General features: G+C 42.9%; 1 protein-coding gene and 1 long non-coding RNA gene across 2 annotated transcripts; both read left to right on the plus strand.

The window, feature by feature from the left end:
* The first annotated feature begins 5,556 nt into the window (after positions 1-5,556).
* On the plus strand, positions 5,557-29,173 carry LOC144672825 (scavenger receptor cysteine-rich domain-containing protein DMBT1-like). Its single transcript, XM_078534805.1, has 7 exons — positions 5,557-5,755; positions 7,241-7,555; positions 8,970-9,227; positions 22,526-22,840; positions 27,304-27,618; positions 28,729-29,046; positions 29,130-29,173. The coding sequence occupies exons 1-7, from the start codon at positions 5,557-5,559 to the stop codon at positions 29,171-29,173; spliced, it is 1,764 nt and encodes a 587-aa protein (XP_078390931.1).
* A 711-nt stretch (positions 29,174-29,884) lies between these two features.
* LOC144672821 (uncharacterized) lies at positions 29,885-32,378 on the plus strand. The gene is made up of 3 exons (XR_013574184.1): positions 29,885-30,077; positions 31,078-31,185; positions 32,346-32,378. It is a non-coding gene; the product is annotated as an uncharacterized LOC144672821 (long non-coding RNA).
* The last annotated feature ends 39,711 nt before the right edge of the window (positions 32,379-72,089 follow it).

The following is a 72,089-nucleotide window of genomic DNA, read 5'->3' on the forward strand; positions in this document are numbered from 1 at the left end:
TTTTCAATTCAAAGAAACATAGAAAATAGGAGCAGTAGCAGGTCATTCTGACCTTCGATCCCGCTCCACCATCTAATGGAATCATGACTGATACTCTATCTCAGCTGCTTGCTCCACTTCACTCTCCAAACCTTTTGACACATTTAGAGTCCACACACCTAAGTATTCAGTGAACTGGCCTCCACAGCCTTTTGTGTCAGCGTATTCAACAGGTTCACCATCGTCTGGTTGAAGAATTTTCTCCTCATCTGTCATTTCTGCCATCGACAAATGAGCTTCTGCATATGATGAGGCTTTGTCCCCTTGTCCTCGATCCCTCAGACACAGGAAACATCATCCCTGAGCCCACTCTGTACAGCCCTGTAAGAATTCGTGTGTTTCCAAAAGGTCCCCTCTCCTTCATCGATACTACAATGAATGTAGTTCTATTCGGCCCAATCTCTCCTCATATGACATCCCTACCTTTCCAGGAAGCAGCCGGGTGCACGTTTGCTGCACTGCCCCTGTGGCAATTGTATTTGCCCTAAATTAAGAAGAACAAAACTGCACAAATGCTCCAGATGTGGCCTCAACAAGGCTCAGTATTGCTGCGGTATGACATCCTTGCTCCTGCACTCAAGTCGTCCCGCAAATCAGGTCGTCATAACATTTGCCGTTCTAACTGCTGGCTGCACCGGCCTGCTTGCTTTCAGTGATAGGCCCAAAAGTTCAACCAGGTCCCTTTGTGCGCCAACATTTCCCAACCTATCATCATTTGAATAATGCTCTGCCTTTCTGTTGTTTTTTAAACCGAAGTTTATAAGCTCACCATTATTTAAGTTATGCCGCATCCGTCGTGTATTTGACCACTCACTCAGACTTTTTAAATCGCCTTGAAACCCCTGAGCCACCACCTCACCTATGATATAGGCATAAGTTTCATGTTGGCAGCAAACTTTGAAATAAGGCATTTGTTTCTCTCATTCATTTATTTACATGCTGTGAAAAACTGGGGTCCAAGTATTGATACCTGCGGCACTCGACATGTCACAGGTTGCCACCCTGAAAAAAGCCTCATTTAATCCTACCATCTATTTAATGCCTGATAAACAATTCTCACACAATGCCAATATATTGTTCCCAATCCCAGGCACTTTTAATTCACACAACAGCCTCTTTTTATGGGAATTCTTCAAAAACCTTCTGAACATCCAAGGGCGCCAGAGCGATACTTTCTCTAGAGCGATACTTTCGCTATTTAGCGAATTATATTTCTATTAGTATCAACCAATTAAGTTGATATTTGAAGGATAATTGAAAAAACGTTCTCCTCGCTTTACATTCAATATATCAAACGGTTTGAGGCAACATTTCTGATGTTAGATATCTGCCATAAAAATGCCCATTTGTGTTCAGTCGGCTGCAGGTGTAGCTTTGGCTGGTGTAGACGCGCTGATTCAACAATCACGCCCGTCTCCAATACTCTCAGACCAACCCCGAGTAGCAGGCTGGATCTAAATAAAATGCTCCTAATTTCGTTTTCTTTCTCCTATGCCTGTACAAAAGCCGCAGAGGATGAAACTAAGCAAGCAGCCGAGGCATGTGCGTTGAATTGCAGTTTAAATCTATGTTTCGTGCCTGTAAGATTAGAATCGTACTTTTAAAATCAAATTTCAGGTATTCCAGTTTAAGGAAACGCTACTGAGAGCGAAATCAATCTTTAAATGTTTCTTGATTGATGTTGATTGATTTTGAAATCAAGGAACTCGAGGCATTTATAAAATGTGAATTATTTAAATTGCATATACCATTCACTTGTTACAGAAAAAATATTAAACATGTAATAAAATAAGTATTTTTTAAAATACATTCCTATTGATCTGTTAGCATTGGGGGAGTATTCTGAGAGAGTAATGTAAATGCCGTGATGTATCCCTTAGAAATGCGTATTTCGCACTGACTTGACTTTTATTTCCTATCAATGGGTTTGGAGATAAATCGAAATTTACAGGCGAAATGCATAATTTACTCAAATGTAGGATCGTACACAGGGGATAGTTGAAAAACATCGGTATGCAAATTTAACAATCAAACCATAGGTTGTGTTATTTTATTTTAGGATCTCCAAATTCACGAAGGTAAATATTTTTCATTTATGTTATAGTATGCAAAAAAATATAGGTTATATTTTATTTTGCCATTAAAATTTAATGAATCATCATAGGTTATTTTCCTCAAATTATAATTTATTATTTAAATTGAACTGGACATATCACAGCGGCTTGTTTTCCCTTGTTTGATAAGCCTCTGGTAGGGACGAAGCAGGCTGATGTCGAATTTTGAACGAGCAGCATTAACCGAGTCTGTTGAAAATACAGGGTGCTCAATGTGCGAATCCGGACTGTCACAGTCAGAACTGTAGAAGGCAATACCTGCACCTTCTGCGGACTCAATGCACATTGAGATTTCTTTACGTGCAATTGCTTTGGCAGATATGTCTTGGGAGCAGGAATAGGCCATTCGACCTTTCGAACCTGCTCCGCCATTCAATAGGATCATGGCTGATCCGGCTGTGGCCTCAAATCCATTTACCTCTGCATCACATAACCCTGGGCTCTCTTGTCATAAACAAAACATCTATGACTAACTGGGTTTGCTGTTTAGTTAAATCCCATTCAGGAAGGTAAATTGCAGCCCAACGATATCCCTAACTTCCTTGCATTTCCTTCGTCTTGGCTGAGATTTTTTAACATTACCCTCGAAGACACTCACATAAGTGGATGACTAAGCTGAATCCTGCGGATGCTGGAAATCTGACATTAAAGAGATAATACTGCAAATACTCAACAGGCGTCTGGGCACCTGCGGAGTGAGTCCGTAGAACAAGATTCATATGGACTCGAGACGTTAGCTCCTTTTCCTTCAGCAAAGATGCTGTTAGACCGACATATGTAGGTGAATAAGACAAACGTATGCAATGAAATACATTGAAAAGTTGACCAAAATAACCACGGGAGCGGTTTAGAAAACTTGAGGGAAGAAACGGTAGAGAGCAAATTATTTTACATACAAGCGAAAAAAGTAGCCAGAAACATGAAATGAATGACCACTTAACAAAATTAATACGATACAATTCCGAAGAATAGGCGAATATAAGAGTATCGTTTGTCGATTGTTGATGTTCTTTCAAAAACTTGTGCGTTGTTGCCTTGGCTTGAATTTATTGGCCAACCCTGATTATTAAAATAAGGTAGAGGTGGCTATTATTATTGAAACACTGAATTCAGTGAAAACGACCAGAGTGCGTGTTCTGAAAATAATGAACTGTTCTCCCCTCTCATCTTGCATTGCGTTGCAATAAAATGGTGAAAATGATTTTGCTGAGTTTTAGCAGAGAGAATGTTGAGGCTCCAGAACGTTAGCCAGTCACGTAATTTTTAACAATACAGAACCCAGGGCTGAAAGACTTCAATGCTTGGGGAACTGGATATCATTCAGAAGTCTCGGAAAGCACAGCTGATGACTAGTATCAGTATCCCATTGCATATTAAAAATCACTCGGTGATAGAAGAGGACAACGATAATGTTAAGAGACATTGTCACTAGGGGCAGCACTGAAAGGTCAGCGTTGTCTATTCACTATAACGTAATGATTAGAAAAGTACATGGAGATTTCTGAAGGACTGTCTGATTGGGATCCAGTCAGCCTTAAAGCTGCATTTTTGGAAACAAATGTAGCAAAACGTATCCATTAAACGCAGGAATTGTTGATTTAAAAATATCAATATGTAAAAGGATGGAGCACGTCGGTGATGACTGGCTACAATAGGATTCGTACAACAGAACACTAACGACCTACAGCCAGTTCTGCGGATAGTCGTGAACCAATCTTACAGGTTGCTTTGCTTAGGGACTTATGAAATAAAGCCACCACAAGCAAATCACTGTTATGCGTTCATCGAATCTTTGAATGTCCACCACTGAATAATTTGTAGAAAAGGCAAACGCTCCAACATTGATCAAACAAATGCTGAATCTTTCATGTAATGTAAAGCATATTTTAGCATTCCATGATGAAAGTGGCTTCGGTATGCAAGAAATCCCCAAGGATTATCACTGAGACTGTTATTGCCCTAAAAACCGCAGCAGTTTGAACACGGATTCATAAATATCCTCTTCTCAGTGCAGCTACACACGGCTAAAAGACATTCAGATAATCGCCAGCGCAATTTTGATGGGTATGTGGTAAAGGAAGTTGGATTAATTGCATTTATCTTTCAAAGAGGGAGAATAGCCACCATGGACCGAATGGCGTAATTGTGTGTTGTTTCTTCCAAAGCTTCTCCAAAGAACAGGACGATGGTCAGGGCATCTTTGCGATGGTGAAGCCTGGGTTCCGACGACCTATACCAAAATGAGAAAGTGTCCCCACGCGCCATTGAGTTTTGAGACAACAATTTGAATAAGTTACTGAATTAGGCATCCTGCAGAAAAAAAATGGCTTATTTTCGCTATTATAAGGGGTGTCGAACTTAGGGTTCAAAATGATTCGGAGGAAATGTTGAATATACTGTCTCTGCTTAAATATGACAAGGCACCGGGACCGGACGGGATGCATTAAGGTATATTGTATGAAGTGAGAGCGGAATTTCGGGCACTGGCCATCATTTTTCTGTCTTCGCTAGACGCAGGGAAGGTGCCAAAGGGCTGCCGAATTGCAAACATCATGTCCTTGTTCAAAAAACGGTTAGAGGATAAGCCCAGCATTTACAGACCTGTCAGTTTGATTTCACTGGTGGGCAAGATTCTAGTAGCAATTGTTCGGAACAAAATTAGTTGTCACATGAAAAAGGATATGGATTGATATGTAGGAGCCAACATGGGTGTTTGAAGGGGAAATGGTGTTTACCAAGCTTGCTGGAGTTTCTTGAGGTAACAATAAAGGACACATAATAGAATTGCGAGATAAGCTGTTGCTCATAGAATAAAAGGGGGAGGGGAAACACGGAAGTAAAATTGCTTCAAAAGTAGGAAGCGGATAACAATGGTCAACGGATTTTTATTTTTCGTGTATAGGAAGGCTTGTAGTGTAGCTCCCGGAGTCTGGCATTTGAGCCCTTGCTATTCCTGATCTAGATTAATGAGCTGAATCTAGGTGTGCAGGTGACAATGTCAAAGTTTGTGAATAATACGAAGGTTGGGAACATTGTAAACTGCGAGGAGGACAATTTATAACTTTAATAGGTTATGGACAAAATTGTTGGCATGGGCAGGTAAGTGGCAGATGAAGTTTAATGGGCAGAAGCCCGGGAGGGGTGCATTATGGTTGAAGAACAAGGACAGTAAAATAAAATAAAAAATATGGAGTGACATTTTAAGGGGGTGCAGGAGCAGAAGGACCTTGTTGTACCTGTACAAACGTCATTAATGGTGACAGGACAGGTGCAGAGAGAAGTTAATAAAGAGTGCAGTGTATTGTGTTATATTAATAAGGGCATTGAGTACACGTAGAAGGGGGTAATACTGGATTTCTATACGACATTGGTTGGAACTGAGCTGAAGTATTCTGTACAGTTCATGGCGACAAATTATAGGAAGGAGGTGAACGTATTGGAGAAACTGCATAAGATATTTGCACGAATGGTTTCAGGAGTGAGGAACTTCAGTTACGAAGATAGTTTGAAGAGTTTGGGACTGAGCACCTTGGAAAGCAAAAGCCTCGGAGGAGAATTGATAGATATGTTGGAAATCATAAGGGGGCTGGACAGAGTGGCAGGTAACAGCTGCTCCCACATCTAAAAGGATCAAGAACGAGGGGTTACAGATTGAAAATGATTTGCAGAAGAAGCACGTGTTATGCAAAATCAAAAAAAAAAAACAACTATTTCACACAACGAGTGGTTCTGGGCTGGAATGCACTGTCTGGCAGTGTGTTGGGGGGAGGTTCAATCCAGGCAGTCAAGAGCGCATTAGATGCTTATTTGAATTGAGACAATGTGCAGGGCTATGGGGAAAAGATATGGCAATGGCACTATTTCATAATGCTCATCTGGAGAGCTGGTGCAGACACAATGGTCTTATTGGCCCCCTGTTGTGCTATTAAAATTAAATGGCTCGGTGAAATTGCATGCCATGATATAAACCAAAAAGCGCTCGAAGTACTCAGCAAATCTGGTAGCATTTGTGGAGATACGCATGCATTTAATATGTGGAGACCAATTTGAATTATCAGTGGAATTGAAGAGAGGAAGAACGGAGAGGTTTTATGTTGCTGCACACGGTGGTCGGATCATGCGAAGGCAAAAGGCGAGCTGAGGGATAGACTATAGAGCGAGGGAGTTTAAATTTAAAACATTTAAGGAAACGACAGGCAAAGAGAGAGTGCGAATTGCAGGATTAAGTGAAGAAAGCATTGGTCCAGAGTAGATGGTCATTATAAAAAAAGGTCAGCGCTACCTGAACGTAAAATATCCGAAAGTGTAAATAGTAGCATAAAGGTCTGTTCTGTTTGAAAACATAAGATGTAAACAAGACAGAGGCTGGGACCAGGGCAAAATAAATAGAGAAATAAATTTATGGTTAACAGTAAAATAAATATAAAATACGGAGGGTTCAGGGCTTAACAGTTAAATACTTCGGTGAACTCAAATTTTCAACGTCTCATTTCAGGCGGACCTGGAAACAGTCAGGCACCTGCATCAGGTAATCATCATTTTATTTCATAGGTTCGGCTTTCTCTACTAGTCCATCCTGTTAAATATCAATGCCGGTAAGATTATCAGTGCCTTTTGGGCGCCGGTTAATACCAGTTAAAATATTGCTGCTGTTTTCATAAAAGATATATGGCTTGCTCTGAACCGAGATCATTTTCCGAGGCGATATATCGGTTCGTTTGGCCAATCAATCCTGAGCCCAATAGGCAGCCGATCATTCCTCCGGCGCCCATGTACGGCCTCTGCATTTAAAATATATTGTCGCAACCTGCATTGCGTTGGACCAGTAGCTGTGATGCAATCTTCCCTCGGACTGGGACTTCTGACCCATTCTCTTTTACAGCATTTGAAAAATATTCGTCCCATTCTTCTAGCCATTTAAAATAACAGCACCAGGTTTTATTGGAAGTCTGTTTGACAGCAGTTTTCCCTCACATCCCTCCATTTCACTTTGCAATGAGGCATTTGTGAGGCGGGAAACTGTGCGTATGTAATTTTTTGCGCATCTGTCCTGTAAATGTTTGATAAATTTTCTGATGTTTTCGCAGAGAAAGTGACGCTGCGACTGGTGAATGGGGGCAGTCGTTGCGCTGGAAGAGTGGAGATTCACTACAAGAAAAAGTGGGGGACAGTGAATGCCTACAGCTGGGACTTGCAGGATGCCACTGTCGTGTGTCGAGAGCTGGGCTGCGGGCCAGCGGTCTCTGCACCGGGTGGGGCTCACTTTGGTGAAGGCACTGGTCCCGTTGTGTTCCAGGCTGCTCAGTGCACGGGGACCGAAAGCGCTCTGCGGGAGTGTGCTTCATATGCATGGGGTCACCATTCCTGGTGGCATTCTTATGATGCCGGTGTCATCTGCTCAGGTGAAAAAAACCTATCTGGTTCCTCCCTGCTGACGCCGGATAATCTTCGGGGTGTTCGGGGGAGGGGGAGGTGGGGGGGTGGGGGGGGGGGGGGGGGGGGGGTGGCTGCGGTGGGGTACAATGTGGAAGTACAATAATCAGGGAAACTCTGAAGCTGAAAAGTGAAATGATAAATATTCCAGATTTCCTCAGTGATTATTAATATTCCATTAGCAATCGGATCAGGTTATGCCTTAATTGGTATCACTAGAATTTATTTTGATAAACACTATCCACCTGAAGGGGTAAAACACCAGTAAATCCGTTAAGCGCCTGGCACTCATTGTATTTAAAATCTGAACATAAGACTGGCTGGGAGATCTGAGATTTTACACGGATTTTGATGCTGAGACTCTATTGGGGGCGTGGCGGCTGTGCTGCTGTGGGCGGGGTGGGTGACGGTGCCGGAGGGGATGAGGGGAGAGGGAGTGCGTGTTGGCTATACTTGCTCCTCGTGTTCCAGACTAAAAGTATGGATTGCTGGTGCTTGCACGGGCGTAAGTTGCAATCAAAGTTGCCACGGCTGACAGAGTGCCCCATTCGTTTGCAATTTTGACACATTTTAAAACAGCAAATGTGAGGATCTGATGGGAAAATGGTAATGAACTATTTAACAGATGCATGCATTCGGATGGAGCTCATCCAATCCAGCAGCATACATATTTCCTGTACCCCATCATAACAGATTCTTTAGCATATTGCAAAACCTTCTGTTTGTACTTTTTTGCTGATTGCAACATTGATTTTTCGTCGGAAATGTCCGCAATGAGTGGTTTTCACTGTTCCCACGGACTATTTTAGATTAATAATTCATATAAGGGAAGAGACATGTATCACACACTTGAATAATCCCAAGTATCTGATCATTCTGGACATCCCATAGTCTCCATCGTGAGTTGCCTCAGGTCTTTTTCCATCCTCCCATTGAATTTGCAGAACCTGATGGCTTGGCCATTCCCGCGCCAGTTTACCTGCTCTCACATTTTCGCATTCAGGAGATAAGTCTTTTGCTTCAGCTATAAGTCCAACCTATCCACAATAAATAGACTTGTCTCTTTGTCGTGGCCATTTTCATTTGAGTTAATTTTTTTTCCTTATCTATGCACATTATGTTATGTTCCCTCGAATAAGTTTCCAACCGAAAGCCAGAAAATAGATAGGAGCACTTACAATAATAAACATCTCAAGACACATGACGAGACGATAGAAATTTTTAACAGAATCGAATTTCATACATGTAGCCTTAACATGTTCCCAGTTCTTAATGGGTGTGATCTGACTGGGGCATTTTCTTATAATGAGCTTGATGAAACCCTCACAATTTCATAAGATAAAGCCGTCACATGCTCACTGCCTATTGAAATATATTTCCCAGAAAGTGCCAAACCCAGATTGATGAATGGAAGCAGTCCCTGTGCGGGGAGGCTGGAGATTTACTCGAGTGGATCTTGGGCAACAGTTTGCGGTGATGGGAAATCCTGGTCGTTACTTGAGGCGGAAGCTGTTTGTAAGTCGCTGGGCTGTGGCGCTGGAGTAGCAGCGCCACTTAACGCTCACTTTGGAGAAGGTTCCGATCGTGTTATCGGTCCGCCAAGCTGCGGACACCAACGGGATGTTGGAGTAATCTGTTCAGGTACGAACTGCGATCGTTATAGCGACACATAGTTCAGCGTAGATTTTTATGTGTGGCAGCCTCTAGACTGACAGCGCGGATTAGACACGTTCCCATCTTGATACATTTCAGGCATTATGAATGTGGCATTGCCAGATAGAGTAGATGGCGTCCTTATCCATACACGTCCGTTGCGGGCAGTAGCGCATATATTTTTATAGGAATTCAGGACACCAAGCTACATTGAGGAAGACAGTGCGAGTAATTTTGAAATTTTATGCAGTGGTCTACATTGGGCGAAAGAGAATATTTACTGTGTTTCATTAAATGTTTTCAAAACTTACATTTCGCTTTGTGGCTGTTTCCAGCTGCTCCAAAAGTTAAATTTCTGGGCGGAGTATCTTTGTTGGATTTCCTTGCTGTGGGAACCGAATTCTGAGTCGGGGACGTCTAGTAGATTGCTGGGAAGACCTGAGCTAATTGTGATTTTATGGCATTGGTTCGAACCGTGCCCTCAAAAGCCTTTCTGGTAGTGGCAGAACATTTCATTTTTTTCCACAGTTTATGTATTACAAATCGATAGACAGCTAAGGCCGTCGGCTTTCAGTCAACGTTTTTTGTGGCTTCCTTTTGTCATTTGGATAGAGGTGAGGCAGAGACAAAAAGACAAGTGGTAGTTTTAAGGGATTCTATAATTAGGGGAGTTGATAGCTTCCTTTGTAAGCAGGATCGAGAGTCCCGCAACGTATGTTGCCTGCCCGGTGCCAGGGTGCGAGACATCTCTGCCCGGATTGAAAGGCTAGTAAAGAGGAAGGGGGAGGGTCTACTTGTTGTGGTCCACGTCGGGACAAACAACATAGTAAACAGGACTAGGAAAGAGGACGTGTTTGGGGATTATCAAGAACTAAGTAGTAAATTAAAGAACAGGTCCTCAAGGATTATAATCTCCGGATTACTATCCGAGACACGTGCAAATTGGAAAACGGATGTGAGAATAAGGGAAGTATACACGTGGCCAAAGGAGTGGGGCGGGAAAGAGGGGTTCCATTTCGTGGGGCACTAGCATCATTATTCGAGCAGAAGGGATCTGTACTGTTGGGACGTTCTCCACCTGAACCGATCTGGGAACAATGTTCTAGCGAAAACGGTAAATAGGGTGGTCAACAGGACTTTAATCTAGAAAGTAGGGGTGGAGGGAAGGGTTAAACTCCAAGAAATATGACTAATGGGAAACAAAGCAGCAGGTTAGCGTGTGTGTGTGTGGGTGGGGGCGGGGGGGGGGGCGGGGGGTTTGGGCTGTCGGGGGGGGGGCGGGGGGAGGTGGGTGGGTGGGGGGCGGGGGGAGGGGGTGGACTCAACTTTTTGGAAAGTTATGGAAAAAACTGAAAAGAAAGGAGAGCCCAGGGGAGGCTGTTAAAGTCTCCAGAACACAAAATAGGACAGAGTGTTTGGAAAGGGCTAGGAATCTAATGTTAAGCACATCAGATAATGGGACGACAATGAGAAAGGCGACGGGAAATACAGGACTGAATGTGTTGTAACTAAATGCGCACAGTATATGAAAGAAGGTAAATGAGCGTGTGGCGCAGATTGAAATTGGCAGGTATGATGTGGTGGGCATCGCGGAGACAAGGCTGCAAGGGGATCAGGATGGGGAGGTAAATAGCCAAGGATATACATCCTATCGAAAAGATAGGCAGGTTGGCAGAGGGGGTGGGGTTGCTTTGTTAGGAAGAATTGAAATTAAATCGATAGCAAAAAATGATGCAGGGTCTGATGATGTAGAATCTGTGTGGGTAGAGTTGAGGACCCGCAAAGGGAAAAGAAAAACATAATAGGAGTTATGTACAGTCCTCCGAACAGCAGTCGGGATGTGGGGCACAAGATACACCAGGAGATAGAAAAGGTGTGTAAGAAAGGCAAGGTTACAGTGATCATGGGGGATTTCAATATGCAGGTAGACTGGGAAAATCAGGTTGGTAGTGGATCCCAAGAAATGGAATTTGTGGAATGTCTATGAGATGGCTTTTTGGAGCAGCTTGTGGTGGAGCTCACAAGGGAACAGGCAATTCTAGATTGAGTGATGTTTAATGAGGCAGATTTGCTAAGGGAGCTTTAGGTGAAGGAACCCTTTGGAGGAAGTGACCATAATATGGTAGAATCTACCCTGCAATTTGAGAGTAAAAAGCTGACATCAGATGAAACGGTATTACAGTTGAATAAAGGCAACTACAGAGGCATGAGGAAGGAGCTGACCAGAATTGAACGGGAGATGAGCCTAGCAGGAAATACAGTGGAACAGCAATGGAAAGAGTTTCTGGGAGTTATTTGGGAGACACAGCAAAAATGCATCGCTAGGAAGAAGTAAAATACTAAAAGGAGGACGAGGCAACCATGGCTGACAAGGGAAGTCAGGGACAGCATAAAAGCTGAAGAGAATACATAAAATGCGGCGAAGAGCAGTGGGAAACCAGGGGATTGGGAAGCCTACAAATACCAACAGAGGACAACTAAAAAAGAATTAAGGTGGGAGAAGATTAAATATGAGGGAAAACTAGCCAGTAATATAAAAGACGATTGCAAGAGGTTTTTTTTAGATACATAAAGTATAAGAGAGAGGAAAAAGTGGACATTGGGCCGCTGGAAAATGACGCTGGAGAAGTCGTAGTGGGGAATAAAGAAATGGCGGAGGAACTGAATAGGAACTTTGTGTCAGTCTTCACAGTGGAAGACTCGACTGACATCCCCAAAGTTCAAGAGAGTCGGGGGAGAGAGGTGAGTATGGTGGTCATTAACAAGGAGAAGGTGCTAGGAAAACTGAAAGGTCTAAAGGTGGATAAATCACCTGGACCAGATGGATTACACCCCAGAGTTCTGAACGAGATAGCTGAAGAGATATTGGAGGCGTTAGTGGTGATTTTTCAGGAATCACTGGAGTCAGGGAGGGTCCCAGAGGACTGGAAACCCACTAATATAACCCCCCCGTTTAAGAAGGGAGTGAGTCAAAAGACAGAAAATTACAGGTCGATTAGCCTGACCTTAGTCGTTGGTAAGATTTTATACTGCTTTATTAAGGATGAGATTTCAGAATACTTGGAAGTGCATGGTAAAATCGGGCGAAGTCAGCATGGTTTCATCAAGGGGAGGTCATGCCTGACAAATCTGTGAGAATTGTTTGAGGAGGTAACGTGTAGGTTAGAGAAAGAAGAGCCAATGGACGTTATCTACTTGGACTTCCAGAAGGCCTTTGACAACTTGCCGCACAGAAGGCTGCTCAGTAAGTTAAGAGCCCATGGTGTTAGAAGCAAGGTAGAAGCATGGACAGAAGATTGACTGTCTGGCAGGAGTCAGACAGTTGGGATAAGTGTGTCCTTCTCAGAATGGCGGCCCGTGACCAGTGGAATACCGCAGGGTCAGTGTTGGGACCAGAACTTTTCTCTTTATAAAGTAATGATCAAGATGTAAGAAATGAGGGCTTCCTGGCTATGTTTGCAGATGATATAAAGATAGGTGGGGGGACAGGTAGTAATAAGTAGGCGGGGAGGCTGCAGAAGGATTTGGACAGGTTAGGACAATGGGCAAAGAAGTGGCAGGTGAAATACAACGTGGGGAAGTGTGAGGTTATGCACTTTGGTCGGAAGAATAGAGGCATAGACTATTTTCTAAATGGGGAGAGAATTCTGAAGTCTGGAGTGCAAAGGGACTTGGGAGTCCGAGTCCACGATTCTCTTAACGTTAACTTGCAGTTTGAGTCGGTAGTTAGAAGGCAAATGCAATGTTGGCATTTATTTCGAGAGGACGAGAATATAAAAGCAGGGATGTGCTGCTGAGGCTTTATAAGGGTCTGGTCAGACCGTATTTAGCATATTGTGAGCAATTTTTGGCCCCGTATCTCAGGAAGGATGTGCTGGCCCTGGAGCGGGTCCAGAGGAGGTTCACGAGAATGACCCCAGGAATGAAAGGCTTAACATATGAGTAACGTTTGAGGACTCTGGGTCTATACTCGATGGAGTTTAGAAGGATCAGGTGGGATCAGATTGAAACTTACAGAATACTGAAAGGCCTGGATAGAGTGGAAGTGGAGAAGATGTTTCCATTAGTAAGAGAGACTAGGACCCGAGGACACAGCCTCAGTGTAAAGGGAAGGTCTTTTAGAACAGAGATGAGGATAAACGTCCTTAGACTGGGAGTGGTGAATCTCTGGATTTCATTGCCACAAAAGGCTGTGGAGGCCAGGTCATTGAGTGATTTTAAGACCGAGATAGATAGGTTCTTGAGTGGTAAGGGGATCAATGGTTTAGGGGAGAAGGAGGGAGAATGGGGTTGAGAAACTTGTTAGCAATGATTGAATGGCGGAGCAGACTCGATGAGCCGAATGGCCTAGTTTCTGCCACTATGTGTTGTGATCAGAAGGAAACTCAGTTACAAATGTGGCGAAGACCGATGGAAATGTCAAATGTGTTTCATGTGGACGGGGTGAAGATGTTCCATGACCATGACCATGCTAGTCCAATAGATGTAGTCTAGTTTATAGAGAAGGTAGATGGTGGCAATGATAGATATGATGGACTGATTGATAAGGCTGATTTTGAAATTCCCGAATTTAACACCCTGTGCAGAAGCTGGCTAACACAGAGGTATTAGCGGACCTGAATGAGGAGCCACCCCATCTCTATCTTCAAGAGAGGAAATAACTAACTTCCCTATTTAAGGATCATTTATTTACATGTGCAGGCAAGCCCGGGCGAACCACTTGGGGTAGCACCGGGTGGATCAAGCGGAAGATACTCCAATTATAAATAAAATAATTAACCCCAGCTGATTCAATCCCAGTGAACTGGCAAAGCTTGAGGAGGAGTTGAAGTTCACGTTAGCTAATGAATGCTTTGACGATATTTAAAGTCATTTGAACTCTGCTCTTGTACTGGAACGGAAATAAAATAGCTCCGGAAGATTTTGCATTGCTTTTCAGAAAGTTAGTGTTGTAACTAACTTGGACTCCTATCCTGTACCACAACTTGAGGATTGTGTTATTTGGTTGGGCAACTCTGCTTTCGTTAACAATGCTAATTTGTTCAATGAATATTGGCAAGATCTCTTGGCCAACGACGGCAAAAAACAGCCCTAAGTTTGTAAAAGCAGGTGGTCTACTCCAATGTAAATTCACAAACATTGGTATGAAAAAAAAATGCACCATTCTTTATTAATCTATCAGCTGATTGTCGAAATCAGTTCTATGCATTGATCAGAGATCCAGGTGCAGGGAGTCTTGTAGTCATCGTGCCAGACATTTAAGAGCTTTGTTTGAAACCCTGGACACAACTAACCGTGTGATAAAACAGCATAAGCGATATTGCCCAGGCTACCCTTAGTCGACAGGTTTACATTTTTTTGTCGAGGTAAATTGTGGCTTCAATAGCCCAAAGGTTGGGCAATAAGGAACGTTTCTCTCACCAAGACAGTGAAAGAAGTGCGATGAGTCCTCGGGATATGCGTGTTCTAAAGGAGATTTGTCCTGAATTCAGCTCAGTCGTCAGCACATAAACATATTTGCTGGGGCGAGAAAACGTGGTGTTCAAATGTCGCGTGCTCTGCCAAAAGACCTTCGAGACATTTAAGGCCATTAATTAAAATAATCATTTTTCACAACAAGTGGTTTCTGGTTGACATATCGAATGCTTCCAATTGACCTTTGTTCACGTGCAGACGAAAATTTCGAACTGAATTAACGCCTAATTTTCGATGGTCAAGCATTTTCTAAATCTCGATTTGTATAAGCCATTCACGGCGGCCAACTATGACAATACCTCAAGGGGGTAAGGGACAGGAATGCTCCAAGAAGGATATGTCTAAAATTGGAAGACCAGTTAGTGAGTTCGCTGGGAAGGTTAACAAGCGTCAAGAAAGGTGCTGGACCATTGAAAATTAGGTTTTTAGCTTTGCACTGACTCTTCCACTTTTTGAAGTACACGTGGCAAATAATAAAGGAAGGTCTGAGATATGCAAACACAATGCACTTGTTTTCTTCGAAACATTCAGAAGCACAAACCTCGGGATATTCCATAGGTTAACAAAATCTACTCCATAAAATGTGTCACAATAACCTCAAATGCAATGTTTCCTGGGATCTGAAATATCTAAGTTCAGTGACACGAGATTGGCTTAAATATATTCATTACAATTAATGCAAGGATAAGTGTATTCAAATTAGTTGGAGAGAGCGGAGCTGCTCAATACAATTTCACAATTTTCAGATAATACAAATAATCATACAGAGCAAAGATTTGATCAAAGAAAATATGACTCTGAATATTCAAGATATTAAATACAACAGGGGATGTTCAGAAGGGAAGTTGAAGAAATGAGTGATAATGCATGTTAGCCCATTTTATAGTTCGCTTATTTTTCATTTCTTCTGAAGTCACAAACGCCAAAGAACAATTTGACCTTTCAACATTTCCGCAAAGTTAAATTTAATATCATTGTTTAAAGATATCAAAAGTGTGGGACTGGAGATAAACGGGAGCATGGCATTTAATGGAATATAATTGCAGAACATAATCTGAATTGAGTAGCCGACACTAACATGATGACGGCAGATAATAAGGAATTACAGTCAAAAGTATTGGTAATAATAACATAGTTGACCCAAGATAGATTGACTTAAATGCATAGCAATTTTTCAGGTATGATAATTTCAATTAAATGTATTTAGCAAAAGACTCAGGAGCTCCTAGAAATGCATTACGGGTCATAATTATGTGCGCAAGGACGAGACAGCATTCACAGAATGGTAGAAAGATGGTCTAGACAACGTTGGCGGTCACTTTGATAGCTTAACAGGGTTTCCTTAGGCCAAGGCACCTGTTCCAGGATAATTAACCTGAGAAATTGTCAGTAAAAGAATTACATTAAGAAGAGGCAAGTGTAAATTTGAAATAGATTTGCTAATGAAAATAGTTGAACTACAGGCTAGGTTTCCAACAAGAAGCCCGGCGAGGAGGGTGTGTGTGTGTGTGTGTGGCGGGGGGGAGGGGGGGTTACCTCTTGCAAATTCCGAACTTCGCAGGCGATAGCAGATATATTGAAATGAAATCGATGCCGGAAATGGAAGCTTATAGAATTTGACGTCCGTAAATCTTTCGAAATCCAAGCCAAACGCGATTGGAACAGGAACAAAACGAATAAGGTAATACAAGGGTCAACGTCAAATTGGAAGAATATTGCAGATGCAGCATAAATGTAACCTCAAATATAATTTAAACACTGGTAAAAAGTGAAACGATAGTCGAAAACAATAAGGGGAGAGGGGCAACAACGGAATACACCAGCCAATCAGTCTATTATCGCGGATAGGGTAAAGGTTATGCTGGATAATCCGCCTCAAAATTTAACAAATAAGTAGACGTAAAAAAAAATAATAGTTGTAAAATTAAAGTAAAGGCCCGCACAGAGCAGCTGGAGGTTAATTGCATTTGATTAACTGACTGCCTTCATAAAGTACTTGTGAGATCTGATGTGTTTGACTGTTTTTTTGTTTATAGCCTTTCAAATATAATCTTAAGAAAGCATGTTTGAGTGAATAGACTTGCTAGTGAGATTGAAACACGTACGATGAAAAGTGCAGGGCCTGTGTGGGGACAAATTGGCCAAGGGAACAGGACAAGAATTTAACTGCGAAGCTTCTTTGTTTCAAGTGTGGCGCGATGCCTCCCTATGACTGAAATTGCGACAAAAATCATTATTTTGTATATGTTAATGATCTGTAGATGGCACCTTCTCAGGATTTAGCTATGGCACCAATGTCAGAAATGCAGTAAATAATGACATGGTTAATAATATGCTTTAGGAGGTGATATATGGACAGTTGGAATTGGCGCAGCATATTTCCCAGGGGCTGGTGATTATTGTTGCGGGAAGAATGAGGGGTGGCAATTGAAATGAAAAGCATTTTATTAAACGGATAAAAAGACCATCGAGACGGCCGTGCATGCATGCAATTGCTTTTGGATGCGCCAGTTGAGAATTTTGATCTAAAGGCACTTGATAAATAGACTCAAATGGTGTAAAGAGGAATTATGCTAAACAGTGATAAAGCAATGTTTATGCATCAGCTTGCATATTGCAGTCAATCTTGAGCAGGAAATTGTTTGCGAATATATCACAGATCGTTCGGCTCTGGGGGGACGCTTTCTAAACTATTATTGTGATCCTTTGTAGGGGTGCGGGGGAGGGAGGGGGGTGGTCGGCGGTGGTGTGTGGGGGGGTGGGGGGAGAGGAGTGGGTGAGTGGGGGTTTAAAGTGTGGAATATCAGTTATGTCGAGAGACAAGAGGAAATGTGATTAACCTACTTGCATCAGAAAATGTTTTTGACATATTTCAAATAGAGAATAGTCACCTGGAATGGATTTAAAAAGATAAACAACATTGCACTGTAACAGTGATCAAAGGATTGGTATTGAGAGAACCACAATTAAAGTATTTAGTATAGGGGTTGGGATGTTATGGTGAGGTTGTAAAACACATTGGTGAGGCCAACTTTGGTGTATTGTGTGCAGTTCTGGTCTTCTAACTGCAGGAAGGATATCAGTAAGATTGAGAGAGTGCAGAGAAGATTTACATGGATGTTGCCAGGTCTTAAGGAGTTGAGTTACAGGGAAAGATTAAACAGGTTAGGAATTTATTCCTTGGAGCGTAGAAGAATGAAGGGAGATTTGATAGAAGTTTACAAAATTGTGAGTGGTATAGACAGAGTAAATGCGAGTAGGTTCTTTCCACTTAGATTTGGAGAAATAAACACGAGTGGACATGGCTTTAGGCTGAAAGGGGAAAGGATTAGGGGGAACATTAGGAGGAACTTTTTCACTCAGAGAGAGGTGAGAGTGTGGAGCGAGCTACCATCTAACGTGGTAAATGCGGGCTCAATCTCTAGTTTTAAGAATAAATTAGATAAATACATGGATGGGAGAGGTCTGGAGGGTTATGGACTCGGTGCAGGTCAATGGGACTCGCGGAATAATATTTTGGCACAGACTAGAAGGGCCGAATGGCCTGTTTCCTGTGCTGTAGTGTTCTATGGTTCTAAAGCTATTTGACCAGCAAACTGAAGCAACATGGATAAAAAAAATCCAGTGAGTTCATATGATCTGGAATATATGAGCGGAAATTGTACAAGCAGTTTAAGTAACAATTGGCAATTCTAAAGGATATTGGAGAAATACGTGAAGTTGGTAATTTAGGTGTTAGTCACAAAGAAAAACAGCGCGGACTAATTTGGCTAATTCTTTCAGACAGCCGCCATATGATTGTGGTGCCGAATGATATCTTCCTCCAAACTTTCAGTCATTGGTTCTTTTAAACCGTATCGTGCAGGGTTGAATTGTTGAGGGTGTGACAACAACGAGGAAGGAGTTGTTCTTCGGCTAGTGCCCGCAGGGGCTTCCAAGTATAAATAGATCAGATTCCACACCAGAAATCAGCAACTTAAGATAATAGTGCAGTAGTTTGAATGTTACCTTGAAAGAACGTAGAGCATAGGATTTATGGACAATATGAACAATATCAAGGCAGGGCTTGGGGAACTAATGTTCATCACAGGCCTGCATGCCGATTCAACTTTTCAAAAATTTAGGTAGTGGCTGAACTGAAGGAATAGAGATTTGATAAGATCTAATTTCCACTTGTCACTAATATATGAGGCGCTGATAATTGTTCCGTAAAGGAGACAGTAACTGCAGTAAGCAGAGATAACACCTTGCACGGGGCATCGAATGAATATTTGTGGGTAGCGTTCAGGAATAAAAAAGGGGCAGGCACATTGTTAGTTGTTTTTTTTAAGACCCCCTGATAGTCAGTGGGAAATTGAGGAGCAATTGTGTGCACAATTGGCGGAGCTTTACAAAAACAATAGCAATAGGCTATATTATATGAGGTGATTGCAACTGTCCTAAACTTAATTTGGATAGGCATAGTGTTAAGGGCTTGGATGGAGTGGATTTCTTGAAATGTGTACAGGAGAACTTCTTAGGCCAATATGTAGAAGGTCCAACAAGGGAAGGCGCAGTACTGCACCTAATGCTGGGGAATGAATCCAAACATTTGGCTGAGGTGGTGGTGGGGGAGCGTTTTAGTGATAGCGACCGCAACGTGGTACAATTTTAGCTTGTTATGGACAAACAAATCGACAAGTTGCAGAAAAGTTTTGGATTGGGGGAGAGTGGATTTTAGTAAAATAAGGCAGGATCTGGCAAAGGTAGAGGAGGAAAAAGCTAATTGTCTGGGGGGCTCAAAAGGACAATGGGGTGGGTACCGGCTCGGCAGATTCCCTCTAGTGTGATAGGAAGCAGTAACAAGCCCAGAGAACACGGATGGCCAGGGATATTCAGGATACGGTTAGAAGGAAATGAGAGGCATTTTACAGGAATCAAGGGAATTAAATCAGCTGAGGCATTATTGGAGCACTGAATGTGCAGGGGGGAGTTTAAGAAAGCAATTAGGACAGCAAAGAGGGGATATGAAAAAGCTCTAGCTGGTAAAAGTAGCGAAAATCACAAGATGTTCTATAAGTTTATCAATGGAAGAGGATAACCAAGGAAAGAGTAGGGGCCATTTTGGATCAAGGGAGCAATTAATTGGTGGAGTCAGAGGGCATCGATACAGTCTTAAACGAATGATTCACATCTGTCTTCACTCAAGAGAATGAGGGTGAGTGTATCGAACTCGTGGAGAGAGAGAGCGAGGTTCTTGAGCAAATTGACCGAGGGAGTGAAAAGGTATTGGAGGTGTTAGCAGGCTTAAGAATGGACAAATCTCCAGGTCTGAATGTTGTGTGTCACAAAATGCTAAGGGAGGCAAGGTGCGAGATCATATGGGCTCACATCCAAATTTATAATTCCATTGTGGCCACGGGGGAGGTGCCAGAGGACTGAAGAAAAGGTAATGTGTTTCTGCTATTTACGAAGGGTAGTATATTTAAGCCAATGAAATGCAAGCTATTGAGTCTCACTTCAGTGGCAGGGAAAGTATTGGAGAAAATTCCGAAGGACAGAATCTATCTCCACTTGGAGAATTAATGTTTGATCAGCGATACTCAGCATGGCTTTGTCAGAGGCACTTCATGCCTAACAAACTTGATTGTATCTTTTGACAAGGCCACAAGATGTGTCGACGAGGGTAGTGCAGTTGATCTAGTTTATGTAGTTTTCAGCAAATCCTTTGACAAGTTCCCACATGGGAGACTTATAAAGAAGGCAAATGCACATGGGAAATAGGGTCATTTTATAAGGTGGATTAAAAATTTTTTGAGTTGTAGGACAGAGTGGGTGATGACAAACGGTTGCTTTAGTGACTGGAAGCAGGAGTCCAGTGGCGTACCACAGGGATCTGTACTGGGTCCTCTATTTTCGTAATTTATCTAAACAACTTAGATGACTCTGTGGGGAATGATTAAAAAGATTGCGGATTACACAGTGTTCAGCCGGGTGGTTAATAGTGAGGTTGCTGTCTTTGGCAACAGGAAGTTATAGATGCGATGGTAAAAGGGGCAGATAAGTGGTAGATGGAATTTAACCCTGAAAAGTGTGAAATGATACCATTTGGAAGGATTAATTTGACAAGGAGTTATCAATGGACGGATGACACTAGGAAGTAATGAGGAACAAGGGACCTTGGCCTATGTGCTGATAGATCTCTGCAGGCAGAGGGGCATTTTAGTGGGTTGTTGAAAAAGCCAAATGCATTTATCAAACGAAGCATAGGTTACAAAAGTAGCGAGGACATGTTGGAGTTGTATAGAAACTTGCTGAGGCCACAGCTTCAGTATTGCTTGCAGTTCTGGTCGCCACATTATAGGAAGGATCTGGTGCACTGGGAGGCGTGCAGACGACATTCACCAGGATGTTGCCTGGGATCAAGCATTTAAGTTATGAATGAAGGTTGGATAGACTTTGGTTGTTTTCACTGGAGCAGAGAAGACTGAGGGACGACCTGATCGAGGTGTACAAGATGATTAGGCCCTGGACAATTTGAATAGGGAGCAACTATTCCTCTTAATTGAAGGGTCAGTCACGAGATGGCATACATTCAAGGTGAGGGTTAGGAGGTTAAGCGGTAATGTGAGGTAAAATGTTTTTACCCAGAGGGTGGTGACGGTCTAGAGTGCACTGCATGCGAGCGTGGTGCTGACGGGTTGCCTCACGTTCTTTAAAATGTACCTGGACGAGCACTTGGCACGTTATAACATTCAAGGTTTTGGGCCTAGTGCTGGTAAATGGGATTAGTTAGGTAGGTCAGGAGTTTAACACTTGTCGGTGCAGACTCGATGGGCCGATGGGTCCCTTCTGCACTCTTTGATTCTGTGATACTGTTTAAATGCAAGCATTCCATTCCTATCGGGCAAGTACAAAAGCTTATATTTGAGCAAGCCTGGCGTATCTGCAGTTCAACCGTAGTAAGCATGATGAACATCACTCAGAATCTGGGGAGGGGCAAATGGGTTTGCGAACAACAGTGAGAAGAGCTCAATTTCTGCGAAATTTCAACAATGTGAGTTTTTTACTCAGTGTTTGAAAATATGTCACTTATGCAATCGAGCAGTTTACAAGCATAAAAAGCTTCCGGGAATGGTCACTGATCACTTAGTCCTTCTTGTGCGCAGATCAAGAACATGGAGCCCAAACTTCAATTGGAGATGGGCCAATCAGCAGTGATAACATGAGGCACATGGATGTAGAGAGAGAGTGCAGTGAACCACAGACATTTGCTGCCCCAATCTACAGATGTAATTTTGTGAACTGAGCTCCTTGTTTTCCCTGCACATTAGATAATGAAGAGATGTAAAGCAAAGGTAGAAATTCGCAATCGAGGTAGCGATTAACCATGAGATTATTAAATAGTGAGGCCGGTTCCTTGGGCTCCACAGTTTGTTTCAGCATCAATTTGCTGGGCAGTAGCAGCATTAGCAGATGAAGGAGGAATAGTATCACGGCCAAGTGTAGCACAGAAGGTAATAGGCGCAGCAGCAATAATTGTATTAGCTGCAGTAATGTAATTCGCAGCAATAGAATAACGGTAGCAATAGTAAAATATCAGTAATAATAACACTACCAGTAATAATATTAGAATCAGCATTTGTGATGGCGTTAGCAATAGTCATGCAAGTAGTAATAGTCATTATCGTAACACTAATTGCTAATGCTTCTGTTGAAATGGATGGAAATTAAATGAGAATCCGAATTATATTATTTTCGGTTTAACGATGCAAATTGTGATATTATTCGTCGGTGATGATGGACTAATTGTTATTATCATCACTGTTTAGATCACACAGATCTCAGGCTGTCATCGGGGGCCACCCGATGCTCTGGCCGGCTGGAAACACAACACGGAACTCAGTGGGGTACGATTTGTGATGTTTACTTTGTTTTGGAAGACGCCGGTGTGGTCTGTGATCACCTTCGCTGTGGGGCAGTGGCTGAAATATTGGGAGGAGCTCACTTTGGGAAGGGAACCGGCCCAGTGTGGAGAGAGAACTACAGATGCCGGGGCAACGAATCCAGCTTTTGGGATTGTCCAGTTTCATCCTGGGATCAAATTCAATGTTCGCATGAAAATGACGTCAGTGTTATCTGCTCAGGTGAGACCTGTCAGTGTATTGATCTGAATTACACCAGCTGTTACAGTTTCTTCGGAATGAATTTAGCCTGTGTTGTTTTTGTCAGGGCAAATTATCTACAATAGAAAGGGTTTGGTATTGTTCAATTCAAGGTCTCATATAATGCTGATTATCCTCATTCGAATGTATCCAGAACATTTTTTTTCAGAAATCACCAACAAGAGCTGTTGACACAATGTTTAAGCCTCAAAAACCGGACCTCGATTTGCTTTACAAATGCTGTACCTGCCTTTATTTGTACTTGTCCTGTCAAGGAGTGATGATAGATCTTGAAAGGAACGGATTTACCTCCCACCCCAAATGCCCATTGAAATTGTGATGGTCAGCCGACTTCTTGAATGTTCACGGTGCAACCACAGTGCACTTCGCAAACGAATTCACGTCTTTTAATCCAGCTACGATAAAAAATAGCTTCAAATCAGGTTTATTTGGAATTTATTGGATCTTGAAAGTAGTGATGGTCTTCCTATGCACTTGCCCTTCTATAAGCTGATATTTCAGACGACTCAGAGAGTTCCTTCAACAGTTCTGGTAGATTGTGTAACCGGCAACCACAGTGTGAAAGTGCAGGATAAAATCAATAATTCTTCAAAGGGTGGTTTCAAAAGTGCTGGTGGATCCTGGATGCTCGAGAACCTTTTTTCCTGGTCATTGGAGCTGCATCCATCAAGAAATGGGATATTCCACCAAAGCTTTAATATGTCCAAGTGGGGACATTGGTTCCAGATTAACAGTTCTCACTGTTAGATGAAGAGCAATTTAATCGTCAAAAAGGTTTTTGGATTTTTATTTTACGGACACCACAGAGGAGGAAGCGTCATTAAGTGTTGAAGCCTCAGTTAGGCAATGTATTGAACTGCTGAGGCGCCGAGGGTTATGGAGTTCAGTCAGGAAAATTGAGTTAAGACCACAGTCAGATTAGCCGTAAAATTATAGAACGATGAAACAGTCTAGATTTGTCAAATGGCCTTCTCCTGTTCCTATCACTTACTGATTGACATTTTCTAATGTTGTAGACGTTGGAAAGGTTTATGGGGTGATTCAGTCATCACAGAATATCCAACCTCCCTACTGCTCCTGTAGTTAGAGTCTTTATTTGCCTGCTCCAGTTAGTTTACTGGACAGTGTCAATGATTCATATTGGCTGGGCTTAGACATTCTCTTCTTGGTGATGCTCATTGCCTGGCAGTTGTGTGGCGCGATTTTCACTTGCCACTCATTAGCCCAAGCTTTGTTTTCATCCAGTTGTTGATACTTGAAGACACGGACTACTTGCCTACCTGATGAATGCAGAATTGCACTGAAGACAATTAAATCATTAACGAACATCCACACATTGAAATGATAGTATCGAATAGGTAATTGAAAAGGCCTATATAAATGGTTTGTCTTAGGAAACCACCCTGAGGAACTAATGGAGTGCTATGCTTGAATTGAGATGATTTGCCTTCAGTCATCACTGCCATTTTTCGTTTTGATAACGGCTTCTTAATATCGCACTCAGTGAAATGATGCCAGGATGTCAAGGGCAGTTGCTGTCACCTTACCTTTGCAATTAAGCCCTTTTTTTTCCATGTTTGGGCCAAGGTTGTTATGTGGTCTGAAGCTGAATGTTCCTGACAGAACCCAAAATAAACATCAGCGAGTAGATTATTGTTGATCATGTGCCACTTAAAAATAATATCTAAGACACCTTCAATTCCTTAGCTGATGTTGGAAATTACAATAGAATGCACTAGAGTTGTGCAAAAGGTTACTCAAAAGCACATGCACATGAGTAATTAGGGTTGGACAATAAATTCAGATTTTGCTGGGGATACAAATGCCGAATTAATGCATGACAAAGGAACATCCGGTCCCATAGTGTTGCGCCGTTTAATTACAAACTTATTCCCACGATTCACAAAGTCACATTTGGGCGTAATATGGTCACGGATACGCCCAACAATTACACGGTTTGGTGCGCTGCATTCGCAGTGAGTACACATCAAAAGCTCTCTAAAGCTTCGAAGAGCGTTTGGACGTCAAAGAAAGCTCCCTATCAAATGTAAATTGTTTGTTGCCCCCTATATGAGTTAAGGAGAACTGTGAATATTCAGAAGCCTTATAAGCCCCTGGACTTCGATCAGGGCACATAATAATCTCTCGGCTTCACGGAAAGTTCACGTTGTGTTCCATAGAAAACCAGAGCCAGCTGCTTGCAAATCATTTAAAGTATAATAACTGAGAAAAGGAAATCCTGGGTAACATCAGATTATGTAAATTGTGAGTAATTATATGTATAAAAAATGTTTACGCTTAAGTCCAATATTAACTGAGCAAAGATGATCCCGGGTATCTGCTATTTTGGCTAAAATTTAACCATTGGTCTCAAATTCTTGCAATTTATAGGCGATAATTGGTCGCTTAGACTGACTAACGGGGGAAGCCGATGTGATGGGCGAGTTGAAACATACAGCAGCGGAATCTGGGGGCGAGTGCAGGACTCCCTGTGGGACCTGAATGATTCCAAAGTGGTCTGCAGAGAGTTAGGCTGCGGTGACGCGATAGCCGCTTATAACTCTTCAAAGTACGGAGAGAGTGAAGGGCCTGTGTGGGTGAATTATGTCCAGTGCGAAGGAAACGAATTACATCTTCAGAATTGCAGCTCATTTCTATTTAATTCGTCTCTCACTGACAGCAACGACGTGGGAGTTTTGTGTTCAGGTAACGAATATTTCAATTCACAGATCAAATGGAAATAAAACGCTAATTTGATGAGCAAAGTGCTGAGTTAGGTTACTTACTCTGTATCGCTGAAAGCAGTGGGGTGAATGCAGAGGGGTGGATGCAGGGAGAAAGGACGCAAGCAGCCGTGAATTGTAACAAGGATGAGAATTTTTGTAGCGCTTTCAACGGAGGGAAAAGCCGAAAGAAACTTAACAGAAGCGCAATCAGACAGGAAATTGACACAGCGAGGCGTTAGAAAACTCTTGGCTAAAAAGTCTTCATAGACGGATATTTCACGAAGGGGTGTCATAATTAGAAAAGGAGAGGTGTTTTGGGAGGAAGCTTTGATCCTACGTCGATGACGGCGAGAGATATGATGCGGTTCATGTACTCTATCTGAGAAACTTATGAAAGCAGAGGTCTGGAGAAATAAAGAAATTGGTTAGCGCCAGTGGTGGTCATTGTGTTAAGCTGGAAGTGCAAGAGTGAGAGCGGGTGGGTCAGGGACTCACTTTCAAATTGGAAGCAGTGGTGGATGGGAAAGCAATGTAAACCTGGCAAACAACGTAAATAAGCTGATGCGCGTGAATGTGATCTGCTACGTTTCAGCCAGCAGAGCACCGGTTAAAATGAAGTTCTTGGCAGGTGCAGGATAGGAAGCGATTGGGTGCGGTGAGCTGGGCTGGCGTGGGGAAGCGCGAAGTTGTCTAGTGGCATTGAAATCTTCGATTCTGGAGTCGACAAATTCACGCATGCGTCGTTTATCAGCAAATGAGAAGATAGTGGTGAAGGTGAACGCTGATGTACTTGTACCTGCTGACCAATAATATGTGGAGTTGGGCATTAGTGCAGGCATGACACCATAATCCGCAGAAAGCATTCTGTTCTACTGCGCAGTATAAAAGTAGAAAAGTGCTCGAGCTCTGTTGGTCTAAATTTGATTTGGCAATGCATTAATTTTAACAGAAATTTAATCCTGCACTTTTGAATCTATTATTATGCAGTACTTAAATCTAAACAGAGGCTCACCTTCCGAAACGTTGTATGTATATTCTGCAGTGCGTAGCTATGTGCAGAATTTCTGCCGATGTACTCGAGTGAGATACAGCATGTATATACACGCGCAAGGATGGGGTTCTATGCTGATGTAGGAGCACTTACATACTTACACACATTGGAAATTAGACCAGCACAGCCGCAGGCCATCTCCATTCACCTGAGTACTGAAAATTGTAAGACAGTTGAATTGAGGCTGTGTGGCTTTCATTCAGCAGTACGCAGATGAAGTTACCAATAGGCCAATAAGACTGTGAATTAGTATGAATTGAAGGGATCTAGCGATTTTAACGTCAGCCAATGGAAATAAAATGCAATAGGCAGCCAGAATTAATGTAAAACAAAAGTGACAAATATAGTTAGCATTATTGGATGAGGAACAGATACAGTTGTAAAACGTGTCTAGAAAATCACTGTTTAAACATAACATGACTAGACGTTTCAGTAGGAACAAATACAATTGGGAAAACAAGACGTGCAGAGAATTCCGCACAACAATGGTTGAACTGGAGGCCATAAATACTTTCGTGAGATGCATGAATATTTGAAGCATTTGGGTGTTATATATCTTAGTAATAGTTCCGTGTGGAGAGATGCTTTGTCGGAAAACTCAGAAACACATGAGCAAATTATAATCTTGCTCTCTTGTTGCCTAACAGAACACATGCAGATAAGACTGTCCGACGGTGGCAGTCCATGTGCTGGCCGAGTTGAGGTTTATTACGATGGAATCTGGGGATCAGTCTGTGATGATTCCTGGGATGTAGCCAACGCTCACGTTGCTTGCAAACAGCTGGGTTGTGGAAATGCATTGGAGATGACGCTTCCTGATTCTTGTAGACCTGGCTCAGGCCCAGTTTGGTTGGATGAGATAAACTGTTCGGGTAACGAATCGTTTCTCTGGGATTGCCCTTCAGCTCCATGGAGTAAACATGTCTGTAGTCATAAAGAAGACGTGAGGATCATGTGCTCAGGTAAGAAAGCTCTTAATATGCTAATTGTCTGAGGATTCATACGGAGGAATATACAAATGAATCATAAAGAAACCACAACATAAAATAAGGCCTTTCAGGCCAACTGTCGCATTTCTGCCGTCCGGATTATAAACTTGAAATATTTCAGCTAGCATTATTTGCTTATCCTTCAATTTAATTTTCCCCTGGGTACATATGTAGCCTCTTTGTAAAGACATGTGTGCTATTTGAGTCAACTGTTACACGTGCTCTAAGTTCCCCTTTCGAGCCACGTACTTGGTAACAACATACAAAAAAATATTCTGTACATCATATTGTATTTACTCATTTGCGTATTTATGGTACCATCATTGCACTTTGCCAGTTTATGGAAGATTGTTATCTCCATATCGCTGGACACCTTTGCCCCTGTACTTAATTTACCCTCTTATTTTACATGCAGTTCGGGGTCCCTTTATGTTTCTTACCGAAATTCACCATGCCAGCTTGTTCAATGTTAATATTAAGCTCTAATTAGCTCACCCATTCTGCTCGTATATTAAGGTGTCATTGCATTATTATTTTCAGCAGCCTTTCTTAGTGTTAATTGAACAAAGTGATTTTCTGCCTCCGAAATGATATTACAGTTTATACTTCCGATTCCCAAATTGAAGTTGTTGTTGTACATGTTCAGCAGTCGTGACCTCAGTGGCCCGCAAAACATCTTCGCGATTCTGATTAACTATCTTTAGAAGGGACTTGGATTTTGCAGTCAGTTTTCTACCCATTTTTAGACTGATTCCATAGCGCAATAGCTCTGAGTTCAGTAATGAATTTACATTTGAGTTACCTTCTCGAATGCCTTTTGAAATTCGCGCATATGAACTTATTCTGCATTGTGTACTCTTTCTGAAACTTCCTCAAATCAATCAATACCGTTTCTCAGCTAAGTGTGGCTTAGCCTTTAAAATCCTTCTAATACTTCTTCTTCGTACATTTGGAGTACAGCTGTTTTCTACTACAATTCAGAAGTAATAATTGGCGACAAGGTAACAAGGACGATGCATCTTGTGTTGTCCTACACAATATTAATGGAGTTAGCAAGCTGATTATTTGTTGCTTCATTGGTAGAACACAAAGAGCTGCGGCTGGTGAATGGAATGCATCGCTGTGAGGGGAGAGTGGAAGTGTTCTACAATGGGACCTGGGGAACAGTGTGCTCTGAATCACTGGACAGCCATGATGCAGAAGTGATCTGTAAACAGCTACAGTGCGGTCACCTCGCTTCTATTGATTATTACGCTCGGTTATTTGGAGAAGGATCCGGACCTATTTTGCTCGATGAGGTGGAATGCATGTCACACGAGTCGACCATTTGGCAGTGTCAGACAGACCCGTGGGGTAAACACAATTGTCATCACCGGGAAGATGCAGGCGTTGTTTGTTCAGGTAACGCAACATACATCGCGATGTGTGGGTGTTATTTCAGACATTGTGGTCTAATGCAATCAGCACATTTCCTTTCTCAACAGGAGGAAACTTGGCGAAGGAGCGGGCGCACAGTGCAAATCATTGAGATGGAGAATCAGATGTTTGCTTCTCTTTATTAAGCCAACTATTTGTCTAGTACTCCTTGATTTTGCTACAGAAACAATAATCAGCTATTCCCTTGACAGAGTCGGGTTTAGGTTTGCGCCTGGCTGGAGGTAACAACAACTGCTCCGGAAGAGTGGAGATATTGTTCAACAACAACTGGGCAGCGGTGTGTGATCACTCCAGGGGTATGGCCGATGCCAATGTTGTCTGCAGACAGCTGGGTTGCAGTTCCGCTCTTAGGACCACTGGAGGGGCCAATTTTGGCCAGGGTGAAAGTGATATATGGATGAATGGAGTGGAGTGCACCGGAGAAGAATCATTTCTGTCCGACTGTCCTTCATCAGCGACAGGTCAACCCGACTGTAATCACAAGGAAGATGCCAGTGTGATTTGTTCGGGTAAGGGTAGTGCAGAGTGGTGGATACTGGGGCCGGGAAGGAGGTGCTTAGCACTTCATCTCTGAGTACGATGGATTAGTTCATCAATTAAGAACAACAGATGCATTTAAAACAATAATTTCCATATTTCCTTCACAGGGCCCTACTTGTCGTCGACGACTTCTCCGCCCACAGCTGCAGGTATTTATTATTAGTATAGTATTCTTGTTAACTTTAAAGGTCTTATTCACGAGAAGAGCTAGATATTTCTGACAATCTATTGCTTTTGTTGATTTCGGAATTCAATTTGAGTTTTACGGAATAATGGAAACATTTAAAATGCAAGGTAGCCTGTTTCTCCTTTAAATCTTTCTATAATATTTCATCCAGGACATGATGTAAAAACTACTTCCACCTCCATTGTGATCTGTATAACACTCGGAGTCCTGTTGATCGTCGAGTTAATGGCACTCATGTCATTGATACAGAGAAAGGCAAAGAGAAAAGGTGAGACTCAAGTAGAAGCGCCGAATTCACGCTGAATCTCGGAAATTGAACAATACCGTGGCGCGTTTTCACCTCCTCTACCTTTTTCACAGAAGGTCACATGTCATTTAAGAAACGAATGTTAACCGTATTTTTTTTTTACCACTAATTCCGTTCAAAGCACTCGAGGATTCGGTGAGATACCGAATTTAAATGGCAGAGCCACTTGACTGTCAACGTACATATTCCAAGTTGATCCACCGGTACTGCGACTTCATTTCAATCCAATTGGCACAACAATGGATAAAGAAAATTAATTTAGCTATTTGGAGCTCTGTGTTCAGTTATTATTTCCAGTAATTCTTTATTTATCCACTCAGTGCCTATTCCATTCCTTCAGTTTCTGAGTCTGGATGCGCAAACCCAAACTCTCTCACAGGAGTAAATCCACCATATTGAGTCGTGAGGCATTTCTGGGATTTTCGGCATTTATCAATAATTCTTCAGCATCCAAACAGATTGAGACCCTCAGATTCGAAAAAGCAACACACTAGTGTTCCGTGCACCCTGCAAATAAGCTGCTAACACTGATCTGATATAACAAGGAACCATGAACACATCCCTCATGTTTCTAAACTGATGCTGTCTGCAGAGAGCAGCCAATTTTCCTTCCAGCTTCTCTTCAACTGTAATCCCCATGGGCATCATGGCCGAGTGAGCAGCTGGAAAACATTTCTCCTGCAATCCGATCATTCCGTCCTTTCCGACCGTAATTAATTTGGGCCTATGTTTTGTGAAGTTGAATGGATGTCCATGCAGATGTGCAGATACACACACACGCGCGCACGCGCGCTCTCACGAGAATGAATGCATGAACCCAATTATGTCCCTCCATGTTCACAATAACTGGCTTTCTCCATTGACATTCACCATCTGTGAAGTGTTTCATTCGCAAATATTGCAGTATTACACCGGTCTCGATTGCAGCAAAATATTAATCCCTCCGCCTTCCCTCGAACAGGGGCTGTCACTGGCGGCATGGAATCGTCCAGCGGTTTCTACCAAGCCCTTTACGAAGAGATTGATGATATTCCGCCTCGCATCGATTCCGCTCTGACCCATGGCTCAGGTTCGTATTTTCCACTGTAAACCCAATCCACACTGTGGAATTCCATTTCCCTTTAACCCTATCGATAAGTTGTTGCAATGAATGGGCACGACCCCCATTCCAATCACTACCCTCACGTGAAAGTTCCCTTTCTCACGGCCCCTGTGTATACTGCGAGTAGTTGCGAGGTTGTTTTGAGTATTCCCACAGCGCTTTATTTTTCAAAGAATGTTATGTTTTTTCCTTTGATTGAGGAAAGCGAACTGAAGCGCTGTCCCGAATTTCCACTGGGCTGCAGGCGGCCTTCCTCAGGTATCTGAGCCGATAAACAGAGCAGATGTTCGAATACATAATACAATCGAGTGTCGCCAGTGCTGCTAGTCCACAGATCGCCTGATTTCGTGGGAACAGAATAACGATGAAACCTAACAATTAATTATTCTGATCTGCGCTCAGATGAGCTGAATCATTCTGTAACGTGATGACGCAATTCTGACTCTGTTCCTAACAATTGCTCCAACAAACATTTTTTTCTCTCTCTCCGGTAAACAGTTTCAGATTCCATTGACTCATTCAATCACTTCGAATATTACACTGGTCACAGGTTGGATGGCAAAGATTCTGGGTCAGAAAACATTGAAGGGAACTCCTTCAGTAGTCTGGGTGGAATTTTACTACCGAGCATCATGCTTTTGTTCTTCATCATTTGGACTGTGTAAAATAGCAAATACATTCTGAAAGATTATACACCAATATATTGCACCGCCCAGGATCCCAGTTATTGCAGAATGATTTCCGCCAACATAAAACTGTGAATATATTTTGAGTATCAAACAATATCATAGACATTTCACCCAATAATTTCAAGGGTGTAAAACAGATCAAAGGGAAGAACAAACAGTTAATGTGTTTGATCACCAGTCCCTGCAGCTGTGCAATGCACATGCATCTTGATGCGGACACTGGCTAAGTGGGAATCGTGTGGCTTTATATCGAAAATAGAGAATTCTGCAAAGCGACTTTATACAATAATCCTCCACCCACTAAACGCACCGACACTGATCACTACAATGTATTTACGTTCCTGACCTTTAATTATTTGGCAGATTGATACGTATAAATATCATTCTAATTATTGATTGTTTACAATTTACTTCAATGAACATCACTTTTTCTCTCAGCTCTAGGCGATTATGAAGATGCCCAGAGTGTAGGCACTGATTCTCCGGGCGGTCACTTGCCGTTGGACAGTGGTCAAGATGATCTCTTCAAAATAGAACGTGCCGACGTTGATCTCTGAGCACTCGGTGAGACAACCACACACACACACACACGCACGCGACACACAGACGCCACAAACGCCAGACAAAAACACTATCTCTCCCTCTCTCTCACACACACAGACATTATTCTTCCAAGGCTGCTGTTCTGCATTTTTGCTGACTTGCTTCCACACAGTTCAGATGGCTTCCGAGATCCGTGGTAAGTCTAGTGGGCGATCTGCAGCCTGTCACAAATGTGGCACGCGTTCCTTAAAAGTCGAAAGGTTGTTCAGAGGGTTTTGAGCTCTATGCGGCTTCTGGACTTCGTTTCTGCACATTTCGACACAGTATATCGATGTGTTTGTTGCCATCCAGGATGAGGCTTCTCCATTCTGGGTGTCGTCAAATCATGGCCCCTACTAAGACGACGAGATGTTAGAACTGTTCGCGATGTCCTGTGGCCATCACTAAATTGTTGTTTCTTTGCTCTCCGCCAGGAGCCTGCTGCCTTTGGAGTTGCGAGCAAATTATTAACTCTGATTATTCCTTCACTCACCCTCCCACCTCTGCTCTGAATTTCACTGCAACAGGCCCGGTCAAAAAGCAGCGTTAAATTAAACCTCCTGTTCCATTATATAAAATTAAATTAAACAAAGCATCTGTCAATCTTTAAAAAATAAAATTGTTCTAATACTTTTCACTGTGAATTGCCTCACTTGTTAAGGCCTCAAACGGCAGGACCCGTTAGTGATCATATTGGACGACCAGAACCTTCTGAACCTCTTCTGTCATAAAACAAAGCACGGATTATAATAGAGAGCAATTCACTTTGACTCAGGTTTAAACAAAATACAACCACTAATGCTGCTTCCAGACACGCATACGTCACACACACATGCCCCCCACCCCCCCCCCGCCCCCAACCTCCCAACACACACCAACACACACGCACACACAATTACACATATATAAACCATAATTGTTCGCTTCCCATTATTAGCCAAAGCTATGGTCAATTTCACTGTGTATAGCTCTCAGATCAACACTGACCTTGAGTTAAATTTTCAATCCTGATAAAATGACAATGTTCCAAGTGACTCGTTGACAAGCCAGGAACATTCCGTTGCCAATGGGCATTGACAGTTCTGCTCAAATTTCACCACGTATATTTTAAACTGGTAAAGGCACTGCTTTATTAACTTTCCTAATGTTTGTGGCACAATGGTGGAAAGCGTGCAGTTCAAGTCAGTTCCTATGTTATGATAACTTGGAATGTTTCCAATTGTTAATGATACAGAAATGATCAGAGGAAACATTCTGCGTGTTTTCCAGAGAATCAAAGGACTACTTCAATAGAGCATAGTCTAAAGAGTAAAAAAAAACGACCTTGACTTGTGTAGATATTGGTGGCAATTGTTGTAACCATCTCTCTCAATCCCAATTTTTTATTATCCCTCTTTCAGGAGGAAGTCATGGACCAATCCAGGGTGCGGTCTGGCCAGACGTGTGTCACTCTATTCAAATCTAAGGAAACGCCCCTGAACATTTCCAAAAAATGTAGTCTTATCGAATGTGCCTTAATTACCGAAATAAACTTTGCGTTTTTTTTTTCATTCAGTAGCACGTTACTTTGTGTTGAGATATACAGATTCGTCTTTTTTCTCCATATTTTGTGTGGCCAATGATTATAAAACACGTAATTTATTTCGAGCATTCGGCTGCCTAAAATAACACTGGTCGCTGCTTCGACGAACCAACCAATTAAGAGTTTGAACAACTGATGAGTATCCATGACAAGCTTCTTAAAACCTCGTCTTGCAGCCGCTTCCTATTATATTTTCTCAAATGCATTCAAAGAAGTTTTACGACAGATAAACAAATCGAAAATCTACTATAACTCCATTTATTGAACTTGCTGTCCCTAGACCACAATATAGGTGAGGCGCAAAGACTGCTGCATTCTCTTAGCAGCTGTAACCAACACAGTCTGGTTCAACATTACTGCATCCTGCACTCGAGCAATTAAGTGCAGAGGGGAACACGAAGCCGATCACAATTCAATGCGTGTTCGATACTTTAAAACGACAAGATAAATGTACAGTTATCCAACATAGGCCCACTATGGTGACTTACTCTGGAGAACAACCTCGCTCTGCAGTATCGCACAACAGCTATGAAAATTCTTGGTTGACGAATCAAACAGCCATATCCACCAGCTGAGATGCACTTTTATTATAAATTAAAAGACAAAAAAGTGGGAAAACACTCAAAAAGTAATAAAGCATCCACGGAGAGAGAAGCTGTATGTGTTGTTTCCTGTCTGTGATAGGATGAAGGTGAGGAGTGTACAAGTTAACCCGCGCCTCACTCACTTTGTATCATCTCTCCGTGAATTTGCTCTGTTCCATTCAGGCAGGACACAAACCCCTCAGTGTCAATAAGGCTGGTGACAAAGGAATCCCGCTTGTTTGGTGACAAACTTCCAGCTGGTTGAACTCAAATGCTAAAAATGTGGCATCACTTCTTGTCTCCCCGTGGATATTGACACCAAGGCTGAACAGCAACCCATGCTTCGCCAGTCTCTAAATCATCCCATGGTTCAAGGTTCTCTGAAAAGAAACCCTCAAACCTTAACAACAACCTTGCAGATATCGTCCCTCAACCTTCCAGTTTTGCACAACAATCAATAAACTCAAAGCCATCCAGATTAACTGAGGCCACGTATTTGGCGCACCATTTTAGAAATGAATCACACCACCATTGTCAGTGTTGGCATTGTGTATTGTTTCAAAGACGTACTGCATCGAGTAACCAAGGGCACTTCGGCAAATTTCATACCCACAGCTTCTCCCACAAATCAGGACATTGGAAGCAGAAGCATAAGAGCAATGCCACAAGCAAGTTCCCTTCCAAACCCAACAGTATCCGGGATTGGAGCGACATTGCTGTCCTTTTACTGCTGATAGACCAAAAGTGCTGGAAATCCCTTTCGAACATCAAAATGGGTGTTTCTACACCAGTTGGAATGCAGCAAAACAAGAAGGCGAATCCCACCGTCTTCCCAGGGCCCTGTAACTCCGGACAGGAAATGTTAGACTAGCTAGGGAAACCAGATCACGCAAAAACGTCTACATAAATGGTCCACTTGAACGAAAGTTTATTACCATTTATCCAGGCATCCGATCATATTTATTCCTAGCACTAGTATTCCTATTGGCATTTTCAGTTCTCTTCCGATATCACGCACAATATTTTTAAAAATCCAGTATCGTGGTCTTCACAATCTCTGGTTGACAATGAACTTTCAGTTCCTCTACAAAAATCAAGACAACCTTACTCCACATATGTCAAAGGTCCTTCAATGCCGATGGTTCAATGTCATGGAATTCACTACCTAAAATACTTTAACTATACGTACACTTGGTGGGCTGCGGGCGTTCAGGAAGAAATTCCATTGTCAACTCAAGGACAATGAGGAACGGGTATCAAATGATGTTATTGTCAGTAATTCTCACATCCAACGAAAAAATAAAGAAATACTGATATCTCCCTCCCTCAGCAGAACATCCAAATCCTCTGCAACCCCATGCATCACCTCGACACCCAATCTCTTAGCAACTCCATCGCTCAGAAAGGCATTCATTCTTTTCACAACTCCATCCCGGTCGAAGACGTAAAGTCTCTCTAAACCTCCACCCCTCATCAGGATATCCAGTCCCTCTGCACATTTATCCCTCATCGGGGCATCCAGTCCCTCTACAGCTCCATTCCTCACCAGGAAATCCGGTCAATGTGCACCTCCAATCCTCACCAGGTCATCCAGTTCCTCCAGATCTCCATTCTTCTCCAGGAAATCCGGTCAATCCACATCTCCATTCGTCACCAGGGCATCCAAGCCCTCTACCCCTCCAATCCTCACCAGGACATCCAGTTCCTCCAGATCTCCATTCCTCTCCAGGACATCAAGTCCCCCTGCATCTCCATTCCTCACCAGGTCACCCAGCACATGTACATCTCCATTCCTCACCAGGGCATCCACTCCCTCCAATTCTCTATCCCTCACCAGGTCAACAAGCGCCTCTATGCCTCCATTCCTCACTGGGACATCCGGTCACTATTCATTTCTATTCCTCACCAGGAAAGCCAACCCTTACACACATGCATCACTCAAGAAGGCACCCAATCTATCTGCAACTTCATCCTTCAGAAATACAGGAAGCGCTGTAAAACTCCATAACTCATCAAAGACACAATGCACTCCAGCACGTCCACTCCTGTCTGTGCAAACAGGTATGGTACCCACCACAACTCTGTCCCAAGATCTCTCAAAGGGAAGTTCATGTACATTATATTTCAATCCATCAATACACCATTATGAAATCCTACACCCCCAGCTCTGAACAGAAACTCCAGCATCACTCAGGTCCAGACATCTATTTACTTATTTGTTTTACTTATCTTGAAGTTGTTGAGTTTGCTGGTATTTTTCAAAGTTCATGTTGTTGTTGAATTTGTGAATGTGTTTTTCAAATTTAAGGACGTTGTTGAATTTGTGGGTGTCTTTCAATGTAGATGTTGTTGATGTAATTGATGGCATTTTTTAAATGTTGCTGTTGTTGTTGAATTTGTTGGTTTTATTCAATGTTGAGATTGTAGTTGAATTATTTGGTGTTAGTAAAAGTTGAGGTTGTTGTTGAATTTGTTGATGTTTTTGAATCTTGTTGCTGTTGTTGAATTTGTTGAGGATTTTAAATGTTGATGTTGTTGAATTTTTTGGAGTTTTTCAATGCTGAGTTTGTACTTAAATGTGTTGGTGATTTTACATTGTGAGGTTGTTGCTGAATTTGTTGGTGTTTTTCAATGTTGATTTTGTTGTTTTATTCGTTGGTGTTTTTCAATTTTGCGGTTCTTCTTGAATTGGTTTGGGTTATTCCACTTTCAGTTTGTGTTTGAAATTGTTGGCTTTTTCAATGTTGAGGTTCTTGTTCAAAAAGTTGGTGTTTTCAATTTTGAAGTGGCTTAAGTTGTTGGTGTTTTTGAAAGTTGAGGTTGCTATTGAATTTGTTGGTGTTTTCAACGTTGAGGTTGCTGAATTTCTTGTTGTTAATCAATGTTGAGGCTGTTGTTGAATTTGTTCAGGATTTTCAAAGTACCATGTGACTTCCCCCCACACCAATCAGAAAGTGGCTCCCATCACACCTAGCACAAAGTCTCCCTCCACGGCAAAACACAAAGTGATTCATCTTTATTAATTCTCCTGCGTATTGTTAAAACATCAAATGGTAACTGAAGGGGATAACGGAAGGCAATGCAGGAGCAATATTCAGCATGAATTTTCACAATACCTTTTCTATACCTGTTGCTGCTGGTCCATTGGTTGTTCAGGAGAGCGCCGGTGGGAATGGTGGGGCGGTGACCATCTGCCCGCTCACATTTTCTGCCTGCTCCAATGGCTGAGTGTCATGGGTGGGGCCGGCGGGTGCCCTGCTCCAAACTAGTCCAGCTTACACTGGCCAAGGGAAGCAGGGCACGCCGCTTTCCATTGTGCCTCCATCAAAGGGGCAAGGTCACTGCCCCGTCCAATGGCCCCTTCCAGCCACGCCCGTCTCTGTTATGCCGTCATCATGGGGAGTAGGCCCCAACCCCTGTCCATTGTGCCGTCACAAGGCCCACGCCTCTGCATTATGCGGTCATCATGAGGACCATGTCCTTCCTCCTTTCCATTGTGCATTCAAAGGACACGCCGCTACAATTATTTCGTCGTCATGGGGACCAGGTCACGCCACCCTGTCCATTGTGCCGGCACAAGACCCGGACCTAACGTAGGGCGTTCGTCATGGGCACAAGGTCCCGCCTTCTGTCCATGTTGCCGTCAAACCACTCGCCCCTCCCATTATGCGGTCATCACAGGGACCAGTACGGCCCTCTGCCCATTGTGACTTTTAAAGGCGCCCCTCCCATTATGCCGTCGCCATGGAGACCTGGTCACGCCACTTGTCCGTTGTGATGTTTAGGAGCCGCCACTCCCATGATGCCTTCACCATGAGGATAAGGTCCCACCCCTTTCCCTTTGTTTCGTTTGGGATCCGCTCCTCCCATGATTCCGTCACCATGGGGAACAGGTCCCTCCAGCCCGCCCACTCCCCGGAATCTGTGCTGATCAGGCTCCACACCACAAGCCGGAAACCGTGGGAATTAGGTCACGCCCGAATGCCCGCTCCCAAGGACCTGTTGGGATCAGATTCCACACCACAAGCCCGACAACATGGGAAATAGGTCACGCCCGCCCGCCCATTCCCAAGGACCTGTCGGGATCAGATTCCACATCAAAAGCTGGTCACCATGGGGAACAGTTCCCGCCCGCCCGACCTCTGGGACATGTGGGGACCAGACTTCACACCAGAAGCCTGACAACATGGGGAACACGTCCCGCCCGCCCACTCCCGGGAACCTGTGGGAATCAGACTCCACACCACAAGCCGGACACAATGGGCAGCAAGTTCCTCTCGCTCGCTCGCCCGACCCGCAGGATTTGTGGGGATCAGGCTCCACACCACAAGACGGTCACCATGGGTTACATGACACTCCAGCCCGCTGCCCGGGACCTGTGCTGGTAAGGCTCCACACCACAAGCCGGTCACCATGGGGAACAGGTCCCTCCCACACTGTCCAATGCCATTGGGGGAGAGATTTAAATGCTCCCACCTCTCAGTCGAAAGGCAACTCCCCCTCCCCATCCCCAAGCCCCCTGCACTCCACTCATTCATTGGGAATGGGAATTAAAATGAGATAAAGCTGGTAACTCCCTGACTCGGCTCCTCTCTCCTTTTTGAATGAATTTTGCAATAGGGCCAAAGGGACATGTCAGCAGATCCTTCAAAAACTGCCGGAATTTAGTCGGGACATAAATGCAAGGATGTGCGTAGCAATTCATGGGCCCAATTTCTGCGCAGAAGGATGCAGCAAAATAGACTCATAGCGCAAATTATAAATCCGGACTCATATAGAACACACCATAATCGTGCCCACTACTGGAGGAAACTGGCGAGATAACAAACAGTAAAATGATGGATTTCTATCGACTCTCTATCTCTGGCTCTCTGGCAATCTCCCCACTTCTGGGTTCACGAAGTCTCCTGCGGGCCCTGCTTCTCTCTAAAATGTGTCTGACGGTGAGAACATTGAGCAGCAGAATCAGGATAAATGGGGCTAACGGGTTTAGAATGTAATGGAAAACTCGATTGTTACCCAGACCGTAGAGTAATAAAAATCTAGTATTACAGAACATAACCAGGGTTCGTTCACCAGTTGATACATTCCTGTGAGCATGGAATCCCAGAAAAGGTTCTTTAAAAAGATCAGCACAGTCACTGTCCCAAGAACCACGCCTGTTTTGCCAGTTCATTGCAAAACACCAACTAATTAATTAACAAACTCAACACTGAAAAACACGATAAAATTCAACAATAAGGTTAGCATTGCAAAGCACCAACAAATTCAATAATTGGTTTAAAATTGAAAAACCCAATGAAATTCAACAACAACTTCAACATTAAGAAACACCATCAAATCTACAACAACCACAACATCGACAAATAGGTATACATTCAGCAAAAAACTTCTACATTGTAAATCACCAACAAATTCAGTAACATAATCATTGTAAAACACCCAGAAATCCAAAAACAGTAACATTGAAAACACCAAGAAATTCAACAAACTCATGAACATTGTAAAAAACACCAACAAATTCAACCACAACCTCAAAAATGAGAAACACCAACAAATTGAACAACAACCTCAAAATTCCGAAACACCAACAAATTCAATTTCAAACCCAACATTGGAAACACCAACAAATTCAGCAACAACTACATTCAAAAACCCCAGCAAATTTATAAAGAAACTCAATACTGATTATTACCAACATATTCTGCTACAACCTTAACATTGTAAAACAACAAGAAATTCACCAACAACTTCAACATTGAACTACACCAGCAAATTCAAATAGATTGAAATACACCAGTAAATTCAGAAACCACGTCGCCATAGAAAATGAAGAACGAACCGATGAACAACTTCAGCATTGATAAATATCAAAAAATTCGTCAACAACTTCACCAATGAAAAAATCAGCAAATTCAACAAGCTTAACAATGAAAAACATTAACACGTTCAAGAGCAACCTCGTCATTGAAGAACACCTACAAATTCAGGTTAACATTGAAAAACATCTAGAAATTCAACAACAGGGTTGAAAAAACACCAAGTTCATCAAAAACGTCATCAACTAAAAGTGCAAAGATTTTCAAACACAACCTTAACGTTTAACAAACAATTGCTGAATGTGTTGATGGTTCTCAATTGTGAATCTGTTTATGAATTTGATGGTGTTTTACAATCTTTTTAACTTTGCTGCTGTTTTTCAAAGGTGAATTTGTTGTTATGTTTGCTCATTTATTTTTTTCAATGCTGTTGCTGCTGTTGAATATGTTGATGATTTTCAATGTTGAAGTAGTTGTAGAATTTGTCAGTGTTCTACAATATTCAGGTTGTTGTTGAATATGTTGGTGATGTTCAATGTTGACGTTGTTGCATTTGTCGTTTTTGTTCTCAATGCTGAGTCTGTTGTTGAATTTGTTGCTCTTTTTCAATGTTGAGCTTGTTCTTGAATTAGTCGATGTTTTCAATGTTAACGTTATTGAATTTGTTGGTGGTTATTAATGTTGAAGTTGTGGTTCAACTTGTTGCTTTTGATCAAAGCTGAGGTTGTAGTTGAATTTGTTGGGGTTATTCAATGATGACATTGTTTATGTTGTTGATGAGTTTCAATGTTCAGATTGTTGCTGATTTTCAATGTTGAAGTTGTTGATGACTTTGTGAGAGTTTTTACAAAGTTGAGGTTGTTGCTGATTGTGTGCACTATTACAATGTGGAAATTGTTCTGGAATTTCTTGGTGATGCTCAACGTTATAGTTGTTGAATTTGTTTGTGTTTTTCAATGCTAATCTTTCTATTGAACTTCTTGCTGTTTTGCAATGTTATGTTTGTTAATTAATTATTTGGAGTTTTGCAATGTTGAGGCTCCTGTTGAAATTGTTGGTGGTTTTCAATCTTTTTGACTTTGCTGGTGAGTCTTAAAGTTAAAGTTGTTGGTAAATTTGTTGGTGATTTTCAATCTTGATGTTGCTATTGAACATGTTGATGTTTTATAATGTTGATTTTGTTTAATTTGTTGATGATTTTCAATGCTGAGGTTGTTGTTGAGTATGCAGTTGTGTTTTCTTTCAAAAGCTGAGGTTGTTACTGAATTTGTTGGTGTTTTTCAATCTTGAGATTGCTCTTAAATTTGTTGGTGTTTTTTCAATGTTGAAGATATTGTTGAACTTGTTTGTGTTTTTCAGTGTTGATGTTGTTGTTGAATTTGTCGGTGTTTTTCAATGTTGAGGTTGTTGTTGAATTTGTTGGTGTATTTCAAGGTTGAGGTTGTTGTTGAATTTGTTGGTGTTTTTCAATATTGAGTTTGTTGAATTTGTTGGTATTTTTGAAAGTTGAGGTTGTTGTTCAATTTGTTTCACTTTTTTTCAATGATGAGGTTGTTGTTGAATTTGCCGGCGGTTTTCAATGCTGATTTTATTGTTGAATTTGTTGGTGTTATTCAATGTTGAGTTTGTTGTAGTTGTTGGTGTTTTTCAATCTTGAGGTTGTTGTTGAATTTGTTGTTTTTTTCAATGTTCTGGTTGTTGAATTTGTTGTTATTTTTTAAAAGTCGCAGGCTCGCGGGATGAATGACCTTCTCCTGTTCCCATGAATAAAGTCCCTGTTAGTGGCTGACCGGGGCGCCATGATTGCTTTCCCCAATGCATAATCAACATCTGGGACAGCTGATGCTCTGGAAGTACGGCGACGACTCTGCAGAATACAGATTGGTTTCTGTCCATGTGCCTGCTCCAGCAGGGGATGCTTTAATGCATCTACTGCCCCTTTTCCATCCGCTCCTGAGCATTCACCTCCCCACAAGGGCTCAGCGACTCAGTGGCCCGTGCCGATTGGAGGTTTGTGGTTAAATAGACCATTTATTGCCGGGAAACCGTATACGCTGCCTCTGGGCTATTTTCAGTTGTTTTGATTCTTCAACAAATGAATATATGATGTTAGCGGATATTTCACTGCATCCGTTAGCTGCTTTCTGAACTTGGACTGAGTCACCGCATAAATAAATGTGTTTGTGCAGCAACTTAAACTCCGCAGCATCATTCCGAATTGTTTACATATATATTCAGAATCTGTGTAATCACTTGGATCTGTTCCCGTAATGGTATAAAATAAGCTATCTATAACATACACAGACCACTGCAGTCCGAAGCTGCCCGAGTTGGTGAAGAGTAAAATCACAGACTTGCTCCTGCTCTCCATCTCTGGGTCACTGCGATTCTCTCCCCTGCTCTGACCCCTCAGCTCCTTGCGGACTCGACTGGCCACTAAAATGTGTCTGACTGTCATAGCGTTGAGCAGCAGAATTAAAGCGAATGGGAGCAAGGGGGTTAAAACCGTGTCAAACCAGTCAAATCCCACCCACCCGGGGTTAGTAAAATTGCTTGGCTTTGGATAACAGAACCACATAACATTGTCGATTATCTCTCCATGTTCCTGTGTAAAGTGGTGCGGGATGTTTTTTAAACAGTGCAGAATGCCGGTTGATGCTAGAACCACAGCCGCAGTTTTCTCGGTGCAATATTTTGCTTTCAGCTTCTGCCAACAAATGGCCACAAATCGGTCAAAGGAGAAAGTGACGGTAAACCAGACTGAACAGTCTGTGGATGCACCAGTCAGGACAGCGAGAACACTACACACTGGGGTGATGAGCAGGAAACTCTGTCCAAAATAATAATAAATTACCCTCCACATGATGACCTCAGTGATAATGACCATTAGGTCCGCCGTTGCCATGGCCACTAGATAGCGGGTGGTGCAGTTGGAGAGGCCACACTTTCCCCGGGTTAAGTCACAATCGCCAGTAAATTAACTGTAAGAGAGAGAAGGGTAAAGAGACTGGAAATTAACTGATCAAACATTCACGCTCAATAAGGCCAATATTCAACCAACAAAATAGATCATTCTGGACCCTGCCAGAGGCTAAACTTTGAAATTAAAACTCCAATCCCTCCCCAACCCATCCCCACCCTGTGAAATTCCGAGTTCAGACGGGGAAGCATTAAATATGATTGGTCGGATATAAAGAACAGAAACAGGCCATTCGCCCTAAGCAGCTCATTTCAAAGTTGATGATCCACTGGAGCCTCGGCCCAGATTTCATCAGTTGAATCTGACAACGTAACACTCTATTCCTTTCTCCCTCACACCCTTGTTCATATTCCCTTAAATGAATGTAAAGTATTCACAACAAACACTCTGTGTGGTAGCGAGTTGCACATTCTCACTGCTCTTTGGATTAAACATTTCCCTCTGAACTCCCTATCGGCTTTATTGGTAATTCTCTCAAAACGATGGCCTCCATTTATGCCCTTCCACACGGGAAGAAATATTCTCTCTGTGTCCACTCTATCAAATCCTTTCTTCATTTTACATTTCTGATTAGCTCACTCCTCAGCCTTCCATTTTCAAGAGATAAAGTCACAGCCTGTCAATCCGTTCCTGGTACTTATACCCACGTATCTTTGATATGATCGATGTACACAGTCTCTCCACCCTCGGCAGTGCCTCCGTACCCTTGGCTATATAATACCTGAACTGAACTTTATCCAGTATTCAATATGTGCTCTGGCTAAGGTTTGATGCAGCTTTATCATAAATGATCTACTTTTGCAATCCTCCTCAGTATTGACAACACCCTGTCTCAAGCTGGTCTCATCTGTAATCTTCGACATTGTGTTTTGATTACAAAATTCAACTCATTAATGCATTTTGATGAGCACTGATCAGAGCACTGAACCTTCTGGAACACCAGTTCCCACCTTCTGCCACTCTGAATAAAGACCCTTTATTCCTCCTGTCTGCTTTCTGTCCTCAATACAGCTAGCAATCCATTCAGCCACTTCTCCCTTGACGCCACATTTTATGACCTTATTCATTAGTCTGTTTTGCTCTCCTGTTTAACTGACAGTAAATATCTCTTTCTCGTGGAGCAGTTGAATCGGCGACAGACCCACATCAATAATTTTTATTGTATACACTTACACTTACACAAGCCACAACAATAATCCACCCATCGTTTTAAGGTGACATCCGTAAAAACAAAAGCGAGAGCTTTCTGAAATGGAGAAACCCGTCACCTTAAACAAGCATTCACAACCAAAGCAGTTTGTTTAATGGCAGTTATTGAACCAAATTCAGCATAGGTCTAACCTAACAGTTACTCCCGGTAATACATGGTCACTGGGTATCCCCTCCTCAGCTCCTCATTCCACGGGTTAGTGACCCACAGCCTCTGGAGTTTTGCACTAACACATATTCCCAGTCATCAATAGGCACTGTGGCTGGGTGTTCCGTTTCAGCTAGTTAACCACACTCAGTACAACTGTACACTTACAGATAATGGAACGTTATGTTCCACTGGAGAATATAACTTGATATTACCTTTTCTAGGCAAGTTATAAGCAGAACTTGATCTTCAGTGGGGGCAATATAATGAATCGATAGAGATAATTCAGGGTATTTGACAGTAGATAATGCTACGACTGATCGACTGCCCATTTAGATCCACCATATATGTAATATTATGAGTAGCAGAATAAAATCACAAATCAGCTCACGTACATCTTCACAGACATTAAGTGTTTATATTCACTTACCGGGTACACCAATTATTGCCAAGATCAGGTAATATATTTTTCTAAAACTGTTAAACTGCTCAATCATATTCTCACTGAAGTGATTTGTCCCTTCGTCTCGTGTCAATCTCCCTGTATCAAACTGTGGGGCGATATATTCGCAAAGCCTTTAATTAATACTCTGTACGAACACCTCCGGGAATTTGAAGTTGCAGCTTATTTGTTTTAAACTTGAGCAAACAGGTCTTCGAAAGTGAGTTAATTGCCTGCTGTACAGTCTATATTTAGCGCTGGGATTTCACTGGATAATTCTGAACACATCATCAGCTAACAAGTTTCGTTCGCCCAGCATTGACCCTGTTCACTCAAAAATAGGAAACATCAGTCCAAAAACAACATCTAAAATTGTCTCCTAAATGCTGATCCCAATGCTGTGGCTATTCAATCATTGAATTGCAATTAATCGAGTCTCTCTCTCTCCCCCTCTCTCCCCTTGTTACACTCTTCTTGTCTGTCCCTCTGTACCTCCATCCCTCTCTCTGTCGCTCTGTCATTGCCTCAATCTCTGCCTTCCTCTTCTTGCCTCTCACTCTTCTCTCTCACACTCCACGCTCTCTCCTCTCTCTCCCATTCACTATTTCTCTTTCTCTCTCATTACCTCACTCTGTCTCTCACTCTCCATATCTCTCAGTCCCTCTCTCTCTCTCTCACTCACTCACTCTCCCACACCGTCTCTCTTGTCTTTCTCTCCTGCCTTTCTTGTCTCACTTTCTCTCTCTCGCTTTTGTCTCTTCCTCTCTGTATCTCACTCTCTCATTATCTCAGGGGCGTGACTGCCCTCTTTAACTGCCATTATCCTATCAAAGTGTAGAATGCCTCACTAAGGAACAAAGATTTATACATTCGAACATTGAATCATTCACTTAGACTTGGAAAGGAATTAGGGCAGATAGACGGATTAAAAACGGGGATAATAAATGAATCAAATTAAGAATAAATAAAAATTGGTGGGTAAAAAAGAAAAATTTAGGGAAAGGGTTTAAAATGTGCTGAGGATAGAGGAGAGAGCTCATGGTCTGAAGTTATTGAACTCAACCTAATGTCCGGAAGGACGTAAGGTGCCCAGTCGGAAGATGAGGTGCTGTTCCTCCAGTTTGCATTGGGCTTCACTGGAACATTGCAGCAGGCCGAAGACGGACATGTAGGCAGAGATCAGGATGGAGTGTTGAAATGGCAAGCGGCAAGGAGGTCTGGGTCATGCTTGCAGACAGACCCAATGTGCTCCACAAAGAGGTCACCCAATTCTCTTTTAGTCTCCCAATCATAGAGGAGTCCGAATTTGGAGCAGCGAATGCTATGGACAAAATTGAAGGAAGTGCAAGTGAAGCACTGGTTCACCTGAAAGGATTGCTTGAGCCCTAGGACAGTGAGGAAGGATGAGGACGGTGAGGTAAATGGGCAGGTGTTGCGCCTTGTGTGATTGCATGTGAAGTTGCCGTGGGAAGGGGTGAGGTGTTGGGGGTGATGGAGGCGTGGAAAAGAGCGTCCCGGAGGTAGCGGTTACGACGGAATTCTGATAGAGGGGTTGAGAGGAAGATGTGTTTGGTGGTGGCATCATGCTGGAATAGGCGGAAATGGTGCTTAATGATCCTTTGAATGCAGAGGTTGTTGGAGTGTAAAATAAGGTCAAGGCGGGCCCAATCATTGTTCGGGGTGGGAGGGAAGCGGGTGAGGGCAGAGGCGGGGGAGATGGGTCAGACATTTTTGATGACCTTGTCAAGCACTGTAGGGGAGGGTGGAAGCCTCGGTTAAGGAAGATGCAAGACATGTCAGAAGCGATTTGTAAACTGGTATCATCCGAACACATGTGAAGGAACTGAGAGAATGAGATGGAGTCCTTACAGGAAGAGGGTTGTGAGGAGCTGTAGTCGAGGCAGCTGTAGGAGCTGGTGAACTTGTAATGAACATTGCTGGGCAGTCCATCAACAGAATTGGAAACAGAGAGCTCAAAGATGGTAAGGGAACTGTCGGAGATTTTGCATATGAAGGTGATAGAGGGGCCCAAATTTCAAGCAGAATTGATACATCTTTCCAGGCCCAGACAAGAGCACAAAGCGCCACCAATTCAGTCATCGGTGCACCTAAAAAAGCTTTTTCAGTGGGATGTGGACTGAGTAGGACAGGAACAAGGATTGTTCCACATTACCCATAAATAAACAGGCATAACTAGTGACATTGTGGTTGCCCGTACCCATCCCTTTTATTTGGAGGGCGAGGGATAAGTTAAAGGAGATTTTTTTCAGTGAGAGAACAAGTTCAGCCAGGGGGAGAAGAGAGGTGGTAGATGTTGATTTTTTGGGCCTCTGTTCAAGGAAGAAGCGGAGATCCCTCAGACCAACCTGGTGGTTGGAGGATGTGTAGAGGGGTTTGGGCGCTCAAGGTTACGAGGAGGCGTCATATCAATGTCAACAATTACCAGTTCCCTGGCCCTAAGCGGCTGGGAAAGGGCTTTGGTAAGATCACAATTGGATTACTTTTTATTGAACATCGAATTTGGAACTGTTCTGAAAATAGGCTCATGCTAATCTGTATCAATGCCATCATGTAAAAATATTACATGTAGAAAGCCACCACCGGACCCTGTAAATTTCAACATACCATGTGGGAGTCGTTGACAAAGTTGCGTCGTCGACAGACGAGTCATCCAGAGACCCAGGGTAATGATCGGGGGACACGGATTCGGATCTCACTCGAATTTGAATATAATAAAAATCTGGAAATAAACGTCTACAAATCACTGTGAATCCATCGTTGATTGTGGTACAAATCCATCTGTTTAACTAATCCTCTTTTAGGCAAAGGAATCTGAGGTTCTTATCTGTGGGACTTTATCTGACTCCAGATCCACAGCAATGGCACTAAGTTGCTTCAGAACACGAAAAATCCCAAAAGCAATGAGACCAGAGAAATCACCAGGCATCGACCAAGGCACTGGAAATGACAACAAGATATCTAATTCTGTCGACCCTGCAATATCCTCATTACTAACATGGGGGCCGGGAGCGAGCTGTCTCACAGGCAGGTCAAGCAACTGCCTGACATAGTCATCCTACCGGAATCATACAGAGAGAAATTGTCCCAGACACCACCATCGCCATCCCTGAGTATCCCCTGTTCTACTGGCATGACAGTCCCACCGCAGACGCAGGGCCACAGAGTAAATAGTTAGGAGGGAGTTGCGGTGGGAGAGCTCCACATGAAGTTTGGACCCGATGAAATCTCATGGCATCAGATGAAACATGGGCAAGGAAACATCCTGCTGATTACCACGGACCGCAGTCCCTCAGCTGATGAACCAGTGCTCCTCCATGTTGAATAAGGAGGAAGCACTGATAGTAAAAGGGCGCAGAATTTCCTCTGGGTTGGGGACTTTACTGTTCATCACAAAGAGTGACTCGTTAGTACCTCTACTGACCGAGATGGCCGAATACTAAAGGACATAGCGGTGTCTGCGGTAGGTGGTGAGGGAACCAACAGGAGGGAGAAAATATGTTTCACCTCATCCTCATCAATCTGCCTGCCGCAGACGCATCTGCCCATGGCAGTGTTGGTAGGAGTCACCACCGCAAAGTCATTTTTGTGACCACGTCCCACTTTCACATTGAGGATACCCTCCATCGTGTTGTGTGTCACTACCAACGTGCTGAATGGGATAGATTTCGAACAGATGCAGCAACTTAAGGCTGGGCCTCCATGAAACACTGAGGGCCATCAGCCGCAGCAGAATTGTCCTGGAACACAATCTGTAACCTCACGGCCCGGCATATCCCCCACTCTACCATTACCATCAAGCGAGGGGGTCAACCCTGGTTCAATGAAGAGTGCAGAAGGGCAAACCAGAAGCAGCGGCAGCCATACCTGAAAAAGAGGTGTCAGCCTGGTGACGCCATAACACAGGACTACTTGCATGTCAAACTTGCATAAGCACCAAGTGATAGACAGAGCTAATCGATCTCACAACCAAAGAATTAGATCAAATCTCTGCAGTCATGCCACAAGCATTCGTGAATGGTGTTGGATGAGGGGGCTCCAGAAATATCCCCATCCTCAATGAAGGAGGAGCCCAGCACATCAGTGCAAAACATAAAGCTGAAACAGAAGCAACAATCTTCAGCCAGAAGTGGCAAGTGAATTATCTATCTCGACCTCCTCCGGGGTTCCACACCGTTAGTGATGCCAGTTTTCAGCCAAATCGATTTATTCCACGTGATATGAAGAACTGGCTGAAGGCACTATATAATGAAAAGATTATGTACCGTGACGGTATTCTGACAATTACACTGCAGACATGAGCTCCAGAACATTCTGCGGCACTAGCCGAACTGTTCCAGTACATGTAAAACACGGACACCTTACTGCCAATGTGCAAACATTCCCAGGTATTTTCTGTGCACAAAAAGCAAGACAAATCCTACCCGGCCAATTACTGCCCCATCAGTCTACTCTCGATCTTCAGTAAAGTAACGGAAGGGGCTATCTTCCTATAGAAGATAGCCCTATACGGCCCTATAATGCCGCACCTACTTAGCGTTAACCTGCTCACTGACGTCCAGTTGGGGTCCTGCCAGGGCCGCTCAGCTCCCGAACCCATTACACTCTTGGTTCAAACATGACACTAGAACTTAATTCAAGATGTGAGATGAGAGTGACTGCCCTTGACATCAAGGCAGCGTTTGACTGAGTGTGACGTCAAGGGGCCCTAACATAACTGGAGTCATTGGGAATCAGTGAAGAATTCTCTACGCTGGTTGGAGTCATACATAGCACAAAGGAAGATTATTGTAATTGTTAGAGGTCCAACATCTCAGTTCCAGGTCATCATTGCAGGAGATGTTCAGGGTAGAGTCCTCGGCCCAGCATCTTCAGCTGCTCATCAATGACCTTCCCTCCATCATAAGGTCAGAAGTTGCGATGTTCGCTGATGATTGCACAATGTTCAGCACCATTCGCGACTCCTCAGGCACTGAAGCAGCCCATGTCCAAATGCAGCAACACCTGGACAATATCCTAGCTTAGGCAGATTTTAGGAACAAGAGAGTTGAAGTAAGTTATATTTTCATTTGTTGGTTTAGGAAATATTTTTTGCTTTAATTTTCAAGCATGATATTTTTTTCTCGATGTGTGGGTTAAAATGGTGAAACCTGGGATGTCGTTACATTTTTCACAGGCGAGAGCAAGTGTACGCTCGGTTTGTGTGCCTACATTTTTAAAAACTGTTATGATCCTTGCGGTGGAGAGCTGTGTTATCAAGTGGGGTAGTGGTTTAGGGAAGTTTAAGTACAAAAAAATTGATGTTTCCTAGCAATCGGATTCCAGAGAGGGTTGCCACACACAAAAAAACACACATACACACAGACACACACACATATGCACACGTGCACAAACACATAAACACAGGTAAAAACCAAAATCAGTTTGAGTTCATTTGGTGTGGGTGTTCCAAGGCTGAAAGCACTTGCCAGGAGAAGGAACCTTGGCGAGGGGCTGGTAGCAAGTCCGAAAGGAAATTTGAAACCAGCTGGAAGGAGAAGCTGTACAGTAGGGAACTTCAGAAATAGAAGAACAGAGGTCTGATGAAGACCTACTAATCAAAAGAAGCAAACAGGAATCTGGACAAGGTCCTGTTAGATAGTTTTGGGAGTGAGAAGCAGAGAAAGGTTTCAAATTTCAAGGGAGAAGTTTCAGCATGCAGATTTAAAGCAACTTCGGCTTGTAAAAATGCAGAAGATCCAAGGAGACAGCTCGAGTTCTGTAAGGCCTTGCTATAGGCGTGTGAAGCAATGGTGTTCTTTTGGCATAGCTGAGACAGTGAGAGCGAATGCATGGCAGGAATCTTCAATGACGTGGCGATCCAGGAGAGCTCGGAGCCCTGCAGATGGAACGTTATGGAAGGCGCCTGAGAGAAAGCCGGGTTTGCGAGGAGATTCCAAATGGTTTCTTCGAGAGTGGAGGTTGGGAAGCCTCGAGCGAAAGACGGACCGTTTGGCTCAAGATTTGACAAGCGATTGGGGGGAGATGTCAGGTATCCATAGCATCTGTTCGGAATGGAAGCAGGCACTTGGTTTCAGGTTGTTGTATGCATTACCACAAGTCGCAGATTGTTTTGCATGGACTGTGTAACGACTGTGAACATTAGAGTATATGGTAGATTTCCTAACTTGTGCTTCCTTTGTAAATCTGAATATATCTGGAAAGGCAGAGTTATGGTGAAGGTCTATTGTAATATAGTTCATCTTTTCAAGTTTAATAAATGTTTTATTCATTGTTAAAAATCCATCAGCTGTCTCCTGTAACTCTGTTCAGTCGACACTCTCCACGCATTTAAACAAAAAATAAAACTTAAGATCTCTCAAGCTGGGTACCACCCAGGGATCAGACTTTTCCAGTAGGAACATCACCAGGGATCATACCACTGACAACTGGCAAGTGACATTCACGCAACGCATGTGCCAGGCAATGACAATCTCCAAGAAGAGAAAATACAACCATTGCCTCTTGTCATTCAAAGGCGTCCAACACTATCAACATCCTGGGGGTTGCCATTGACCAGAAACTGAACTGGACCAGCCATATAAATGCTGTGGGTATAACAGCATGTCATACGTTCAGCATTCTGCGGATAGTAACTCACCTCTTGTCTACAGAAGGCCTGTCCACCATCTACAAGGCACAATTCAGGAGTGTGATGGAATACTCTCCACTCGCCAACATAAGTAGAGCTCCAACAACAGTCAGGAAGCTTGAGCAAATCTAGGACATAGCAGCGCTCTTGATTGGCACCACATCCACAAACAGTAGCTCCCTCCACCGCCGACCCACAGTAGCAGCAATGTGTACGATGTACAAGGTGCACCGCAGGAACTCAATGAGCCTCGTTAGACAGCACCGTCCAAGCCCACGTCAAGGGGCTTGGGGACAAGGGGAGCAGACACATTGGAACACCACCACCTGGGTGTTCCCCTAAAGTCACTCACATTCCCGTTTTGGAAACTTATCGCTGTTCCTTCCCTGTCGCTGAGGCAATATCCTGGAACTTGCTCCGTAACAGCACTCTGGGTGCCTCTGTACCTCACAAACTCCGGCGGTTCGAGAAGGCTGCTCAGCACCACCTCCTCAAGTGCAATTAGAGTTGGGCAAAAAATGTTGACCTAGAAAGCGACGCCCACATCCAATTAACCAATGTAAACAATAATCTAAAAGGAAACAGTGAATTGGCAGAAATGGGTCTTCTTCTAATTGGCCAGATCTAATGAGTGGTCTAACATGGTGATCAGTGTAGGGCCCGAAATTTTTTACAATTTATATGAACGAATAAATTAAGGTATTTAGTAAATTTGCTGATGACACAAAGATTGGGAGAATAGTAAGTTGTGAAGAGCATATATAAGGAGTCTATAAGGCATGTAGATAGGTTAAGTGAGTCGTCAAATACGTGGCTAAAGGAGAATAACGTGGGAAAATGTGAAATGTGAAATATCTTGAATTGGCGGGTTTTCTGATGAGGAAAGATTGGGCAGGCTAATCTTGTATCCATTGGAGTTTAGAAGAGTGAATGAAAGATACAAGATTCTGAGGGATCATGGAATGGTCAATCTGCAGAGGATCCTTCCTGCTATGAGAGAATTGAGAACTGGGGCCCAATGTTTAATAATAAGGCGTCACCCATTGTGGACAGAGGTGAGGAGAGTTTTTATTTCTCTCAGAGGGTCATGAGCCTTTGGAACTCTGTTTCTGAAATGGTGGTTGGTGAAGAGTCTTTGAATTCTTTTAAGGCAGAGGTGGATCGGTCTTTGATAAGCAATGGAGGTAAGAGATTTTCAAGGATAGGCAGGGCTGTGGAGTTGAGTTACAATCAGATCAAACACGATCTGCTGCAGCAGTCTCCAAGTCTTCTGGCTCATGAGATATGGACTAAATCAAGTGAGTCTCAGTTCCCAGGTTAGACATGTATAAGTGGTGCCTGCTTTAACTGCCTGTCACACCTTCCATCACATTGTTGATGACTGAGATCGATTCCGCTTTTCCATACTTTGTGTGTGTAGCGTGTGTACAGGACATATCAGGCCAATTACCCTCTTCTCCCAGAAGGTGCCTGTCATGTAGTTGTCCTACAGCAGCTTGGCTGGAGCTGCGGCTAATTCAGGCACACAAGTCCTCAATGCTCTGGCTGTGATGCAGTCAGCCCCTGGGGCCTTTGCTGTGCCCAGAGACTTCACAAGTACCTTGATATTACCGAAGTGAATCGAGCGGCTTCAGTCTGGCCTCTGTGATTCAGAGGAATTGAGGTGGAGGCCGGGATGGATCATCCATCGGACCTTCCGGCCGAATATGGTTTCAAATCTTGCAGCCGAGTCTTTTGTGCTGACATGCTGTGCGCCCAGATCATTGAGGATGTGAGTGTTTGCAGAGCCTCTTCCTCCGGTCTGAATATTATGTTTTAATGGAACCAACATTAGATGTTGCAGAAGTGCAGAGCTTTAATCTGATCGTTTGATTGAGGGCTGGCTTATTTCTTCCAGTCGCATTGGACTCCGCTGTTTGGGTTCCTGCATATTAATGTCGTTTTGCCACGTTCGAAACTCATTTTGAGGTGCGACTTGTGCTGATGGATTAACCCATTGCGGATATTAATAAACATTGAGTGGTTTACATTATTTAAAAACAAATGTTTTCTGCAGATGATAGCTGTTTCCTTGGCAAAAGCATTTGCAGATATTACTGTGTATAACGAGGCATTTAAAAAATGCAACCATACTCTGTTAAAATGGTAACTCGTCCCAGCCTGAAGATTAATTTATCTGCTTGTCTCCCTTCCTCACATTTAATGTACTGACGATAGTGGTTATTTCTCAGGCAAAGTGTGGTCTCTCGAAATGCGTCACTTATTACCTTGTGGCAATGCAAGGGGCAGATAAATTGGTCGTTATCATCGATCTGATTCTGAAGCATCTTCCAATTCGTTATCCTATCGAGTTTATGTTCCTGTTTTTTATTCCGGTGTGTAATATCCATGCTGTTCTGCTTCACACAGTCACAGACTGTTCTGTGTGGTTCACTGTCACTTTTACATTCGATCAATTGTGGCTATTCGTTGCAGTAAGTTAAGAGCAAAATATTGCAACATAAATACTGCATCTGTGGTTCTGGGAACAGTCAGTTTGTTGGGCTGTTTGAAGAATGTGTTCTGGTATTTTATGTATACGGCTCAGTATTGGGGCATGAAATTCCCCTGGTTTTGTTTTGTGACATTGGATGTTCAGAATTCAAGGACATGGTCAGCAATCGAGTTTCTTTATTACATTCTAACGCCGGGAGTCCAATTTTTCCTGGTTTTACTGCTCAATGCTTTAACTGACAGGCATATTTTACTGAGGAGCAATGCCCGCAGGAGACTCCGGGCTCAGAGTAGTGGGGAGAGTCCCAGAGACTCATAGATGGAGAGTCTAAGGAAATCCATCATTTTACTGTTTATTATCTCAGGAAATTTCATCCTGTTATGAGTTTACTTCACGATGTTTTCCCTATGGTGGCGAATGGTAGTTTTGGGCTACACTTACGTAAGACCACCACTTTATATTCGGGAAAGAGGCTTCATGCTGCAGCTCCTGAGCTGCTGCACAAACACTAGTTTGTATGCAGTGACCCAGACTAAGTTCAGAGAGCATCTGAATGCTGGGCTGAAATTCCCCTTTACTCCGATTCTAAAACTCATTCAATGCTGTGCTGAACTGAATGATTTCACAACAAGAACCCGCTCACTCCTCATGCTTTGCTCGACGCAGCTCTCCACAGCAGGTCCAGTGATAGTGATTAATTATAAATCTCTGACTGACACAGGGTGAGCCATCCTCAGCCGCTGTCAGAGATATACTGTGAACGGGGAAAAGACTCTGGCTACCACCTAGATTAGATATTGGGCTTTGGGAATGTGTAGGGTGGGATTATTCTACCTGGAGCCCCTGTTGGAAAAGCACACATATCAGCATCTTACACAAAGTACCATGTAACTGCCCCCCATACCAATCAGAAAGTGGCTCCCATCAACCCCAGCACAAAGTCTCCCTCCACAGCAAAACTCAAATTGATTCCTGTGGACAGAAAACCCAACAACAAGCTGGACCTCCACTTCTGAGCAGAATAATTCAACTCACATTAATTCCCACCAGTCAGAAAGATCATGTCCAATAGAAACCTCAGCAGTGATGTTATTCTGTTTCATTGTGTTATCGGTGTGTATTCAGACATCAATGTCACTTCACATGGGCTATATAAGGCTTCCATCCCAATTCGACAATGACTGCCTCAGCCTGGACTCGCATCTTCTGTCAAAGTTTTTGTCTCTTTGGATCATTTGATCAAGGAATGAATTTGAAAAGGGTGAAATCCTCTTGTCAAACCCGTTTCACCGTATTCGGATTAATATGATACAATCCTGCCCTCTGCTGGCCGCTCACCGCCACTACAAGCACAGCTCTTTTCCAGTCTCAGAGAAGTTCAGTTACTGCATGGCAGCATCTTGAAACAGATCGAAGAAGTCTGAATATTGAACAATACTGTAAGGGATTGAAGATTGCTGCAGGATGCATAGTATCACAGTATCACAGTATCATATATCACATCCAATCTGCAACTGCCTCTATACCCAATGGGTTTCCGTTTCCATTACATTTCTAACTAATGACGCCTTTGGCAATACTATCTATATGAGAAGAAACGGACTATCATCATCACTTTCAGCTATTCTGGAAGCGGCCACGATCCAATTCATCAGACATGTTTGCTTTGCTATTAATATTCACATGTCTCTTGTATTCTATGAACCGATACATTGTTTACAGAGCGGTCACTATTGTTGCCCTACATCAAGTCCTGCAGAAATTGAGCCACCAGCGTCATTCGACTACCGGGCTGCAGTTACAGTGTTTGTTCTTTTTTTCAAAGCAGGGTATAACATTTACAAGCATCAAGTCATCGGGCGTCACTCCCGTGATCAAGGAAGAATGAAAGATTATGATCAGTGCCTCCGCTAAGACCACCACCCTTCACTCAGCAACCCTCGGACATCTCTGTTCTGACACAAGAGGGCTGGAATGAAACGGGTTAACTGAAGCTGTTTGTTCGGTGGCTGTAATTAATGTCAGTCTCCATGGAATTTAACTGTGCCTCTGACAATTTGCCCTCTTCTATTTATAAGCGGCACCTTTCAATGCGTAATCCCACAGTATTATCGGGAGCATTCCATCCGCAATATGCCGGGATCATTGGCTTAATAGAGCGGCAGAGGAGAGGACAGAATTTGAGAACAATAGATTGGAATGTTACAACAATGGATCAGAACCTGAGAAGAATACATTGGAATGTTACAACAATGGATCAGGACCTGAGAATAATAAATTGGAATGTTACAACAATGGATCAGAACCAGAGAAGAATAGATTGGAATGTTGCAACAATGAGGGCGAGCTTCACCACGGCTCTTAACTTACTTACTGCAGAAGATCATCGGATAACATTAAAATGGCGCATTTACTTTGCGCTTTTCGTTATTCAAGGGGTTTACTATCCCATCCTCGCCATTCTCGGTGTCCCTGGTAAGTCTTTCCATTCAGACATTAACTTGTGAAGCATGTTTAACTTCATTACAGTGTTTGTCGGCTAAATTCTGGTAAGACCAGTGTCATTGTGTGGAGTTCTGATCAATAACTCTATTCCTGATCCAGGGACCCCACTCCTCCTATCTGCTCATTTCTAAGGTTCTGGGTCATGGCTGAACTTGAGGGCTCGGTTGGCCCTCCATTCTCTGCATTATCAAGGGGATTGTCAGGCTTCGTTCGCGGCGAGTAAATTGAAATTGAGTCACACACACAAACTGCAAGCCAATATGTCCAATTCAGACCACAGGTGAGCAGTTCTGCGCCACAATTTAGTCTCCTCAGTTTCTTCTCTTGACTGACTTTTACCAACAGCCCCCAGCAGACCAGAACGCAAGGCCCATTCCCTTTACACTTTCCATGTCCCTACCTCCACGGCACCCACTGCCCCGGCGCTGCCTCATCCCTGCTTGAGCCCAGCATCCATGGCACGCTGGAGTTGGGGTGTGGGGTGGGTGCAGTTGGGGAAAGAACAACCACAGCTTCTCTAATCTGTCCATGTATCATACATCACTGGATCCACTCTGGTAAATATCACCTATACTCCCTCCCAAACCTTCATATCTTTCTGAAAGTGTGGCGCCCGATGTTTGAAACAACATAAAGGGCGGGATTAAAATAGTGCTTTACGTAGATTTATTTTACCACCGTGCATTGTGTTCCCTCCACCTCTATTAACACTGTGGAGGATGCCATTAGCTCTATTCAGAGCGTTCTTAGCCTGTCCTGCCACTGGCAGAGATTTGTGCACAAACAGCCCAGGTCTTTCTGTCCTTGCACTGCCTCTGATTTGGACAATGGAGCTTGTATTCGTTACCTTATACTGGATTGTATCCTCTCCAATATTCTCCCCATCCCAACCTCTCTTTCTTCCTTTTAAAACTTTTTGTAAAGTGTAATTCTGTTTCCTAGCTCTGGTTTAATGGGTCCAATAGCTTCTTCTTCAGTTCGGTGTAGTATGTGGTCTGATATTGCTCCTGTCCAACGCCTAGAAATGTTTGGTTATACTAAAGGTGCTATATTATTGTAAGCTGTTTTTGTTGTTGTTTTTTAAATGCTCCACATGTCAGGCAGAAACTGCAGCGAAGAAGCAAACGTGATGTTTCAGGTCGCTGAGCCTTGATAATGGAGGGGCTTTGGACCTGTCAGAAACAGCCCAGCCGAAGCCACGTGTTTGAGATCCACTCAAAAATCTGTTGGCCACAGGAGAACCCAGTCAGTAACCCAGGCAAACCAGCTTGTGTGTTACCAGCCCCTGGGCGAATAAAGGAGAAGGGCAGCGGAAGGAGGATTACACAGCTGGAAGAAAAACACCTGTCCAATCCAAAACTCATAGTTTAGTGTTCAGCATTGTGACAACTGAATTTCACCAGGGATAGTAGGAAGGGGGGAAGGTTGCTTAGATTTGGTTGAGTGTATAGGGTCAACAGATTTTAAGCCATGCAGGGAAAGTAAAACAGAATTTGCAATAGATTTTATTTCAAATATTACAGTAACAACCTTTTATCGCTTTAATCTCTCCAGCCTTCCAGATCATCACTGGCTTTTCCTTTATTCGTTCAGGCACAATCATATTCACACAGCTCAGGAAAGAAGAGCACAATTCAACATTTCAAGACTTGCTTAATCAAACTGGTCACTTTTGTCCCAAGCTAATTTCTATGCTTATCTTTCTTCCACACAGTTAATTTATTGTCAATTGTCATCCTGTCTCGGGGAAACTGCGGTCTATCTAAATGTGTCTCTCGCTACCTGGTGGCCATGTCAACGGCAGATCTACTGGTCGTTATCCTCGACCTGATCTTGAGACACATTCCAATCGTTTTTGCGGAACAGTTTCGTTTCCTGTATTCTATCCCTGTGTGTAATACCCATGCTGTCTTCCTATATGCCGCCACTGACTGTTCCGTCTGGTTCACTGTCACTTTCACCTTTGATCGATTTGTGGCTATTTGTCTCCACAATCTGAAAATTAAATATTGTACCGAGAAAACAGCGACTGTTGTTCTGGGAACTGTGACTGTGCTGAGCTGTTTAAAGAACATCATCTGGTATTTTATCCTCACAGGTGGGTATTTTCTGAGGAACGGGCCCTGGTTTTGCCGTATATCATTTGCTATTCAATTCTCTACGGTCTGGATGACTATAGAATTTCTCCATCACATTCTTACCCCCTGTGTCCCATTTTTCTTGATTCTGCTGCTCAATGTTCTCACCGTCAGACATATTTTAGTCAGCAGCAGAGCCCGCAGGGGACTCCGGGCTCACAGCAGTGGGGAGAGTCCCAGAGACCCAGAGATGGAGAGTCGGAGGAAATCCATCATTTTACTAGTCGTTATCTCGGCCAATTTCATCCTGTTGTGGGCATTGTTAATATTGTTTTCTATATGGAGCCGGATATCATTCTTGGGGAATATGTATGTTGACCTTGATTATATTGTGATGGAATTGGGCTTCATGCTGCAGCTCCTGAGTTGCTGCACAAACACTGGGATTTACGCCGTGACCCAGACTAAGTTCAGGGAGCAGTTGAAGAATGTGCTGAAATATCCCTTTACTCCAATTCTTAAATCCATTGAATGACTTAAACACTGACTGACTGAGAATGTCCATTTAATTTTGTATTTCCATTGGTGGCGCGTCTGTTACTGTGCCGACAGCAGGCAAAGAGCAGGGTGGTGCTGTTATCTTTATGGTGACAGAGCAAATGGACAGAGTCTGTTCCACAGGATGTTGTTTGCTAGCCCTGCACAGAGGCCCATACTGACTGGAGCACAGAGAAATAAAGGGTCGTGTCACCGTCCACTCCTGGTTTTCATAGCAACCAGGGCATCAACAAAAGCAGCAACAACAAGGAGGGATGGCGTCTATCACTGGCCGCGGGAGGGATAAAACAGGTACATGGGGTTGGCGGGTGTTCCAGGCACACCAGAGCAAGAGGGAAATATAGCACCAACAGTGGGTGAGGCGCCAATTACAGGTGCACCGAGGAAGTAGGGTGATACAACAGGTGCTGCGGGGGATGGTGTGTGGTATTCCAGTTTCTCGAATGTGGAAAGGTAATACAACGGGTACACCAGCTGTGGGGGTACGGCGATGTGATAATCCAGGTATACCGGGAGGAAGAATTATTACCTGGTGCACTAGATGTGGCGGTGTAGCGATGTGATATATCAATTATAGAGTGCGAGGAGGGGTGATATAACGGGCTTTTATCTAAGTGCTGACCTTCTGAAAGTGCAGCAGTACCTCAGTATCGATACATGACACTGATCAGTACTGTGATTCTCCGACAATGTATCGCTCCCTCAGTACTCACCCTCCCTCAGTGCTGGCATTCCGTCAACGATGCCTCTCTTACAGTGCACTGCTCCCTCAATACTGACCCTCTGACAATTCAGCACTGTGACTGTACTGAGCATACATCAATGGAGCAGTCCCTCAGTTCTGACCCTCTATCTGTGCAGCACTGTTGCAGTTCTGACCCGCTGCCAGTGCCGCGCTCCTTGCGTGCTGAACCAATGACAGTGCCACACTCGCTCTGCATTGAAACTGTGATAGTGCGGCCATACCTCAGTACTGACCTTCCGACAATGCAGCACTGCCTGAGTATTGAACCTTCAACAGTGCAGCAATCCCTCACTACTGACTCTCTGACAGTGAATCACTCCCTAAACACTGAGCCTCCAGCAGTGCAGCACTCCCTCATTACTGACCAATTGATAGTAGAGCACTCCCTCAATATTGACCCTCCAAGAGTGCAGCACTACCTCAATGCTGACCATCTGATAGTGCACCATTCCCTCAGTGCTATCCCGATAAAACTGTGGAGCTTCCTCAGTATTGACCCTCTGGCAGTTCAAAACTGTCTCATTATAAACCACGCAAAAGTGCAGCACTGCATCAGTACTGTCCATCTGACAGTGTTGCACTCGCCCTGTACTAACCTTCCAGCAGTGCAACAATCCCTCAGCAGTTTCCATCTGATAGTACAGCACTCCCTCAATACTGACCCTCCACCAATCCAGCAATCCCTCAGTACTTACAATATGATCGTGCAGCGCTTCCTCAGTGCTCCCCCCGCGGACATTGCGTCGCTCCCTCAGTACTCATCCTCTGCCAGTTCAGCACGCTCACAGTACTGGCCATCGAACAGTGCAGCACTCCATCAGCATTGAACCACTCACCGTGTGGCGCACCCTCAGGCTGACCCTCCGATAGTACAGTGCTCCTCTCTGCCCACCCTCTGACAGTGCAGCACTCCCTCTACACTCACCCTTTGACAGCACAGCTTTCCAACAGTACGGCCTCTCCCATAAAGCAGAACTCCATCAGTACTGACCATCTCACTGTGCAGCACTCCGGAAATGTTGACGCTCCAACACTGCAGATTCCCCTCTTTACTGACCCACCTTTTCTATCAGCTCGCACTGTCTATGTCCTCCTAATCAGTGCATCAATGTCTAAATATTGACCCTCCCACAGTGGAGCAGTACCTCAATACTGAACCTCTGACAGTGCAGCACCAGCTTAATGCATACCATACGACATTGCAGCACTGCCTCATTACTGACTCTCCGACAATGCGGCACTCCCTCAGCACTGACCCTCCGACAGGGCAGCACTCCATCTGTCCTAACCCACCGACTGTGCAGCACTCTCTAATTTTGCCGCTTCCAATAGTGCACCATTCTCCCACCACTGACCCTGCAGCCTGTGATGGAAGATAGAAATAGTGAGGTTGAATATGATTAGGACATTTTACTTTAGAATTGAATCAGCGGTCACTCTTTGTTACTGCGTAGAAAACGGTTAAAGTCTTCATACAGGTTACTTTGCACATACAGTTACATCAGAGGACCATTGGAGCATTCCCTGATGGTGTGAGAATTCACTGACATTTCAGAAGCCCTTTTCGGAATCCAGTACCAGATATGGGCAATCTCCAGAAAAAATAGACATCAGAATATGTAAATTCTGTCTATGTGATAAAGTTTCACCCTTTAGCAAAGACATGTTAAAACGAAAGTAACATTCATTAATGATACGTTAGTGTGTAATCAAGAGTTATTGAGGTTTTAAGAAATAATCCTAATAACTTGGTCCAGTGTATCGCTAAGCTCTAGTGGACTATATTCAATTCGAAGTGAACATTATCAGATACCTTTATGAAGGGCCGATGCAGCGGGGTTATAGCCTTTCAATGACCTACTTGGAATATATATATATATTATAAGAGCATTCTGTGAAAAGTTTATAAACTAGTTCAAACAAATACAGATGATGAGAGTACTAAAACAAGGTAAACTGGTTGTAAGAGTTGTTATTAGAACATATTACAAACATTTATTGACGTTATAAACACTCACAGTGACCATATAATGAGACAGTCCTAAACAATTAAACCATTATCAAAACCAGTGAAAAATAGAACCTTAAGAGGATGAATAAAGAGAAAGCAGCTTAGACAAAGAAGGAACACCACAGGTGCTAAGGGCGATCAGAATTGACAGATAGATAGGAAATCATACTTTTGAAAAGCCAGCAGTGATCAAATCCTCAAGTTACCACTTCTCACTAGAGCTGTCTGCATGGCTAGACATTTCGAACTTCATTGCGCTGACCATAATCGGCTCTCTCTTCTTGGTACTTAATGTAACAATTTGCTTTAAAGCTTGATGCAACATTATAAGATATTTCTGACTGTAGCATTGAATAGTTTTATGTTATGGATTCTATATTAGAACTAAGATTATGCTTTCCATCTTTGGATATCTTTAAAATTTCATGTACTTACCTATTTAAATTGTCTTGCATTTTCTGGCTCTTGAATAAATGTTTAAATAATGTAGGAAACATAATGTCTCACTCAGTATTATGTATACGACTTCACGGAGCTCAACACTGCACGTTCCTAAAGTGGGAAATATTTTTTTATAACGAGAGCCACGGACCATTATAATATCCGTGTATTTGTAACATAGCTGAGCATTATATTGTTTTCAAAGGATAGTCTTGATGAAGGGTACGATCGCTGTTGGAATCCTTCACTCAGGGTGTGGCGGATCACTTAATCACATTATGTCCCCAAGCAAGAGTATGTGAGAAGTGTATATTTTAAACTCGGGTGAGGGTTATTATCAGAGAAGAGGTCGTTATCTGGAACAGCCCCTGAAGGATAAAGGTTATAATCCACATCATAACCTTGCGACATTGCAGCACTCCCTCAGCAATGACCCTTCGATAGGTCACTGCCCCTCAGTAAAGACCCTCCGATAGTGCGTTACTCCCTCAGTATTGAGACTCCGATTGTGCAGCACTCTCTCATTACTGACCCTCTAACATTCCCCGCCCCCCTCAATTGGCACTCACCCCCACCTCTACCGCTATTATACAATAAGGTAGTCGTGCATTCAATGGACCGACATGTTCTCACTGTCAAAGGTTTGGAATCCTGAAACAATATGAGAATCACAGAATTGCAGAATCGCGACTGAGCAGAAAGAGGCCATTCGGCCCATCGTGTCTAAGCCTGCCGCCCGAATGAGCATCATGGCTTAGTGCCATCCTCCTGACTTTTGCCTGTAACTTTACACATTGTATCCATATAAATAATCATGTAATGGCCTCTTGAATGCCTCGATTGAACCTGCATCCACAACACTTCCAGTTAGTCCTCTCCAGTCCAGAACCACTTGCTATGTGAATAAGAATTTCATTCCCCTCAACCTAGATTTAACAGGCCGGATTAGAAAAGTAAGAGTCACAAGGCAACGGCACTGAAACAATGGATGATCTCTCTATGAGCTTCCGTGTGTAGAGATGGCAGTTGCAATCAGTTCACTCCGGGTCGGCGGTCAAAATACTTTTAAAAAACGTATTGGGGCAACATTAGTTCAAGCGTCATCAATGAGCATTGAGGGTGTGTAAGGTCCATATGTTCTTCATATCAGTGAAATATTTTCAATATAAGGATGCGTAAACTAAGGTTTATTTGACAAGATACCAGAAGATGCCAGGTCACCGTGGAGATGATTGGAGTTTTGGGAGATTCTATGGTTTCAATTGCTCTGCCAGTTTGTTGAGATTGTTTAGCTGCAACTGGGACAGGTGCAGTGAGGCAATCCCCAACCAGATTGTGACACAAGTATATTTTCACTTTAATGTGGGGGCCAGACAGCACCCAATGGAACAGGTGTCTCTTTCCTGAGTGCTGCTATGACTCGAAATATGTATTTTAGAACAATCTTATCTAGGTGCATGTTCACCTTCACAGGCCTGAAACATGGATAGGTTCTGTTTCTGCAACGTTAGGTAGTGTATGTGTTGGCATTAATTATCCCAAATTTGCTAGATTCTGGAAAGGTCCCATCAGACCGTAAAGCAATAAACGTAACCCCTTTGTTCAAGAGGGGAGGGAGCGGAATCAGGGAACGATAGGTCAGTTAGCTTAACGCCTGTCGTGGGGAAGGTGTTAGAATTCATCGTTAACGGGGTTCTAGCTGGGCAATTGGAAAAACTCAAGGTAATGGACGAGAGTCGGCATGTTTTTGTGCAAGAGGAATCATGGTAAACCGATTTATTTGATTTGTTTGATGAAAGCATTGAATCCTTTGGAATCATTCGGGACATTAGCAAACAGTACAATTGGAATGCATTAATCTCAATAATTATTGCCTTCATGACAACATTAATTATTAATTAATCTGGTCTTTAAAGTGTGATGTCATCTTGCTGAAGTTCCTTGTGATTGTGGTTAAAACACTGATGACTTAAATTGTTTTCTACGCTCCCAAACTATTTATTATTTCTTTGACTATGTGTGAAATAAAATTTGAGCATTGTAAAGAATTGAACGGACTTTTACACTTTAATTTTCACCATAATATTCCCGAAATGCACTGCCACAAGGAATCATGTTGAAACAGCCATAATTATTGAAATATACTGATTCCCATTTCTGGTAAATGGAGGGGCCCAACACAATCTAATAAGGGACTGCGGAACGGTTCTCAGCAGCTTGTATTGGAATTACAGATGCAGGTTTAATTGATGATCAGATTATCCCCACTACCTGACATGTATGACATATCTGGCAGAATTTAGCCACTGCATTACGGTGAAGAAAATAAAATTTTCGGTGATGTGGCCTGTGTTTTCGTAATTACCAAATGAACTGCCATTGGAAAACAGTGAGCCACTCGTAACATTTCATTGTGACACCCAGTTAGAAGCTTATGAACTATCGCCCATTGCTCATTGGCTGGTATTTGAGTTGGTATCTATTTCCTCATTAGCACATTGCATTTTAAACAAAAACATTCAGGTGTTTTGTGTTGATTCAGTCACTGAGTGGGCTGTTTGATAAAGTTTTCTTAACTTAAAATCAGCCTGTTGCATTTTGACTGAATGAAGATTGGGTAAAGATATCATCTCCATTCTCTTTACATTCCTCGTTTTACTTCAGTTCCCAAAAAATAATGGAGAAGAATTTAAATTCTAAGCTATTTCCCTACATTATGGCTTATTCGCTTCTTTTCTAAAGTATATTGGGTCTGAGATCTCGTCACGATTCAGTCAAGAAACAACCCAGGATGTTCCTCAAGTCGGCCCTCGGTTTCTTTCACTTCCAATGGCTGTTACAACACTCTCGATAAGGCTAGTAGTTTTGAACCAACCATGTCCTTTCCCAAGATAAAATCAATAGCATCTATAGGGATTTAATGCATTTCTCCAACTGCAACCTCTCCACTCACTAAGTGACCTCTTAATCTGAAACTATATAATGAAACCGGTTTATAACCTCAATGTATACATCCAATTTGTATATTTTTTCCCACCATCAGCCACTCTGGAAGATAAATGGTTTCATTAACCAACATCAGGGTCTGACTTGCACCAGTGTCTCTCAATAGTTTTATTGATTTGCCTCTTTGGTTAGGAGAATGATGAATATCTCTCCCATATTAACAACTCCTTCAAACCTTTCCATAACTTTTTTAGTTACTTTTTTGGAAGTTCAAGGGAACACCCCAACCCCTTTGAAATCACATACAGGACCTTTAATTTGCTGGGTTTATTCATCAGTAATTAAGAAAATATTTTCTTCACCACCATGAGCCATGCCCTCCTCCTGAACAGCTTCTGAAGGACGTGTTTCACCTGTACCACTGCAAGGATTAGAGTACACATTTTCCTTCCTGATACAACCTTTTCTGACCATTCCTTATGCATTCCTGCTACTGCTGCGCTTTTCCCGTTTAATTCGCAGCAATTACTTTTATATCTCAGTTTTTGGTTTTTACACTGGAACCATCTAACTTTCTACGTCACTTTTAGATTCTCCATTTTTTTTTTGCATCCTTCTGCTTGTCCTTTAAAAGAGACAACTTTTCAATCTGCCAATTTTCAAGTCTTCCAATTACCGTGTTGAGTCCCTTATGACCATTTCCCCACAGATAACTGTCTGTGTCAGATATCACAGATATCAGCAAAAACTGCCGCTTCTCCTACCTTTGATGGAACAACGGGACCTTGGCGTGTGTGTCCGTAGGTCTCTGAAGGCAGAGGGGCATGTTAGTGGGGTGGAGGAAAAGGCATCTGGGGCACTTGCCTTTATTAATAGAGACATAGATTACGAAAGTAGGGAAGTCATGTTGACGTTTTATAGAACCTTGTTGAGGCCACAGCTGGAGTATTGTGAGCAGATCTGGTCGCTACATTAAAGGATGGATGTGATTGCACTGGAGGGTGTGCAGAGGAGATTCACCAGGATGTTGCCTGGGATGAAATATTTATGTTATGAAGAGAGGTTGGATAGACTTGGGTTGTTTTCGTTGGAGAAGAGAAGACTGAGGGGCGACCTGATCGTGTACAAGATTATGAGGGGCATGGACAAGGTGGATAGGGAGCCGCTTTCCCCCCTTATTTGACGGGTCAGTCACAAGGACGCATTATTTCAAGATGAGGGGCAGGAGGTTTAGGGGGGATGTGAGGAAAACCTTTTTTACCCAGAGGGTGGTGACGGTCTGGAATAAACTGTCTGGGAGTGTGGTGTAGGCCTGTTGCCTCACATCCTTTAAAAAGTGGATGAGCACTTGGTCCGTCACAACTTTCAAGGCAAAGGGCCAAGTGCTGGTGAATAGGATTAGGTAGGTAGGTCAGGTGTTTCTCACGTGTCGGTGCACATTGGGCGGGCCGAAGGCCCCCTTCTGCACTGTGGTACTGTGATCTTGTGTGATGCTTGACGCTCATGCACGCTTTACAGGTGACTTGAATATTATATCGGAATTCTTCCATATTAATAATTTTCAACGCCTTGTAAAATGTTTTCTCTAATTTCAATCACATAAACGATTGATTCCAGATTTCTCCCTCAAATTCTACAAATGTCTCATTCGGTTCATTTCTTAATGTGCTGAAAATTTATTGAACAGCTTTTGCGACAAGCTCAACATCATTAACAATTATCCTTTAAATACTCCATAGTCCGCAGTTGCAGTTAATCAAACCATTGTATACAGTCATAGCTGTACCTGACATGACACATTGTAGCCCGAGAGTCCAAGCAGATTTTGTTCGCTTCCACTTTGTATCTATCTTTTCAAATGAGGTCAAACATCTTTGAATTCCATATTCTGTCAAGTCAGGCATTAAACGAGTTTTTTTTAAATTGAAATCAAATTCCTCAGTGGATCAGGATCGTCCTCTGAACCGTTAACTTTCCTTTCTCCCTTTAATCTAAGCTATAATTTAGCCAGATCAGGCCCTCTGCATTATTTGTTTCTTTGAAATTATTTATCTGTTTCCTTAACACTTTCTGCCCTTGCTAACTTCCCTCTCTGGGGCTCCAGCTCCAGCCTTCTCATTTTCCATTTCATTATATTTTTCTTTTATTTCTCGTTTTCATTGTCATTTTTTCCAATTCAAGCCTCTCTCATTTCCATCTCTTTGGCTGTTTGTTCCTCCAGTTCAACATCTGCATTTCTCAATCTCCTTCTATCGCAAACTGTTTCATTTCGTTTCATTTTTCTCTACCAACTTGCTTCATTTGGAACTGAATTTTTCCTAAATCCTGCTATGATACGTAAATTTGAGATTGTTCTCCGTTTTAGTTCCAAATGCTGTGTAATTACTTTAATCATATCATTTGAATGGAACCCTACATTTATATCTACCTGCAATTTATCTGAAAACTCTCTCAGGTTACCCTTCGTGAAGGATTTCAAATAATCTACTGATACATCGCCTACTTATAGAAAAGTCACAGCAAAAGTGAAATTAATTTTTAAATTCAGTCCCATATTTTATACACCTTAGCAATCCCTTTCCTGTGCACAGAAATTGCAGTCCCTGTCTTCTTTAAGGATTAAAAGATTCTCTCCAAATTCAAGTGTTTTTAATCTCTGGATAAGCCCCTTTTTTGTCGTGATCCCAGCTAATGTTATTATTGAACAAGAGAGATCACGGAATGGAAGTTGCTTTGATAGAATATATTCTTTTGTAAATCATGGATGCAACTTACTGAAACAGATTAAAGGGAGTCTGTTGTATATTTTCCTTAAGGAAGTATAAAGCATTTAAGAAAAAAACACGAAACATTGGCTATTTTTCACTGGATTACAAAAAGGTTGGAAAGCCTTCAATACAGACACCAAGAAAGAACTGGCCTAAACTCACGTTGTCCCATTTATTACAGCCACCGTTACAGATCCTTTACTACAGTGAGGAGGTGCCACTATTTCCACATCCGGGGTAAAGCTGGTTCAGTTGCAAGGAGCTTTCATTTTCAGTGAATTTATGGACATTCAATAAATGTCCTACTACAATTTTTACCTCTTCTGAGATATCCAGAAAACTCACTCTAAATTAATTAATACTTTAAGTCTATGTGTTCATTTCCACATTAAAACCTAAAAAACCCTGTTTTTTTATACTGCTTCTCACTACCTCCATGTGGGTCTTTCTTTCATTCCCTGCCTCTGGGCAACAGCAAGTTTTCTTTTGTATGTTTTAACTTACCTAAATCACTAACCCCTTTGGTGACCCAGTTCTTCACTTCAAGAGTGTAAAATAAACTAAAATACGTGTATGCCAAGAGTGGGGCATGATTGCGTTCTCCATTTCACTTAACTCCAGGCTTTGTGATTTTCAACAAACAAACAAAAGAATTAGATTGTAAATTAAACGTAACGATACATCTTGTTCCTAACAACAACAAACACAAATACAATTAATTAAAACTATATTTAGTTCCAAACAGTGCCTCCATAACCAGTTTTTGAGCGCATGTATGTGCACATAACCACTAGATTACGGCTGTGTTTATTTCTGTGCATAAACACTTGCTTATTGTTTATGTGCATGTGTGCATTTAATTATTTTTATTGATTCACGGTGTGTCGGCTTCGCTGGCTGGGGCAGCATTTATTGTCCATCTTTAGCTGTTCTTGAGAAAGTGGTGGTGAGTTGCCTCCTTGAACAAATGCAGTTCATGTTGGGTAGGTGCACCCGCAGTGCTGTTAGGAAGGGAGATCCTGGAATTTGACCCAGCGACAGTGAAGGGACGGCGATATATTTCCAGGTCAGCATGGTGAGTAACTTGGAGGGGAGCTCCCACGCCGTGGTGTTCCTATGTGTCCTTGTCCGTCTAGATGGCTGTGGTGGTGGGTGTGGAAGGCCCTGCCTAAGGAGTCTTGGTGAATTTCTAATTTTCGTTTATGTGTAACCAAATGATTATTATATGTGTGTATTTGTCTACAAAACCATCTGTTTATTACATGTGTGAATTTCGGAAAACAATCAGTAGTTAATTATGTGTGTGTGTGTGCGTACCTAAACACGTTTTTATTACTTGTGTGTATCTGTTTACATAACGACTAGTTTATTATTTGTATGTCCGTATGCACATAACCTCTTGTTTATTTATTACGTGCACCTGTGTGCATAACCAGTAGTTTATTGCTTTTGTGTATGTGACCATAACCACTGGTTTATTGTTTGTGTGTGTGTTATCTAACCACTTGCTTGTAGCTCTATAGCCATTGCCGTGCAATTAACAAATATGGTCAGCATAAAACCAAGTATCTGTGTGGCTCATTGAGGGAGAGAAGAATGTGGAGGCTTTTCCTGCATTCAGCCTGACCGTTATCACCGGACCTTTCCAATGACGGCGGATTACGTTACATGATTATGACTGTCGTGTTGCTGAGTCCTGGCTCCCTTACTGCGGCAATTTTATACATGATTTCATGCAGATGTTGAACTTGATTTGTCACTTGCCACTTATGAGCCCAAGACTGAATGCTGTCCTGGTTCTGTTGCATTTGGACATGGATGGCTTCCTTATCTGAGCAGCTCCGAATGGCACTGGAAATTGTGCAATCATCAGCAATAACCTCAATTCTGAATTTATGGTGGAGAGAAGGTAATTGATGAAGCAACTGAAGATGTTTGGCATCGAGTAGTACTCTGGAGAACTCGTGCAGGGATGTCCTGGGACAGAGAACATTGACCTCGAACATCTACAGACATCTTCGCTTTCACTAGGTATGACTGCAACGAACTCAGAGTACCCCCGGAACTACGTTGACTTCAGATTTGATCAGGCTATTTGACAATAGAATCCGTCAAATGCCGCCTTTTTGTACAGGATAGTCACTCCCATCTCACCTCTGCATTTCAGACCTTCTTTACATTTTGAAACAAGCTTTTATGAAGACAGGAGATGGGTAGACCAAGCGATCCCAAACTGCGCTAAACAAGTGCAGCTGAACAGCACTATCAATGACACCTTCCATCAACATGCAGATGATCAGGAGTTGATGATGGGGTTATAATTTGTAGAATTAGATTTTTTTCCTGATTTGAGAAAAGAGAGACAAGGGAAAATTTCCAAATAGCCAAGTAGATGCTAGTGTTGTAGTTGCATTGGAACAGCTTAACTGAGGGTGCAGTGAGTTCTCGAGCGCAAGCCATCAGTACAATTGTCAGAGTCTTGTCAGGGCGCATAGCCTTTGCTTATCCAATGCCTTCAACCGTTTCTTAATGTCACGTGTCGTGAAACGAATTTCCTGAAGGATAACACCTGTGGTGCTGAAGGCCTCAGGAGGAGGGTGAGATGGATCATTAACTCGACACTTCTGGATGAACGTGTCGGCAAATTCTTCAGCCTTGTGTTTTGCACTGATGTGGTGGGCTTCCCCATCACTGATGCTGTGGATATTTGTGGAGCCTCCTTCTCAGTTTTGTTCTGCTGTTTTTAATTTCCCATCACCATTCCCAACAGGATGTGGCTGATGTAGATATGATCCATTGATCGTGAGGTCACATAGCTCAGTCTGGGGCTTGCTGGTTTCCCTATTTTTTCATGTAAGTCATTCTGTTTTCTAGCTTCACAAGGCTGGCACAACATTTTTAGGTTTGGTGGCTGCTGCTCCTGGCATATCCACCTGCATTCGTTAATGAACTAACATTTACGGTATTGTGGAGGGGTGGGAGGGTCATATGAGAAATCATGATGTTAAAGATTGTGTTTGTTGCAATAGTGATGTTGCCATTGGGCCTCAGGGCGTCATGGATGCTCTGTTTGAGTTGCTTGATATCTTCAAAATCAATTCTAATCGGCACGATGTTTGTGCCACACTACATCATGAAGGGCATCCTTAATCTGAAGTCATTGTGAAGACATCAGACAGCTGGTTGGTGAAGAATGATTTTGGAGTCAATCATTCCTCAGTGTTATATTTATTAAGAGAATTAAATATCAAAACTTAATCGTTGTCCTCATTATCATCATCGTCATTCCCTCGAAACGAGGATGACGTCTGCCAATGTGCGTCTGCAGGTCACTCAGCAGACCAATCCTGAATCCGCAGGTCACTGGGCAAAACCGGCAGGATTTTCCCTGAGGAAGGTTAATTCCTGAGTTTGGGTTTGGTTTTGTTCCCCTTCCGTTTTGATGTCTTCTCCAAAGCAGAGTTGATGTGGTCACTGGGGTGCGGCTTGTTGGATGATGCTCCAACACATGGCACAGTTATTGGCAACTTCCTCCTAAGTGCCGATATCTCTTTATCCCCGTTTTATTGAGGCTGTTAGTGTGTCCTTGAAACATTTCTTCTGTCTCATTGAGTTCCGGTGTGGCGCTCAAATAGTTTAAA

The sequence above is a fragment of the Cetorhinus maximus genome, unplaced genomic scaffold (assembly GCF_964194155.1).
Source record: "Cetorhinus maximus unplaced genomic scaffold, sCetMax3.hap1.1 HAP1_SCAFFOLD_57, whole genome shotgun sequence".
In the NCBI taxonomy this organism is placed as follows: domain Eukaryota; kingdom Metazoa; phylum Chordata; class Chondrichthyes; order Lamniformes; family Cetorhinidae; genus Cetorhinus; species Cetorhinus maximus.

What these genes read in the sequence shown, in the direction of transcription:
- LOC144672825 (XM_078534805.1), top strand. Translation starts at nt 5,557, where the DNA reads ATGGCGACAAATTATAGGAAGGAGGTGAACGTATTGGAGAAACTGCAT. An exon ending in TGCCGGTGTCATCTGCTCAG is followed by an intron (nt 7,556 to 8,969) that starts GTGAAAAAAACC and finishes TATATTTCCCAG; the next exon opens with AAAGTGCCAAACCCAGATTG. An exon ending in CGTGAGGATCATGTGCTCAG is followed by an intron (nt 27,619 to 28,728) that starts GTAAGAAAGCTC and finishes CTTCATTGGTAG; the next exon opens with AACACAAAGAGCTGCGGCTG.